Raw genomic sequence first — 60,948 nt, 5'->3', positions numbered from 1 at the left:
GTACGGCGGACGCATTTTTGGAAGTATACAGGGTAGGAACAAGCGATGAAAGGGGTCGCTGGAACAGTGTTACATGTGATAAGGCCCTCTGATTTCCGTTTCTGCTTTATTCTACAGGCTCCCTGTGCCATATGACGATATTTCGAAGAAGCATTTAGTCGCGGACGCGGATTATATTCTAAGCCCGTCTCCGCGCTGCTCGCAGAGAATATAGCAGATGAATGTTTGCGGGCGCTCACCTCACGACAAGACGACGCTGTCGTGTGCTGATCCCCGAGTATAATTATGCATTGTCCATGGCAATTTCGTTGAATATTCCCGGAATTAACACAGACTGGCTTGTAAATGGTGGTGATCAATATCAGAGTTATAATATTGGCAAACGTAACTGGCGTGCTGTCAGGTATGAGTGCCCCGCTGAATATGTAAGCGCACAAAACTGATTTACATCGTAGTGTATACCCTTAGCATGAATATCTGAGGAACCGGTGGATACCGAGACACTGCTAGTAAATTCAGGGCAGTGTAACTACAATCGGCTCCATCATACGCCGGTTCCCCAACGCTGGCCTGTGACACACACACCTAGCGCTTGTACAGGCCGGATATATCACACTAAGATCGCGTCAGAAACATTTACATTCTCGTACACACACCCCATTTGCGAACAGAGGGACTGCTCCACATAAACATGGAATTCAAACGCCCGCAAACGGTAAATATCGGTCGTGAACGTGCCGCAAAAGCAGCGGCGACAGTGGGGAGCGGGACGCGGACTCCCGCGGCTGCTTTCGAAACGGGCCGCTAGGGGGATTTCAGTGGCGCCCCTACAGGCCGCGCTCGAGGCGTATACTACGGCGCGCAGAATCCCAAGTAACTCACCCGGCTCCCCCGAGCAGCTGTGCGCCCAGTTGCGTTGTTTGCGCGTGTGTGGTCGAAAGCTAACGAAAGATTCAGGGTTTGTTTTATTCTAATGCGTCGCATTCTTTCCCGAGCACCCCCAGAGCCGGGACAGTGTAACGCCCTGCATTTCCACAATAATGCAGATTTGGCGGACGTACCAGCGTTAATCGTTGTAATAGCCTAAATAGAGATAATGAGACGAACGGCATTTTGAAAAACCAAAATAGAAAAAATAACATTTTAACAAAAATGAACTGGCCAAATGAAAAATACGCATCTTATACTTCTCTTCCGAGAACCGAAGCATAAACGAAAAACGCCCGCAAGAAGACCGTTGGAAATGGGTATTAAAATGGCGTAAGTGGATCAACTATGCAGTACGCCTTGCTTCTTCAGAAAAAATACATTAGTGAAGTAAAGGCACTTCATCGCTGTAATAGTAAGTACAGCATTGGAAAAAAAGAAACAAATGAAAGCTTAAAAAGAATAAAAAAATCCAATGTCCTTCGCTGCTCATAGCCATATTTGGCTGTAAAGAATTCACACTCTAGACGAGCGACATAAGAATGCTACGCTTCAGTAACCAATTCTCTGAATTAATTTTGTAGCGTAAGCTACACTGGCCGAGGTTGAGCAGTTTCGCGTGTGCGGGGAAGGGCCGTTCTGCTAAGGTGGCTAGAATGGGAATGTGTGAGCACCGCGGCGCCTTTCTTCGGCCGCGCGACCTTTTCTTTCCTCCATGGCTGCGCGTGACTCCCTTGTGCACGGTCTGCCCGCATCCCGACAAGCCACGGTGCCACAGCTGCGGCACTCCCGATCCGACACCGCAACACACCTGCACTCCTCGCTGCAAGCTGTGCGACGGACCCCACCCAACGGCCCACCGCGACTGCCCCAAGCGCTACCGACCCACTCCTCCACCATCGAAGCAGCGCCCGCTTGACTTGACCAAGACCTCCAGCCGACCGAGCACCGATGCCCACGAATTCCCGCCGCTCCCGCCACCGCAGGCATCGCTCAACCAACACCCTACCGGGCCTCCCCTGCCACAGGTGAGCTGGTCAGCTAAATTACTCGCGCCTCCCACTGCTCCTACACCACCACCCCCTAACCCGTCTCACCCCTCTTCCTCCCCCGACCCACTCACCGCCGCCCTCGAAAAATTCCAACAACACTTCCAAAAACAACTTAACGAACTTAAAAAACAAGTTGACACCCTCATGCAACTCCCCCCTCCCCAGCCCATCCCTCCCCCCCTCTCCGAGGACCGCATCATCGAACGTGTAACTGAAATTGTCAGTGCACGCATGGCCGCCCAAATTGAAGATGCCCTAGCAAAAGTTTTAAACTCCCAAGCCCAAACCCATGCTCCTCTTGTCAAGAGCTTCCAACTTCTCACAGAACGCCAAGCCAAATTCGAACTCGCCCTCCAACGCAACCCGGACAGCCTGTCCCTTTCCACTGATAGTCCCCCCAAGAAACCCAAGCACCACCCGTATCATGCCTAACATCCCCACTGACACCGTAACTGTCTATCAATGGAACTGCCGCTCGTTCAACAGCAAACGTCATCAACTCTCCCTCTTCACCCAAAACGACCCCCCCCCCCCCCCCCGATGCCATCGCCCTGCAAGAAACCAACACCTCCACCCCCCGCCTATCACAATACAACGCCTTCACGCAAGATCCCCAATCACGCACGGCCATCCTTGTTCATAACTCCCACCCGGCACAACCGCACCGCCTCAGCCAAACCATCCCCCACACCTTCGTCGAAATCATCTCGACTCGCCCCACACGCCCGAGCGTATACATCCTCAACATCAACAGCCCCCCTAACGACCACCTCAGGACCATAGAAACCCTCTTTCAAGAAGCGGTACAGATAGCTGGATCCCACCCCCTTGTTGTCCTTGGTGACTTCAATGCCCCTCACGTGACTTGGGGCTACCGCTACGCCTCAAAGAAGGGTACCGCGCTGCTCCGGGCCAGCCAAAATCATCACCTCGTCCTCCAAAACGACCTAACCGTCCCGACTAGAACCGGCAATAGCGTTAGCCGTGACACCATACCCGATCTGACCTTCACCAGACACTGCCCCACAGTCCAGTGGCACCGGCTTGACGAAAACCTCGGCAGCGAGAGAGAGAGAGAGAGAGAGAGAGAGAGAGAGAGAGAGAGAGAGAGAGAGAGAGAGAGAGAGAATGCTCTTTAATGTGAACTGGTGAGGACTTTCTCATAACTCTCCGCGTACCCTTCGTTCACAAACCCCTCCGCAGAGGCACCGCACACCTCACGAACTGGCCCAACTTTTGCAAGGATCCCACCTCCTTACCACCCATTGGCGACAACCTGGACGACTGGGCACAGGCCCTAGAACAGAGGGTTTGCGCCCACACCCATTCTATAGCCCTCACAGACGCCACGCCGGCGGCTGATCCACACCTCCTCCACATGTGGGATGCCCGTAGGGGCCTTTCTAAAAGATGGAAGCGCCAGCGCCACAACCACACCCTCAGGAAACGTATAGCCCGCCTGAACCAAGAGATCCAAACGTACTCCAGCCAGCTTCACAACCAAAACTGGCAGGACTTCTGCACCCGCCTGCAAGGTACCCTCCACACCCGCAAGACCTGGCACCTCCTCCGCTCCCTCCTGGACAAACACTCTACTCAACGTCAATCAATGCACCGCATCCATCAACTCATCCGCAACCATTCGCAACCCCCTCGCGAGCTTCTCCGCACCATCAGGCAGCATCTCTTTGGTGATCCGGTCACTCATCCCCCTGCCCCAAACCCTCAATACACCGGACCCCCAACGCTGACATGGACCTCCCCTTCACCATGACCGAACTCCACGCCATTCTTGCCCGCCTCACCCGCAACACCACCCCGGGCAGAGACCACATTAGCTATAGAACTGTCCGCAACCTCCCGGGCGACACCCTTGAAGACCTCCTCACCTATAACAACAGCAACTGGGAAGCTGGCACGTACCCCTCACAGTGGCGCCACTCAGACATCACCCTTATCCCCAAGCCCAACAAACCAGTCTCCGCCACCACCCTCCGACCCATCGCCCTCACCTCCTGCCTCGGCAAGATCTATGAACACCTAGTTCACCAGCACCTCTCCACCTACCACGAAGACCGTAACCTGTACCCCCTTACCATGTTCGGTTTCCGCCAACATCTCTCCACCCAAGACGTCCTAATACAAATTAAAGAACAGCTCCTCGACCACCTCAGCCGCGACACCCCCAAAACACTCCTCACCCTCGATGCCAAAGGGGCCTTCGACAACGTTACGCACCAAGCCATCCTCGATAACCTCAATCACACCGGTTGCGGCCACCGCGCCTACCAATTCGTCTCTGCGTTCCTGCGGGACCGCACTGCCACCCTCCGGCTCGGCCCTATCCAATCCCCTACCTTCAACACCCCTGCCAAAGGCACACCGCAAGGCTCCGTTATTTCCCCTTTACTCTTTAACATAGCCCTCCTCCACCTCCCCAGTCTCATGAATGCCATCCCCGGTATCCACCATGCGCTTTATGCCGATGACCTCACTATATGGACTACCAGTGGCTCCAGCGGCGCGCAACAAGACGCCCTCCAGCAAGCCATCGACACCACTGTCGCCTACCTCCACCCCAGAGGCCTAACGGTCGAACCAAGCAAGTCTGCCCTCCTCGTTCTCCGAGCCCGCACCCGCGGCCGCCCCCCACAGCCCACTCCGGACCCACAAGTGACCATCCACGGCTCACCCATTCCCCAAGTCACCACCCTTCGGGTACTCGGCGTTCCTTTCCACTACGACGGCTCCGGCGCAATTCTTCTCCCACAGCTCCACAAAACAATCACCCAACTTACGCACCTCATTCGGCGCATCCGCGGCTCCACCTACGGCCTCAAAGAATCCGACACCTGCAAACTCGTTCAAGCCCTCCTCATCAGTCGCCTTATACTGCTGCCCTTTCGTCAACCTCAAGACACAGGAAGCTAACAAGCTGGACGCTCTGATCCGCAAGACCTACAAATCAGCCTTAGGCCTCCCTACCTACACTTCCAACACACGCCTTCTCCAGCTTGGCCTCCAAAATACCCTCACAGAAATCTTGGAAGCCCAACGCACTTCCCACCTGCACCGACTCTCCCTCACACCGGCTGGTCGACGGGTACTTCAGGTCATCGGACGCACGGCCCCTGCCACCCCACACGCACCCCAACGTATTCCCCTCTCCACGTCCCTCCCGTCCCCAAGCATATGCACACCATCTACAACCAAGGCCGCCGCAACGCCCGCGTCCGATTCCTCGAAAAACGCTACGGCTCGGATCCCAACACCCGCTATACCGACATAGCGCAGTCCTCAACCCGCCACAGCACCACCATCGCAGTCCTCAACAACGAGGGCCGCCTCCCCACCGCGGCCTCCTACCGCCACATCCCCACGCTCACCGCCGAGTCCCTCGCCATCGCCCACGCTGCCCTTACCCACTGCCACCAACCCTACCTGACCATAATAACCGACTCGCAGCAAGCCTGCCGCCTCTACCAAGCCGGCCTCGCCCCGCCAGCAGCCATTCACCTCCTTCAACGCCTCCCTGAAGACATTGACCTCTCCATTGTCTGGACCCCCGGCCACTCCGGCCTGGCAGGGAATGAAGCGGCCCACGCCGCAGCCCGCGCACTCATTACCCGGGCACTTCCCTCGCCTAGCCTCGACCAAATAACTCCCCCACCCCCCGACCCAGCAGTCCTGACACCTCTCGACCCCACGTACAACTCCATCCTCTCCCACCACACTAACTCCCGACGGCGATACCAGCCCCCCCCCCCACACTTCACTCACCGCCCAACAGGCCTACATCCTCCGCCGACTACAGACCGAAACCTACTTTAACCACATCATTCTATACCACATTTCCCCTTCTCTCTTTCCACCCGACTGCCCACATTGTCACATCCCTCTCAACACCTACCACCTCGTCTTCTCCTGCCCCCAACACCCACATCCCCACCCCTCCCCTTCCCCTGAGCAGTGGGAGTCCGAGCTGACCAGCCCTAAGGTCCCTGAACAGCCCCGCACCGGAGCGCCAGGTCGCCCTGGTGCGGCGCGCACTGGAGGCAGCCCGGACAAGAGGCCTCCTGGACTTAGGAGGCTAACCACGCCCTTATACCCCTTCCCTTTAAGCTCAATAAACGTTTTGCCACCACCACCACCATCGCACGCCTTTGCGCCGTTTGCGCCATCGCCTGCTTCGCGATCAGCGCGACTTGCGCTGTCCCTTTCGAATCACTCTTGTCTCTGTTGGCATACCTCAAGCTTAGCATTGTCAAGCTGCCCGCATAGCTCTTGGCTAATCTGTGTTAGTAAGTAGCTCAATAGTTTGTTAGTTGCAGCAATAAATTTGATGAACACGTTGGTAAACATGTTGAATCCGCGGGGCCACACGTCGAGTTGTTCTTGGTTCAATGCTTGAATTGTGTTTTGGCGAGTTCAGTATTGAAGCTGACTTATCTCCGCCGTTTACTTTTTATATTTTGTAATTCCGGTAGGCATTCTGATGTTGTTCCACCAGGAAAATCTCTACCCCTGTAATTTTTCTGGGCTCTATCATATATGCGACCGATGAGCAGTTCTCGGAGAACCATCGTGTTCAGCGGTTGTGCTGCTCATTCAAATATGCATATTTCTAGAAATAGAGCGCTTGATACTTTATGTGAGTACAGCAGGCACGTGCAAGATACTGTGGTGAGGAAAAATGAAAGGGCCCATCTCCCCGCGAGGGGGACTCGAGTAAATGCGTCGCATAGGGAGTGGGTGTATTGCGTTAACGTTTAGTGTTTGGGGAGTTGGTGGTAGTGAATGCGTTGTATCAGCAGCTTCTTGACGTAGTTTGAATGAGTCAAGGATATCAGGCGCGTTCGTAGCCTTTCATTCTTTCAACTGACCAAACCGCTATTGCTCACTGAAGCTAAGGCTGACGTAGCCATCGCAAGAGTTACGCCCAATCATTTGTTTTTATTAATAACAGTGGCTCAGGAGTCGGTGAATGGAAGCGGTTTGGCCAGTTGGGTAAAATCATGGCAGACAGCTCTTGCTTTGTATTGTGAAATGGGCTTAGAGTAGCAGCTTGGAGTTCCACCCGGATTAAGCCAGAGTTAGTCCAATCATCAGTAATAACAATGATTAATAATTAACAGGGACTCTGGCTAGTCAGTGAGGAGACGCGTTTTGGCAGTTTCAGTGAATATCAAGAAAAACTGCTGTTGCTGCATGTTGTGAAGCGGGCATGGGGTAGCGGTTTGGAATTCCATTTGGACTGAGCTAGAGTTAGTCCAATCAATTTTGAAGTTGAACCTCATTATAATGAACACTGATATAGCAAATTATCGGCTATAACGAACTAAATACAAACTTTGATTGGTCACGCATCATTTCAGCGCCGGAAAGTGGAACTGCAAGAGCTGCACGTGCTATCAGCTGTAATGAAGAAAAACCTCCCACGCCCAAAACTGTAGAAGTAGAAAAGGCCCTTTTGTGCGTGGTCACTGCGGAAACCTTTATCCTGTTGGTGCTATGAAAAGCCACGGTACAAAGATCACGTCCTTCTTCAAATAAATAATAATGCAGGCATGTTCTGTCAAATGATCTTTGACCTGTGGAATTTCACGTTCTCATGTTTGGGTCCATTTAGTTTGAAATGCCCCAAGGAGACAGCTAAGGATTAACTCGTTTACAGTAAGTTCAAAGTCTAGAATAATGCGTTTTTGTGGCTAGGATTTTTCCACTAGCCAGATTACCGATTCGTTAGAGCCAAGTTTTACCTCTACCATTACAACGCCTATCGGGTACAATAAACTAATTCACTGCCACGAAACTACTTTGTTATAATGAGGTTCGACTGTAATTATTAGTATTGAATAATAATTAGCAGTGATTATGGCTTGTCAGTGCGCCGAAAGGGCTTGGCCAGTTGAGTAAAAGCAAGAAAGAATTCTCCCAACATGAGTTGCGTTTCCCCTAGACAGAACTTTACTGACAGCTGGCATTCTGTCTGGACAGAACTGTATGGAAAACACCGAACTGTACAAAATGATCACGTGGCATTAGAACAATCATGACCAGGCCGGTGTCTCAAGTGGCTTAAAGCTCCTGGATCAGCTCGCTAAGGTGGCAAACAATTAGTGGTTGATAATCGAAGAGGTCGAGAGCAGTCCAGTGTGCCAACACAAATTTAAAAAATTTTGCCAATACGTCCGCCGTATCGCTGAGCAATTTTGCGGGTACGTCTGAGTACCTTTAGATACAGCAAAAACTAAAAGGAGTGATAATAGAGGACGCTAATCAGTACAAACAGCATTCAGTGCTGTGCTCATGCGCATATTTGCGGATCAGACCGCAGGTACAGTTTTGAGAGGACAGGGGAAGGGCGCTTGTCTAGGGTCCCATCCTGCAGAGCTAGGGTCCCATCCTGCAATGAGGGAGGGAGGGGATGTTTTCAACGAGACTTGCGAGGTTAGTCTGGCAAAGGCGCCTAGCTTGCTGCACCAGATGTATGAGGGAGAAAAACAAAGATGGGAGCGCTAACAAAACGGGACACGTAAAGGAAACAACGCAGCACTCGTGTTGTTTCCTTTCTGCGTCTCGTTTTATTATCGCTGTTACATCGCTATGAATCTGTACCAACTGGCCCGGTTCTCGACCCTTTTGAAGTATAAAAAGACGGTTGGGTGTCCAGGTCGTATACATTCGTATGCGTGGTCCGCAGTATGCATCCTCCACGTAAGGAAATTCCACCAAGCGGAGACACGACAACGATATTGATCTGTAGCCCGCGTTTTATTTCGGCATTTCAAATGGCAGGCAGAGGAGCTGGTTTTATTACAAGAGAGAGGGAGCAATAAATATTGTATACACAAGCTCAACGTACATGGACAAACACACGTAGGTTCACGATAAAGAAATACGTAAAAACAGTAATCGATTTCTACACTAACAACATTGATTGTGGTCGATAGAACTGTGAACAGGTGAGGTAACATTGACTCGTAAAGGAATAAAAGAGAACGATTGGTGCTACAGAAACGGACATATACAAACAGTCATGGTTATAAAAACGTCACCGAAGCGCACTACACAGATTAAAGGAAGGGTTCACGCTTTCTTCTTTAGTGCTAACGGTGCAATCTATGGCAACGAGATTACGGTTACTTCTGTTTGGAATGACAAGTGTCCAGTGCATGTCACGAGCTGCAGATCTATAGATAACAAAATAACAAAATATTTTCATTTATGTACACAGCTCTATTGTGTCTGTAGAGTCACCTCAACATTGTTTTTTTTTCTGCTGAAAGAAGAATGACTACCAAAGTGTGCGCAAACGTCGTAATACAGTCAAACCCGTTTATAGCGAACTGCAATATGCACCGCGATTAGTTCGATATATTCAATAGTTCGATATAGCCGAACCCGCCTATAACGAGCTTAATGTTACGAGTTCGCAATCCGCGGGAGCCCCCCGCCCCCTCCCCAACTCCGCCATCCGCGTATGCAGAAACGAACACAATACAGTAGTCATTACCAGACCAAAATAATGCATTTATTGCAAATATCAAAGCTACTTTCCGCCTTAACAGCCCACGATGAAAAAAAAAAACGGTGATTTTAGTTTTCAGTTTCGTTTTGGCGGCTTCAACTAGCATAGCATTCTCTACACGAAACATTGTTTGCACCAGTTCGAGTCCGTGTCCTCAAAAATCTAAGATGCATTGGCGGAGCACATCGACTGCCGAAAGCGCTTCATTATAAGCGTCGGACGGATTTCACTGGCGACATCATCGGGAACGTTGGCGAGCTCTTATCACAGTTCACCGATGCTGCTGTCTTGGTCCGCACTCACTGACTGGGCGGGTTCCGTCGCGAGTCCCGCGCATCGGAAACAGTTCCGGAAAGTATTGGGCGTAACGTCGCTCCGTGCGAGGCGCAATGTCTCAGTCACGGCTCTTGCTCCGTGGTCGCGGCCAATCCACATCTCAATCACCGCTCCAAGATCATGCATTTCGGCGGCCATTCTAGGCGCCCAGAGTTCGATATATCGGATGTGAACTTCGTTATAAGGAATATGTTTCCCATTTATTTCCGTAACTGAATTATTTTTGTTCGATATATAGCATAATTCGCTCTATCCGGGTTCGTTATAGCCGGGTTTGACTGTACGCCGCTGGCTGGACGTGCTCTCTACTTGATCAGGGCCAAGACCCGAAATGCCCATCACGGAAGAGTCTGTTTTGGTAGTAATAATGAGCGCAGGGCGGAGCTTGCTACGCCGGTGTTTGCACTGAACCGGCTGCTTGTCTAAATAAATTCCATGTCCCGAGCAGCAGTCTAGGTACTTCAAAGCATTGAGGTGCATATGTACAAGTTAAAACTCGCCGAAAAAAAAAGAAGAAACGACAAACTCACAGTCCTGTGTAAAGGAACTGCAAATAGTACAATAATTAAAAGTCGTGACGAAGTCACACGATGCGTGTTCTTGTAAGCGAACGAGGTGCGACTACTCGCCAGACCATTACATGCTATACAACGGCAGGCCATCCTGATTGCATTCCACGTAACATCTGTGACCCGTATACCTTTAAACAGTTGATTGCAGCGCACAGTGCTCAAGAAATGTCTGCTGTCTTCTCGCTACAGTGTAAGTCAAACCCGTATTAACAGCACGGATACCGGTTGTCCAGTGGAATGTGTTCAAGTCACACTCATTCAGAACATTTGTTCCTTTTTACATTATGCCAGGTGCCCCGTCCGACCGATCATCCAGCATCGGGCATAAATTAGTACTCATGCGTGAGGAACGCGGCAGCTCATAGTACGGTCACGTACGAACCACTACTTCCGGTAAGCAATGGCGGGGGAATTGTACGTGATTTCCGGTGACGGTGACCGCGTCCGCTGGTGAGTGTACGAGGTGAATCAGGGGACCTAGTCACTTCCCGTCTCGCCTGGCATGAATGGTCACGCGAGGGTCCGCCACTTCAAGTTATGCACTGACTCATTCGGTGTGACGACGCAGGCGTACATGTCATTGAGGTGCGGCTGGCACGCGTGGCGTCTACCCTCACTACAACGCTACCAAGGTCACATTCACGGAGCTATACGGCGAAGCAAGGCTGCGCTCGATATAACGGCGTGGTGCGGAGAATCTTCTCGTTACGTGCTATTAACAGGTTTTGTTTTACATGTTTTTCGGATTGAGTAGCCGAGAACAAGAACTACATTCACGGGATATCGCGACCAGCGCGACATTATGATTCCACTCCTAATGTACATCCCCAACAGCAAGTGAAGATTGTTGGCTGGATAGGACTGGCAAATTTCGCGATTCTGACTCATATGTACAACACAAACTGTCTTCTAAGACGACGCTCGAACGCACGACAACTCGACCGCCTCTGCGCTGGACATTCAACTTGCACGGCTGCCCCCGCTGGCAACCTCCAGGAGTCCAGAGGTGAGTTGTGGCTGGAAGTGACGTCACGAGATCGTTCGAAGACGGGTCGTCGGCGGTGGTTTCTTACGAGACGCTGTGGGCTCGGCGGCGCTTGCAGATGAGCGCGACGACTACGACGGCGATGAGCACGAGCGCCACAATAACGGCAATGATGACGATTCCCGGGATGGACAGCACCGTGCTGGGAGCTGCAAGACATGAGAGAACATCGCGTGAGACTCTACCAAGCGTTTGACGTCGGCAGAGGAAAATGCTAAAAAGTTCCTCGTCGTACGCATGTAGCCTAATTTTTATTTTTTTCTCAATGTCCGCCATGGCCAAATTGAACAACATCGGTCCGAGGATAGACCCCTGAGGCACGCCCCTATCCAAGAAGTAGGTACTGTGGGTCCATCCCGGTGCCGATGCTGCGAGTTATACTGGTCGTTGGCTTAGGAAGCTCCGAATCCAATTTTGATCACGCTGGCTGGGGTAAGCCTGGACCAACTCTTCTAGTATTGTCTGATGATTAACGTTATCAAAGGCCTTTGCTACCCCCCATCCCTTCACTCCCCATTACCCCATGCATGGTCTCCGGGCCTCCCCTTTCCTCCAATAAAGGTTTGAATCAATCAATAAATGTCGGCTGCTTAATAAGGAGCCGGTCGTTTCGCAAGAATGATCGTACGTGACTATAGTTTGAATGTGACTATAGGCACAGGACACTGAAGTTTGCACGCGACTGCAGCGCCGACTCTCGCCGCCGCTTAGCAACTCTGGGTCGGTGGATGTCGCGACCGGCCGTTCAGCGCACGTAAAAACACACGCTGCGTGCGGTTCGACGTGGAGTGGCGGAAGTTTTTTTAAGAAACATAGTTATAATTGCAAGTTGCAGAGCCCGAAAGGATCAAAATGCTGCACGAAAGAAGGAGTGGCAGCGCCGCTACTGCTGCGTGAAGGACAGCCACAATCGCGAAAAGCAGCCTGCCATCGTTCTGTACAGCTTTCTCGCTCGGGCAGCCGTGTGAGAATAAGCGTCGCAAGAAATGGTTTTAACAGTAAGAAAAGACAGGTTTGTAAGAAAGTCATGACATTTCTCGTAAGTGGAAGGAGTGAAATTATGAGTACGATTACCGCTTATGCGCAGCGCAGACACGAAGGGCCGTAAATCTAAAACGTTTGCTTTCAGTGTTTCATACACATCGCGCGCTGCGATGAATCGCATGCCGTCGTAGTATTTGCATAACACAAGGTATTACGGCACCTTTTTTTGGCGACATTCACGGCACCGAATGGACGCCAAAAGGCGGCACAAGAATATGTTCACAGCACTTCGCGGCGTGATGCCAAAAGCAATGTCAAATGGTCAATACGCATCCCGCTTACTGCCAAACTTTGTTCCCCTAAGTGTACAGAGTTCGGCCACGCATTTCAAGCGAGGGCGTGGAAAGCTATCAAAGGCAATTAGATTGCATTCCCTCGCGCTGACTTCGTACTCTGCGTTTTGCGTACGTACTTTGAAAGTTGAGGTTATTATTGTTTAAGCAGAGGATGGGCAGGAGGAGGAAATACTTTTTTAGAGAATTCCGAACAGCCTGAACAAACTGTATCCCAATTAGCCGCTAAGACTTCTTTAACATTACTCACAAGAAAGAAGCCGAAACTAAACGGAATCTTGGTAACGACAACCGCCGCTCCGCAGCAGATTTCGAACTGTGTGGAACTGCGTTTACTTTGTCATCAGCTAAGAACGTTTGAAATGCGTTGTTAATTAGTGACAACACCAACCGAGCTGAAGAAAGGCAACCTAAAAAGTAATTGTAGTGTGGTTGCGCGAACAGAGGCAACAATAACACAAACACGCTTCTGTCGTCGAGCGCCGTTTTATTAATAAGCTGGGGTCACTTTATTAGGCTGTGATACAAGAAATATCACAGGCTGCGATTTGGTGGGGGGAAAATCTACTTCTCCTACATAGAATTTGCAGAGCTGCCTTGGAGCCCGTGAGGATACTCCATTGGTGCGGCTCATGGCGCAGGATGTAAACGATTGCCTCCTTCAGAGCGTAGAGCTCAGCAGCTGTCAAAGATGTTTGTCGCTCAAGACGAAATGAAAGCATTTCACCAGTTCGTGGTATGTATAGACCTGAAGAAGAGCTTTGCATGGTTGATGAACCATCGAAACAATTGAACACATTTTATTAGAACGTGCGGCCTACATGGAACCGAGATCCCACTTCCTCGGAAGCACGGAACGTCTAGAACAGGGACCAATTACTCTCAGAAATTTTTTAGGACCATGGATTCATCCGTCAAAGCAGCGCCAAGCTCCAAGAAGTTTATTCTCTTATTTCGATGAAATTGGCCTAATTTCAAAATTGTAAATTATGTGGCCCAAGCTCAGAACAAAAGTCCGCTACCGCGCCAAGTACACGACAGTTTTTTTTTTCCTTTTCTTTCCTGCCCAGCTTTTCCTTGGACCTTTTCTTCCCCCATCCTTAACCCACAGCAGAGAAGCATGTAGGCGTCTGTAAATGCCGGCAAACCTCTCTGCTTTTCCAATAAAGAGCCTTCTTTCTCTCTCTCTCTGATACAAGAAACAATTGCTACTGACCTGAATTGGCGCTGTAAATATGCTTCCCTTACTGAGAATGGTAATTCGCAACGATGTCTATCCCGTCAATTTCTTTCACGGCGTACACGCGTGCGGGAACGTACACTCTCTGTAGCTTCTCGCGCACGCGAGGCGGACAGTAGTAGTTCAGCCCCTTAATTGTCCGTAAATCGCGCAGCAGCATTTGAAACATGGGAAAACTATTTGCCAGAACAGTTTTCAAGCACGAGACACCTTTCAAAAACAGTCGCAGAATCGCAATAACAAACAACCGAGAGGTGCCGAATATATGAACGCGCGCCCGCCGTCCGGCTCTCACCGACCCAAAGTTAGCTCAAGCTTCCGCGGGGCGGCGCTGGGTGTGCTTATTCGTCGCGCCCTCTGAGCAGTGACCGGTGCCTATAGTCTGCCTTGTCTGGAGCTTCGCTTAGCGCTGACATGAAAGGGTTTTCAGGCAAATGACCAGAACTTGGTGCTGTATTGATCTAGTGACTCTTCAGCAGGAACTGGTTCGTAATCGGTTAAAATAAAACTTTGACTACGACATAATGAAAGCTGCAGTGTACCAGGTGATCGAAAGTACACGATCACTATATTACAAAAAAAAAAACGTTATCATCAAGTGTGACATTTTTAATTAGCTGCACCATGAAATGTCCGTTCGAAACATCGTACTATAGGGGCGACTTGTGGTAAATTAGCACTGGTAGTGCACTCACAGCAGTTCTCGGCCGCCTCGTCGGTTCCGTCTCCGCAGTTGTCAATGCCGTCACACCACACCCGAGACTCGAGACAGGTTCCGTTGCTACAGCGACGCCACGACTTCGGGCACTCCGCTTCAGACGCTGCAAGGTGGGAAAAAGGAGGGCAAATATAGTAGACTCCGTTTGCACCCTTCATGGGACATGGTAATTGACGAAGAGGTATAAGGAGCTGTAACTTCATATAGACCTAACAGCACGAAAAGTATACGCTATCTGAAAAGACACACAGACTTTGTTAGGATAACCTTATCAGAAAGGGCCTCGTTGAAAATGTATGTAAATTGCTTTATTCGAAATGTTTCATGGTCCAATATCCTGTGTATAGAATGCAAGTGATCTCCTCTTTTAACGAAGTATCGCCCTTAGCGAACTCAGTTGCTTGCTCCCCGGGCTCTGTTATATAGGGGGGTGTTTGGTATGTTCGCGAGAAAATAACTTCCTTAAGTTTTAACGCGACGGCAGCGCGTAATTAACAACCGGCGATGGGTTCCGGCAGTCGATGTTTTTGTTCACGCATGAGCACCTCGTTGTGCCACCACAAGGGGAAAGGGCGACAAAATAAAGTGGTTTTCCAGGATGTTGCCGGTTACGCGCGAGTAATTCACGTGCGCCGCCGGAAGAGCGGGGGCACTCCGCCGCACTCCAGCAGAGTGGGGCTACATGTCCCGTGATCGCACTTTTGGATTGCTTGGCTGCATTGAAGGGAACTTTTGCGAAAGTACCGTCGTGCTAAATGCATCGCAAGATTGGAAGAAGCCATTGAGCTGTGTCCCGAAACTGCTTTTTGACATGTCAATGTAACGTCGTATTTGCTAGCTTAGGTGCGAAACCTAATGCTGACCACAACGAGTATTTAAACTGCTTCACTTGTTTCGCCTCGGATCGCTCAACTTTAGAAAGTTCACCAGACTAGCTTTGAATTCCCGCGCAGAAAACAGCGAGGGCAGCAATGGCGTCGCTTAGTGGGAAATAAAGCTGTTATTTTAAAGATGGGGCTGCTCTTGGGCGACCTGAGCACGAAAAGTTTAGTTCATAGTCCATATACTCGATTTTACCACCCGGCCAGAACACCAGTGAGAGAGTGCTTGAGCACGAAGTATGTCCAGGCAAGATTGTTCCGAACTATTATAGTAAAACTGTCAACAGCATTCAGCGCAAGGCAAACCTCTGGCATATTCGAGGCAAAATATAAACAAATAATCGAGAGTATTCACCGTTCTTCTAAAGTAATACACCTTGTATTGGTTGTTACGGTAGCTAATGAGAAGGAAAAAAACACCGCGTCAAAAACGTTGTCGAAGGAGGCGAGGCAAAAGCAAGCACCAAAACGAAAGATGTCGTCTGGAGTTGCTCCAAGACCAACTGAAAGAAGAGATGGTGCGTCTCTGTAACTTCTCGCGCACGCGAGGCGGACAGTAGTAGTTCAGGCCCTTAATTTTCCGTAAATCGCGCAGCAGCATTTGAAACATGGGAAAACTATTTGCCAGAACAGTTTTCAAGCACGAGACACATTTCAAAAACAATCGCAGAATCGCAATAACAAACAACCGAGAGGTGCCGAATATATGAACGCGCGCCCGCCGTCTGGCTCTCACCGACCCAAAGTTAGCTCAAGCTTCCGCGGGGCGGCGCTGGGTGTACTTATTCGTCGCGCCCTCTGAGCAGTGACCGGTCCCTATACGACAAATAGTCACCTGAAGTACTTCAAATGATAAAGATAAATAAAAGTGTGAACTGGTTATACATTATATACCTTATATATCCAGCCTTGGCGGAGCTGGCGTGTGGCCGAGTGTTCTAAGGCGCTAGGTTATCGATTTGCAAGTCGCAAGTCCGAATCCGTGAGGGTGCATCGTTTTTTTTTTTTTTGCTAGTTGATTTTTTCGTTTTCGGTCGATTTTTTCTACACTGAGTTCACCATTTTTCGGCCGTAACGGTCACTATTCCACGAGCGAGTTTGCAGAACGCGCGCAGACTGCCACTGACGCTCTAGCGAGTTCTCGTTAGCGTGCTGCTGCTTGCGGGCAGTGGGAACAGGCCTGAATCAGCACACCCTTGGCCTGGTGCGAACACGCTTTTCACGATACAGGCATGAGTGAGGCAAGCTCCGAATATGAGGGAAAATCGCATGGCATTTGAGCGTCAGCGGTGACGCGGAGGGCGTCATCCACTGCGTAGGCCTCGGCTAGTGATTTCTACGATTCCAAGCCGTCCTGGGAGGCTTATCTCAGGCATTTTACAGCCGACAATATGGCAGAAGGGTGGTACGGCGATTACTGAGATATCGAGAAGGTCATTCCAACGGTGCCGTCGGATGTCAAATATGTTGTTTTACACAACCGAAACCGAAACTTGTTTGAATGCTAACCTCGGACATCGTCCAATCACGGTGCCATCTCCTCGCGACGTCACAGCTTTAGTTGGTGCGGCCGCCACAGACCGCACATGGTAGTTTTTCTTCTTTCCCGCTTTATAAAATAATTAACGACTTATCAAGCGGATAAACGATGAAAAGTGTGGTAATTTGAGCCAGTCTACGCAGTACAAGCAAAACCGGGAGCTTGACAAATTCACTTCAGTGTCCCTTTAAGACGTTTCGGCGCACCCAGCGCTCGCCACGCCTCCTCAAAACTGTGGCCTCACCCTTCATAGAATAAGTTGTTACCGCATTAGTAACTGAACCAAATTAAACTGAAACTGAATCATTAAACTGAACCAAATATATGCCAGGCAAATGCATCTTTATGCGCCTCGAAAATTCACAACGGGCGGATTACGAATCGAAGTATCCGAGCATATGTTTCACACCTGACGTGTTTAAAGCGCTCTGTAGCCACTAAATTTTACCGTTACATTTCGCGCTACGAAGTATGTATACTTCAGTTGGAAACAAACCGCAACACCGATGAGTGAAATATCATGTGAGCCCGAACACACCCCTGTAGGCGGTCCAAATTTATCACGAGCATTTATTTACCAGTGCAGTAAGCGTCAAAGGACTGAAATTCTGAATAATTAGAGCGCATGTACATTTACCTTCTGGTGTAAATTCGTTTGTGCAGAAATTACAAAGTATAAGACGTCCAACTACTCATATTCAATTCTCCTGATCCCGTTAAACAAGCAACTTACGAGCGCTGAGGTATAGAACACAACTTGATATACTAGAGCGCAGATACTTCCAACAAAATTAACCGTAGAAAAAAACTCACAATTCGTGTAGGGGGAAACCGTCGCAGAAGCGCACAGTGCGGCGGTCGCCAGCACCGCCGCCAGCCTGAGAAGAGAGCACGCCGAAGTATTCATGCTTTCCAAGTTGGTGTTCACAGCGAGAACCCGAGGGAAATCCTTAGCCGCCGGACACGTTCTCCAAGTCGACGAGTCGAAAACGCACGGAGCTTCTCACAACCTCCGCTAGCGAAGCACGCTGGGATCAGACTGCGATGAAGCGGTGACGTAAAGGTAAAACCGCTGTAATAAAGCTCCCACCGAACGAGGGTGAATCGTCTGCGAGGGCAGACGAAGTGAGTAAACCCAACCGTCTGCGAGCCGCGTCTGCTAGGAAAAAAGGCGGGAAACGAAGGAGAGTCACTGGGAGAGGGGGAGAAACCTAAAATGTCGCCGCCTGCCGCCGCTTCTTCGCGGCGTAGACGGGAGTTGCGCTCCGTGGCTGACAGGGCCCCGTGCAATGTTTTGGTTCTGTTTCGCATCTTTTCCCCTTTCCACGCCCTAAAAAAACTTGTTATGGTGACGTCTATAAGCAAACAGTACGTCTAGGTCACTTAAAAAGTAGCTGCGTCTTCGTAGAGTACGCGATCGCCTGCAAAGCTACTCGGGAACGCGGTTCTGCCGCTTCGTCGCCGCTCTTCCGGGCGTCGGCGACAGTAGCAGCATATCAGCCTTGTCATCTACAAATACGTCAGGCACAAATGAATTTACTGTCGCCTCGTTTAGACCTTTTACTGGCACAGTGAGATGAGAGATTGGCTTCATTTTGCATCGTGGGCAACGAATGCGGCTTCGTTTCGAATATATACGTCGCAGAAAAATATGTTTCGGCGATGTGATTACCAAATTGATCCCCGGCAATAAATTATGCCTTTTATAAGAATATAAACCATGCAAAAATGATAAGTGTATTCCAAGCCTGTGCGTCGTTAAATATGTGCCCACACACGCCTTATAGCAAGAACTAAGGCAAGTTAATGAAACCACGGAAAAATAAATGCTGTACAAGTGCGGAAGAAACATAATAGCTCTAAGGGGAATTAAAAAAAAAATACCAGTGCAGCTTCTGACATGCTAAACACGTTTGTCGAACCTTAAGCCAGGTAGGGCTCACCAGACCAAATAGACGCGAAATGTACTGCTATTTCGCGAGACATATGGGGGGGGGGGGGGGGGGGTAGAGGAGGGGGACGCTGTGTACAAATGCGCAGCGGAATCAAGCAATGAACGGTTTAGTAATCACACACACAAATGTTGCGTTCACTTTCTTTTTGTTTTTCGGCTTTGACGAACAGCTGATCGTTCGGCGGTCGCATTTTTGAAAGTATACAGGGTAGTCAGTTCACAAGCGATGAAAGGTGTCGTTGGAAGAGTGTGGTATGTGATAAGGCCCTCTGATTTAAGTTTCTGCTTTATTATGCAGGCTCCCTATGCCATATGACAATATTTTGACGAAGCGTTCTCGTTTAGTCGCGGACGCCGATTATATTCTCAGCCCGTCTGCGCGCTGCTCGCAGAGGATATATGTAGCAGATGAATGTTTGCGGGCGCTCAGCTCACGACAAGACCACTCTTTGTTGTTTGCTGATCCCCTAGTATAATTCTGAATTATCCATCGTACTTTCGTTGAATATTCCCCAAATTAACACACACTGGCTTGGAAATGGCGGTGATCAATATCTGAGATAATATTGGCAAACGTAACTGGCGTGCGGTCAGGTATGAGTGCTCTGCTGATTATGTAAGCGCACAAAACTGATTTACAACGTAGTGTATAGCCGTAGGAACCGCTAGTTACGGAGACACTGCTAGTAAATTCAGGGCAGCGCAACTACAATCTGCTCCATGCATACGCCGGTTCTGCGACGCTGGCCTGTGACACAGACCTGGCACTTATACAGATCAAATATACCGCACTAAGATCGCATCAGAAACGTTTACACTCTCGTAAACACACCCCGTTTGCGAACAGAGTGACTGCTCCACACAAACTTGCATTTCAAACGTCCGCAAACGGTAAATCTCAGTCGTGAACGTGCCGCAAAAGCAGCGGCGACAGTGCGGAGCGGGACGGAGACTCCCGCGGCTGCTTTTGAAACGGGCCGCTAGGGGGATTTCAGTGGCGCCCCTACAGGCCGCGCTCGAGGCGTTAAGAGAGAGTCGTTTGCGACGAGAATGGGGCGGGTATCGTCTGCTACTAAATGTGAATGAGTGACTAATTCATCTACTGCGCGCGGAATCAACAATTGTCGTTTGCTATGGAGGGGAGGGTGTGTTTGAAGTTGATTCCCTCCTCGCGTGCACGATTTGGAGAGGAGGAGGTACCGTTGCGAGGCGAACTCTCGCAGAAGTTCGCGTAGGTGTTGCCGTTCGGCGATAAGACTTGTGGCGCACCTTGAGTCACGTCTGCCACGGCATGCGCTCGGCGCGGGCAAAACTCGCCCGGCGGCAAGCCAGGATGTGAACTCCTCCTCGTGGCTTCCTCCTCGCGGTGTTGTCCTTCGTGATGGCAGCTGCCTGTTGCCGCCTCTCTTCGAGAAAGCCGGCCGGGCATTGTGCGATTACACATGCGGGAGAGTCAGCCCGGGAGAAGCCGGATGATGAAGCCGCAGGATGTGTCAACACTTCTGATAAAGATACCGACAACAGCTTCGCAGGCGCCGTAACGAGCGGCCGTGTCAGTCAAAGTTGTTTGCTTTTTGGGTAACGCGCGTGAACGATTAGGGGTGTGCGGTCAACCACTTTTGACCTGTTTTTATTCCTGGTACTGTCTTGAGCAACGGCACTCAACAACAACCACAAAAAAATCAACAGGGCACTCGTCGCTAACGTCCGGATGACTAGAGCAAACAAGTCGACGGTGCGCTTAAGGCAGTCGCAGGTCTGCATTTGTTTCCAGATTAACAAGTTAGTGCTCTTTTTTGTATACAAGTTCGCTCCATTCCATTAGGACCCATATACGCTACACGGAATGTTTAGTTTTAATTTCCCGCTTATCTCTGCCTGAAAATAAATAAGCGTACGATTATAATCGTAAAAAAATAGGCATACAATAAAGTTTATTCCCCTCTACTCCGTATTCAAGCTTTACGTGACTGAGCACCACTTTCAGAAGCATGTCAGGACAAAATGCAGTAGACATGGAACCCGCCGCGGTGGCTCAGTGGCTAAGGCGTTGCGCTACCGAGCACGAGGTTGCGGGTTCGATTCCCGGCCGGGGCGGCCGCTTCTCTGATGGAGGCTAAAAGCAAAAACGCCGGGGTGTACGAGATTTCGGCGCACATTAAAGATCCCCAGGCGGTCAAAATTGATCCGGAGCCCTCCACTACAGCGCGCGTGATCGCCTGCGTTGCGTCGGCGCGTTAAACACTACAATCAATCAATCAAGCAGTAGACATAGACTATGCTAGGTGGTGGTGAAAACATTTATTGATCATTTGTTAGCCGAAGAGCAGCCTCTATGAGTGGGGTCCTCAGTCCAGGACTCCAATGGCGGACGCTATCCGGCGGGCCCGCTCGATCAGCCGTTGTTGGTCTTGCGGGGCAGTGCTGGACAGAGCAGCCTCCCAAGAGGAGTGCGTGGGGATGCGTATAGGGGTGAGCCCGTCTGGTGGACGCGGACACTCCCATACAGAGTGGTAGAGGGTGGGAGTGGGGCTCTGGCAAGCCGGGCAGTTGCCAGCGTATTGGGTGGGGTAGAAGAGGTGTTTGTGGTGTAAATTTGGGAACGTGTGTGTCTGGAGCTGCCGCCATGACGTGGCGTCGGCGCGGGATAGGGAGTGGTGGGGTGGAGGTAGTGTTTTTCTTTGTGTGCGGTAGTAGGCGAGTATGAGTGTATAGTTGAGAGGTTCGTGGGATGGGATGATGGAAGCTGATGTCTTGGAGCCACCCCGGATCTGTCTGTCCGCTTCCTCTGACGCCCGGTGGGTCATTTCTCGGGCGAGCGCGTGTGCGTGCTCATTTCCAGGAAGGGAGGCATGGCCAGGGGTCCAGACGATACGAATGAAGGAAAGCTTGGATGGATCGGATTGTCGAAGAATGTTGTTTGCTTGGATGGAGAGGATTCCAGAAGAAAATGCCCGGCAGGCGGCTTGCGAGTCTGTTATAATTGCCCAGGTATCGTCGTCGTCAGCTTCCGCGGGTCGAGCGGTGGTGATGTGGGACACAGCCAATGCTATGGCTGTTTCCTCGGCCACCCTGATGGAATCGGTGCGTACAGAGTAAGTTGTTTGCGCATTGCCAGCAACTGCACAGGCCACTGCCACTTTAGCGTTGGGGTTGGCTGGATAACTGGCTGCGTCGGTGTAAATCACATGTGGGTCCTGACCGTACCGGCGGGCCAGCGCTTCGACTCGGGCGCGGCGTCGGCCCTGGTTGGTTTCCGCGTGCATGTTCTTGGGGAGCGGGGCAACTTGTAAACGTGCACGAAGGACAGGGGCGAGAGCCACAGGGTTTGGTGGGAGAGGTGACGACGGCTCGGGGTACCCCAGGCTAGCGAGCACGTGACGACCGGTGCGGGTGGTGCTAAGGCAGATAAGCTGACCAGCTCGTTGTGCCTCAATAATTTCCTCTATCGTGTTGTGGACACCCAATTGAAGGAGACGCTGTGTAGAAGTGTAGGGGGGAAGTCCCAGGGCTGCTTTGATTCCCGTCCGTAAGGCAGTGTTGAGGCGCTGGAGTTCGGAGCGCAGCAAATTGTGAAAGGGGACGTGGTAGGCAAGGCGGCTGATGAGTAAGGAATGAACTATGCGGAGGGTGTCTGCTTCCTTGAGGCCGGCGCGTCTGTTGGAGATGCGACGGATCATGTGCGTGATTTGCGTGATTTGGGTTTTGAGGAGGTGAACTGTGTGCGTGGCGCGGCCGTTAGACTGTAGATGGAGTCCTAGGACTCGGACTCGGGTGACGCACGGGATCAAATTACTGGTAAGGTAAACGGCAGAACGAATACGAGTTTTTGTTTTTACCAACCTCCCCCCTTTCTTCTCCGCCTTTGTTTTTTCGAGTAGCCTCGTTAAGCGGCGCGTACCAATACCAGTCCCGCTCCTGGTCTGTACGTGCCCCGAATGATCACCTTCTTTCTCCCTTCCCTGCACACTGCGCACCCCCAACCCTTCTAAGATTCGGCCGGTTCTTTTTCGACGGTTCGGTCTCTTTATTTGTGCTTTTGTTTGCTCAGTAATAGCGAGCAAGCTGCAGCGAGATCGAAAATCTGGTTAATGTTGAGACAGCGTGGTTACCTTCGACCTCCTTTCTTCCACAACTAGCTGCTCCCCAACGGCTATGGGGAAAGGCTGGAATCACTCAGGACAGCCAGAGCGCAAGGAGCAGTGACTGGACTGGACTGGACTGGACTGGATTGGATTGTTTCGGAAATCGTTTTAGCAGCAGACTGGATTGGATTAGATTGGATCGGAAATCGTTTTAGCCGCAGTAAGCATGATAATCAGCTAATCCTAGACAACCAGGAAACCTAAGAACAACCAGCTGAACCTTAGCTCACGCTACGTATATCCTGGCATAGCCGAGCTAAGCCACTGCTATTTTTTTTTTTTTTCTATTCAAATTTACCGAGTCGCTTCCGGACGCCAATGACCTATTCGGCGGTGGCTGAATGGTTCAGAATCGGCGTACGGGTCACATTAAGGCATTCCTGAATCAACCATTTCGAACGTGTATTCAGCTTCGAATTCCCAACAGGTTGGAATTTTATTTTGTCAGCACTAGTTTTTTTTTTTTTTTAAATTGTCTGCGACTGCTGCTGCTATACGAGTGTTGCATTCTTTTAAATTTGTGCCAGCATGGCTAGTAACGCCGATCCAGCAAAGCGAATTGAAGAACTTGAAAATGATTTTAACGACAGAGTAACGAAAGTGGTTGACGATATTTTAGTAAACCTGAAATTGAAACTTGAAGCGGACTCTGCCGTGACAAAGAAAACAGCTGATGATGAACTGAATGAAGTCCGACGCAGCCTTACTTTCCTGAATGAAACGATAGAAATGACAACAGAGCGGGAACAGCTCAAAGCAGCAAACAAAACCTTGGTCGCGCGTAACCAGGAACTGGCGAGTAGGGTTGCTGACATGGAGCAGTACTCGAGAAAGAACAACGTTGAGATTAAAGGCGTTCCAACAACTAAAGGGGAAGACTGCGTGGAAATTATGCAAGCCATTGGAAATAAGATCGAATGTCCTGTGTCAGAGTCCGATTTTGATGTTGTACATCGCGTACTATCCAAAGGAAACACAAAGAATTTGATTGCTCGTTTTCTTTCGCGCGCAAAAAAAGAATGAGTTTGTGAAGAAGGCACGAAAGGCTCGCCTAGAAGCAAAAGACATTGGGTTCCATGGAATGGAAACAAAACACGTTTACGTCAAGGACCACTTGACTCTGAGCAACAAAAAACTGTTTGCAAAGGCCTTGGAACTCAAAAATGAAAAAGAATGGACATTTCTGGGGACAGTGGACTGCCAGATTTTGGCCAGGAAAACTGAGGATAGCCGAACAATCCGCATCAAGGACGAGTCTGACCTTTCTATTTTTCGCTAACTGGTCTTAAGCTGTATTAGAAATCGTAATAATAGCGTACATCAAAGCTAAAGACGTACAATCATTCTTCACTAGTTCCTATCATTCTGTGATTCACTTCAACTCCCGCAGCCTTAGAAAACACTATGATGAATTTCAAGCTTTCGTATCGTTAGCAAAACATCCATTTCCGATCATCTGTGTTTCAGAAACCTGGCTAGGCCATGCTGATAAGAATCTATACTGTTTTCCCTCATATAATTCAGAGTACTCCCATCGTATGACGTCAAGTCATGGTGGCGCAGCCATATTTCTTTTATCTTGCATCAACTACCGACAGCGATCTGATCTACGCCTGAACGTACACTCTAATCCTGGTAACCCATAATGTAACTTCTAAAGGGATGTAACCTATAAAATAAAGGTTACAATGGATCCATTTTGATGTTTTCTTCATCCCAGTCCATTCTAAGGGTTACAAGCGGGAAGTTAAAAGCGGTTTATAGGTTACATTAATGATTTATAGGTTACATCAACAAAATCTGTCATGTAACCTTTACGTTGTAACCTATAAAACGCCCTGTAACCTATAAGAGATGCTCGTCGCGCCTTCTCTCCAGGCGGCCGTTGATTTCTCTGTTGCATGACGGGATATAGAGAAATGGCGGCGCCCGCAGGTCCGGTGGCCGCGTTTTCGCGCCACTCGAGCCTTTTAACCGCTGTAATACCCCTACGATGAAGCGAGGATGGCTGTTACAAGACTTGTTTGTCGGCGTGAGTCGCGGAGGCTGCGGCGAGCCCATTTGTGACTGGCAGCGCTACACGGCCCGTTATTCTACGACCAGCGTTAAGTTCGCATGTTGGACCGATGCCCGGCGCCAGTGAAAGCGAACTCGGTGAGTATGCTCCCGTAACGGTTTCCGTGTTTTCATTGGATGTATCTTTTCGCTGGGGGCTTTTCAATTTGAAATTGCAGCATTCGAGAGGGATTTTCGTTACCCGACTGGTTGCTTCGCTGGACGTTTTCTGTTGCCCGCGACGGCAATTGAATGAAATCACGGGCTTGCGTTCGCTGCGTCAGATTAGAGCGGACGATCGTGAAAGCCCGTACATTATAATAGATAACGGCGCTCGTGGCCTGCTTTCTGCTCTGCGCGCCTTCGTCATGTGTTGAGCGTTTTGTTTACGCTGTTGGCTGCATCGGCCGCACTTTTTTCCCAATAAAGTCTTATATTATCGCGCTATTCTCTGGGTATTATCATTTTGTTTGAGCCATCGGGAAATATTCATTTTTCTCGCTGCATATATTCGGAATGGTGTCTAGTTGATTGGTCTTGTAGTAATACATCCGGATAAACACAAGGTGTGTGCTGCAGAAAAGTAGTCCACTAAATGCTGCCCGAAATTTCTAAACTCACTTCTGTCCAGCGCAAGCCTCTTTTTTTGTGAAAGTTTGCCTTACCGCACAATAAAAAGTTTTTATATCTACAACATTCTTCATTTTTGTCATTCTTTTCCTTGAGTGGGTAAATTTGGTGTTAGTCATTTTGAGGTAGCCGGGCATTGTCACCATGTTAAGTGGGTTTATTATTCCCATTCGCACAAATCAGTCGTTTATTTATTCGCGTGGTATTGCAGGGCAAATGGTTGTCTCGCGTTATACTAGTGTAGTGCAGTAAAGCGATTTACAGAATGGTGGTATGTATGAGCCAGCATGCAGGCTGCTTGATTGTTGTTGTTTTTTGATGATACAGAAATTGTGACGAATTACACAGAGACAAGTGCAGGTGTAAAAATGGGTGCTGCACCCTCATCGGTTCCTGGCTGTTGGAAAAGTGTGGTTGCATCTGGCTACCTATGCTATGACTTATGAGCACTATTGTTTTTCTTGCAGGCAGTGTTCCTTGAGCTGACAACCAGAACTCCCCTGCACATGAGACAACTTGAAATGCAGTCTGATTTCCGTGGAAACAACGGTATGAAAATGCAATAACTAAAACTCATTCATTCAAATATTCTTTGTAAAGATGGCACCCAGGCCTGCGCAGACAAAAGTATGATTCACTTGTAAAAATGCGAGGCCTTACTTCAAATGTTATGATGTTATATTTCGTATCTTATTTCGCCTCATGTTTAATGACTCTTTCTATCAGTTCGTTACTACATGAACTTTATGAATTCACATAACGATTTCCCCAGCATGGAGCTTTGTAGTTTTTCAGTTTTTGCAGAGCCAACAAGAACTCTTTTTCGAAAAGAGCTCTTTAAGAAAGCTCCAGTTGTTAGTGAGGGCTTGTGCTGTGTTCTTTTCTTCGTCTTGTCAAGTTTGGGGTCTTCTTTCATTATGAATGTATACCAACTGCCCAGCTCTAAAGCCTATTAAATTTTAACCCAAGTAACCCTTTGATTCATTACAGGTACAGACCTCCCGGGAATGCCACTTGAAGATCGGTGCAAGTTCTAGATGTATCCTATCCCACAACACATTTCAACGAAGAAAAAATGTAAGTTGTCGATTCCTTTTTACGAATAGCCGAGGAAGAAACCACCGGTAGAAGAACACCTTACTGAAGTGAAAAACGTTTCGGCTTCCACGTGGGATCCTCGTTCAAAATGAAACTGCCAGTACAAGGGGGGGCGGGGGCGGAGGCAGATGTTCAAGTACAGCGAAAAATGTGACACAGACGGCGTCAGCATCGTGAAAGCACGTTTCCTGGGTTTAGGGCGACGTTCGCTCTGTTGCGTGTAGTAGTGATTCCACATGAAGGTGCGGAAATATTTTTGCTTTCTCTTTTGCAAACGTATGTCAGTTTATCTCGTAGCCCAAAGTTTCTGCCTGTTCTGGGTGAGCATGCAGAAACATTTCGCGAGATAAACAGGAACACGGCACGATTAAAATTCGGGAAGGTTGGCCGATATGACTATAGTGGCTTCGCGTTGTTGTGAACAATGAGGCCAAATTACTCTGTGTAACGATTACTGAAATGATGTGAAATTATATGAAAGGCCCTAAATCACTCCTTCTCTGGTGTGGCCTTTCATTTCATTCTCTGGTCTCCGTCTTCATTTTCGTGCAATATAGTTTTCGTACTTCACATGCCTGTGATTTGGTTGAGGGGCTTATGGTACACTGGATTTTGTTCTTTTTCTGAAATTTTCTGTAGATGGCTCTTCAAGGTGGGGAAATCCAAGTGACGGCCCCTCACATATATACCTCCATCTGCGGCAGCAGGGAACAAGTCATTCAGATGACCTCGGAGAAATCTTCAGCGTGCCCTGATTTTGTGCCTGCTTGTGTACTACGTAAATTGCGAAGCTTATCTCTGAATGTTTCCAAGCGCCTTTTTTCATGCAGGAAATTATAGACCCCATTTAAAGTTTGTCCAAAAGACAGATTGCAATTGGCCTAGAAAGTTGTTAGTGCTGCATAAAAAACCATAACTTGGCGTGGGAATCACAACTCAGGTGGAACTGTAAAGAGGTACCTAAGAGGGAAGTGTAAAGATGGATTCGTAAAGACAAGTGAATTCCAGTGTAATATTAGACTCTCAGTGAAACAGAGAATGCAGGGAACATAGCCATAAACACTGCTTTGTATAAACAGTGAATTTGTAATAAATGTTCTTTGTACTTTCCTACATTCTGTGCTTTTTCTGTGGGGAACCATGACAATAACGCTGTACCGGGAAAGTGCACCTCTGAGAACCATCTTATATATGTAGCTCAAACTCGAATTCGTCTGAAATTGTTCAATTGCAGTACCAAACAATTTGAAATACTTTGCATACATCAAATATTGAGGTAAAGAATCTGTATATTTGGCCATGTTTGTGAAGCTGTTCACGTAACATTTATTAAATAGGTTAAATAAGGATATATGAATAAACCGAGTTTTACTTGGAAGTCTAAAGCAATATAAGAAACACCAGTTCGCCCAGGAATCCGCACTCGTCTAATATTCATTAAGGAACGATAATTAAATTACGGTGGTTCGCAGCTTTGCTTTTTAATAAATAGCCCACAGGTGTTTCATAATAATAAATGTGAATGTTCAAAACTACTGATGCCAAACTTTTTAAAATGTGCTCCTGTTAAATGCGCAAATATGTGTGCATGTACTGCAATTCTCTTTTGATAATCATGGCCTAAGTTGTCAGACAAGAATTTTGGGCTTAAGGGTATGTTATAACTTTGGCGTCCTTTTGAAGTATGCTATCAAGTGCATGTTTCCACTAAAGCTTGGTTTCACTAAAGCCTAATGTTGTTTAACTAAAGCTAAAATTCATACCCGCAATTTATTAAAGGGGCCCTGAAAGGCATTTTGAGCACACTAAATGAACTAGCGCAATCGTTAGATAGGGTCGTCAACATCATCTGTGCCAAGTATTACTCTTTCACGCGCAGCGGAAAGCTCACACTTTTGTTGCAAAGTTTGTCGCTTTTTTCTCACCCTTCCCTTCGTGTTTTTGGACGCCGCCATCTTCACATGTCTACATCATCGATTCCCATATGTTCGTCATGAGCTAGACATCCTGCTATTGGGCGGCTTTTTCACGCACTTCCGGCAAAGAGATGAGTCGTCTGCTCAGCATCGGCTCGCCCGCTGATCTGCCAGCGGAGTGCCGGAGTGTTGGACATTTTACGACAAACGAAACAAGTGTAAACAAACGCTTAACCGTTTGTATTGAATGCAACACGGCCATAGCACGACATGGATTTTATGTTACATGAGTACGTACCATAAAGAAAGCCCCGTGGCACTTCTTTGGTGCAATCGCAGAGAACGCCCTGAGCCGAATGCCAGGGTTTGACGCGTACATTTTATTCAACTTCAAAACAATCCAGAGATGCGTTTCGAACGAACGCAACATCACAACATGCGTTGCAAGTCTGAACCGCGATTGACAGACGATGGGTTGCCTCCTCCTGCCCGTCGTAAATTCGCACTCACCTCACACCCGGTTTACGTGGACGAACAGCAAGTCACAACTCTGGCGCGCAAGCGAGAAGGCTTTTAGCCAGGCACACTACACATACCCTATGCGAGGTTGAGTCGTACGTCGTTCGAGAAAGATAATCCAGACCATGGGAAGCACTATCCACCCGCAGAAGTACAATGTCGCATTTCATCGCGAAACGAACGCGTCCACAACACACAGGAGACGATGCACACACACACACACAGCTTCGGTGGCTTCGGTCACTGCATTGGCTTAGCTGCAAGATTCGTTCGGAAAATCAGCGATGCTACGACGATACAGAGCTGCGTGAGGACGACGTGCTAACCACATCACGTATTTAAAAACACAGGGGCAAAGAACTAGGTTAATCGGAAGCAAAAAATATGTCCTCCATTATAGTGCCTGAAATATAGTGGCTAGTGTGCAGAGGGCGGGCTCCAGGCGAGCGCCGGGAGCGATGTACGCGGCCGGCTGCAGCTTGGGGCGCTGCCGTGCGGGAGTGTGCGCGTTCGTTCGGCCCGAGCAGATCGCGCGGTTACCTCCGAGCTGCGGCGCAGACGGCAGCGGCAGAACTTTCCATTCCCGCTTGCGACGAAAGCGAGCGAATGCGACGGAAATTCTGTCGCGCGACGAAAATTTGTCTCGACCATTCGACAAAAACGATCGTCGCGCGACAAAGCGACGGAATTCCTGCCGCTTTCACTCGCTTTCGTCGCAAGTGCGAACGGGCCTTTATGCGCAATCACATAAAACAAGCTCTTGCTTATCGCCTGAGCATACGGTTGATATCTGACTACGTTACACTGTGCTTGCCAGTGTATTTAAACGATGTCACTAGGTTTGAAACGTACGCGCTCGGCGTGCAGCTTTGTAAACGCAAGCGGCCTCACATACGCACGCTATTTTGCTGCTAATAGAGTTTTAGTACAGCGTTTGTGGTCTTTGCATACGCTAAACGCTAAATTTTTGCATCCCGCTACGTAAACACTGCGAGGGGAGTTTTAGTAGAGCGGTAGAGCGTCTAATCAGTTTTGCGTAGCGACACACTAATGCATACTGCGCCATCTGTCAAATGTTTTCCGAAATGTCTCGCCGGCTCATCTGCTATCGGAGTGCCGGAGTGTTTGGACATTTTACGACTATCCAAACAAGTGCAAACATACGCTTTCCCGTCAGTGTTGAATGCAACACATGAGTGCAGCTTGTCAGAACACGGGTTCTCGCTGATTGGGTGCGGCGTTGGTTTGCTCTGCGCCTTCCCGTTCATCGCCGCTGATAAAGCGATCCAATCCGGCGCGTTTTGTGCACGGGTTCTGTGTCGGTTTAAAATGTCCTTTTTCACATGCCGCCGGTAGTAGGAATTACAACCGCCGCAAAATAACACCCGGCACCAGCGGGGTCACATCTGAGACCGCGCTTTTTGGATAAACAGTGCGCGGTGCACCTAAGGGAACGAGCGCACGATTCTCCCCGCGCGGCTGCGAATTCGCCGCCGATACCAACGGCAGCTACGTACACCGCGAAAGGGCAAGGCCAGGCCGCACACATGCGGCCAGGTCCTTCGTTCACTTTTCAAGCCTTTAGAGGAGTGTCCATGGGGTCCACAAAGGTGAAAAAGCCGAAAGAGCTGGCCCGTAGCAGACGGCAGTCTGTGGGAGCGCAATAGCGGAAGTTCGTCACCGCTGAGGAGCGGAGCATCATGGGAGGGGAGGCCAACAGCGAAGAAACAGTTGAAAGGAGGAGGAAATACGGCGCGACGATAATGCGCGGTTTTTGATTTACGATTTCTCAGCTAATACTCATCGCTTTAACAAAATTCTTGCAGGAGGAGATTGCTAATACATTGCTTTATTTGGTTACATGTACATCCATGCATCGGCGGAAGGCATTTCAGGACCCCTTTAAAAGACCTATCATGCATGTTTGATTTTGGTTTCTTAAACGGCACAAAGCTGATGCGAACATTAAATTTAGTTATGCCTGTTTATAAGACTTAAGCGTTGCCAATACTCACAAATATTTTTGGGTGACAACCTTGGTAACGATTATCGAACAGGTAATGCAATGCATATATATTAAAGGGGCCCTGAAAGGCATTTTGAGCACACTAAATGAACTAGCGCAATCGCTAGATTGGGTCGCCAACGTCACCTGTGCCAAGTATTACTCTTTTACGCGCAGCGGAAAGCTCACACTTTTGTTGCAAAGTTTGTCGCTTTTTTCTCACCCTTTCCTTCGTGTTTTTGGACGCCGCCATCTTCACATGTCTACATCATCGATTCCCAGATGTTCGTCATGAGCTAGACATCCTGCTATTGGGCGGCTTTTTCACGCACTTCCGGCAAAGAGATGAGTCGTCTGCTCAGCGTCGGCTCGCCGGCTGATCTGCCAGCGGAGTGCCGGAGTGCTTTGACATTTTACGACAAACGAAACAAGTGTAAACAAACGCTTAACCGTTTGTATTGAATGCAACACGGCCATAACACGACGTGGATTTTATCTTACGTGAGTACGTACCATAAAGAAAGTCCCGTGGCACTTCTTTGGTGCAATCGCAGAGAACGCCCTGAGCCGAATGCCCGGGTTTGACGCGTACATTTTATTCAACTTCAAAACAATCCAGAGATGCGTTTCGAACGAACGCAACGTCACAACATGCGTTGCAAGTCTGAACCGCGATTGACAGACGATGAGTTGCCTCCTCCTGCCCGTCGTAAATACGGCACTCACCTCACACCCGGTTTGCGGGGACGAGCAGCAAGTCACAACTCTGGCGCGCAAGCGAGAAGGCTTTTAGCCAGGCACACTGCACATACCCCATGCGAGGTTGAGTGGTACGTCGTTCGAGAAAGATAATCCAGACCATGGGAAGCACTATCCACCCGCAGAAGTACAATGTCGCATTTCATCGCGAAACGAACGCGTCCACAACACACAGGAGGCGATGCACACACACACACACACACAGCTTCGGTCGCTGCATTGGCTTAGCTGCAAGCTTCGTTCGGACAATCAGCGATGCTACGACGATACAGAGCTGCGTGAGGACGACGTGCTAACCACTTCACGTATTTAAAAACACAGGGGCAAAGAACTAGGTTCATCGGAAGCAAAAAATCTTTCCTCCATTATAGTGCCTGAAATATACTGGCTAGTGTGCCGAGGGCGGGCTCCAGGCGGGCGCCGGGAGCGATGTACGCGGCCGTCTGCCGCTTGGGGCGCTGCCGTGTGGGAGTGTGCGCGTTCATCCGGCCCGAGCAGATCGCGCGGTTACCTCCGAGCTGCGTAGCAGACGGCAGCGGCAGAACTTTCCATTCCCGCTTGCGACGAAAGCGATCGAAAGCGACGGGAATTCTGTCGCGCAACCAAAATCTGTCCCGACCATTCGACAAAAACGATCGTCGCGCGACAAAGCGACAGAATTCCTGCCGCTCTCACTCGCTTTCGTCGCAAGTGCGAACGGGCCTTTATGCGCAATCTCAGCCCCACATAAAACAAGCTCTTGCTTGTCGCCTGAGCATACGGTTGATATCTGACTACGTTACACTGTGCTTGCCAGTGTATTTAAACGATGTCACTAGGTTTGAAACGTACGCGCTCGGCGTGCAGCTTTGTAAACGCAAGCGGTTTCACATACGCACGCTATTTTGCTGCTAATAGAGTTTTAGTACAGCGTTTGTGGCCTTTGCATACGCTAAACGCTAAATTTTTGCGTCCCGCTACGTGACACCGAGATGGGAGTTTTAGTAGAGCGTCTCATCAGTTTTGCGTAGCGACACACTAATGCATACGGCGCCATCTGTCAAATGTTTTCCGAAATGTCTCGCCGGCTGATCTGCTAGCGGAGTGCCGGAGTGTTTGGACATTTTACGACTATCCAAACAAGTGCAAACAAACGCTTTCCCGTCAGTGTTGAATGCAACATATGGGTGCAGCTTGTCAGAACACGGGTTCTCGCTGATCGAGTGCAGCGTTGGTTTGCTCTTCGCCTTCACGTTCATCGCCGCTGATAAAGCGATCCGATCCGGCGCGTTTTGTGCACGGGTTCTGTGTCGGTTGAAAATGTCTTTTTTCACATGCCGCCGGTAGTAGGAATTACAACCACCGCAAAATAACACCCGGCACCAGCGGGGCCACATCTGAGACCGCGCTTTTTGGATAAACAGTGCGCGGTGCACCAAAGGGAACGAGCGCACGATTCTCCCCACGCGGCTGCGAGTTCGCCGCCGATACCAACTGCAGCCCTGCAGCTACGTACACCGCGAAAGGGCAAGGCCAGGCCGCACACATGCGGCCAGGTCATTCGTTCGCTTTTCCAGCCTGTGTCCATGGTGTCTACAGAGATGAAAAAGCCGAAAGAGCTGGCCCGTAGCAGACGGCAGTATGTGGGAGCGCAATAGCGGAAGTACGTCACCGCTGAGGAGCGGAGCATCATGGGAGGGGAGGCCAACAGCGAAGAAACAGTTGAAAGGAGGAGGAAATACGGCGCGACGATAATTCGCGGTTTTTGATTTACGATTTCTCAGCTAATACTCATCGCTTTAACAAAATTCTTGCAGGAGGAGATTGCTAATACATTGCTTTATTTGGTTACATGTACATCCATGCATCGGCGGAAGGCATTTCAGGACCCCTTTAAGACAACATTTTCCAGCTTTTTAGTACCGCAATTTTAGGAATTATAAAAGTAACCTCTCTTTTAGCCGCAGCAGTGTGGCCGGCAGTTTGTTCAAGGGACGGACAAAAGACACCCGACGCAAAAGTTTAGACGGCGCAATGGACAGCATGGTCGCACATATCGTCTTCCACTAACGCGATATTTGTTTACCACGCGGGAAAGGCGCCTTTGGGGCGTCGCCGCAGCGGCGCCGGCGAAAGCGCGCCTGGCGCGCAACATGATACCTTCCAGGTGTGTGACCTTGGACGGCGGTAGATGTAACTTATATAAAGGTATACATGCTGAAAGCGGCAAAGTAACCGATAACTGAGTAACCCTTACGTGTATACGTATATAAGGGTTACGAAGATATAGGTTACATTTGTACCTTATAAATTATAGGTTACAAAAATTCGAAAATGTATACCTCTATTAAGGGTTACCCAGCTTAGAGTGTAGTTGACTGTGAATCAGTGTGGATTGAAGTTGCTGACCCCGATTTTGCTATTGACAGTAAAAATGTTATCATTGGTACCATTTATCGCTCCCATAATTCAGCGATTGGTAACTTTTGCCTGGAACTTGAGAATTTATTGCATTCCCTCTCTCACGAAAACAAAACTGTTATTATAGTTGGTGACATCAACATTAACCTTTTAGCTGACGGAACCTCCCAGCATACCGATTACAGCAATTGCTTCCATGGCTATGGTTTTGAATCTTTGCTTCATCTACCTACCCGTTGTCCTACTACTGATTCAGGCACTTTAATTGATCATGTTTTAACGAATGCGCTCATCCCACCGGAAGCCTTTATCATTCAGGTTGACATCACCGACAACTTCCCAATTGCCCTCCGCTTTCCCTGCCCCAATCCCAAACGCTTATCGCATCATACCAAATCTACCTTCAACAAAGCGAAATTTATCAATTTAGCTAGCAATTCAGATTGGTCCAGAGTCACATCTCTACAAGAGGCTCAGTCATCTTACACTAAATTCGCATCAATCATAAATCACTGCATCCTATCTTCAACATCGGTCATGTCTTGTCAAAAAAAGCAATCGTCTCCACAAAAACAATGGCTAACAGTTGGTCTGCTCAAAAGTCTACGGCAAAAGGGTAACCTTTATCGGAAGACTAAAAAGCAGCCATTCAACAGCGCACTAAAGCAACGGTACAAGAAATATTGTACTGTACTTACGTCAATACTAAAGAAAGCGAAAAGAGTTTACTACGAAAACCAAATCTCTGTGTCTGGCAGCAATATCGGAAAGCAATGGCGTTTGTTGAATGAGTTTATGCACAACAACATAGGCCGGAATCTGATAGCGGAAATAAATTATGATGGCAATATCCTCACCCTGCCCGATGATATAACAAATGCTTTCAGCATCTTTTTTTCTGCCTCACCGCGCTCAGCTGACCCGCCTACTTTAGATTATCCGTGACTCGTGCCCCAATCATTTTTCTTATTACCTACTACTCCCAGTGAAGTACGTTCCACAATTCTTAATCTTAAAAATACGAGTGCGGGCCTTGATAATATGCATGCAAGCTACATTACAGCCATTGTCGACATCATTTCTGATACTTTTGCGCATATCGTTAACCTTATATTTGAGACAGGCATTTTCCCAAAGGAACTGAAAAAAAGCAAAATAATCCCTGTGTTTAAAAAGGGTGACAGAACCTTGATTTCAAACTACCGACCGATCTCAATTCTTCCATTTTTTAGTAAAGTTGTTGAAAAATTATTTCGAACGGCGTTTATCTAATTACATCGAACAAAAGAATATAGTAACCAAAAGGCAATTCGGTTTTCGTCATGGCTTATCAACCAACTGTGCTCTAGCCTTAACAGACAAACTTAAAAAAGAAATCGACCAGGGAAAAATTGTAGGGTCTGTGTTCATAGACTTTAACAAAGCCTTTGACACGATTACCCATACCCTAGTTTTCCGTAAGCTTGCTTCATTTGGAATAATTGCACCCCCCCCCCCCCTGAAACTGATTCAAAGCTATCTACTTAACCATGAATAAATTGTTTCTTTATCTGATGCGCTGTCAGATACCAAAATAATTAACATTGGGGTTCCTCAGGGTTCCGTTCTTGGGCCGATTTTATTCTTGTTATAAATTAACGATTTACCGAACTGCCTCAGCCGGGAAATGGAATGCCTATTGTATGCTGATGACACCACAATTTTTACGTCCCATTCAAATACTGAAGCCATAACTGAGAGATTAAACTCTGACCTCCGAAACCTTAACTTGTCGTGTCAAAAAAATAATTTAAAAATTAATCCGGCGAAAACTCAATTTATGATATTCGGCTCCAGGGTCCAGCACACTGGTAGTGTTACTATTATGATTAACTCGCACCCCATAACAAGTACTGCTCAGAGCTTTTTCCTTGGTGTTCAACTAGACAGGCACCTCAAGTTTAATTTACATATTTCTTCCTTAGTAAGAAAAAACAGCCTTTGGAATTCGGGTACTGGTGAAAGCTCGGCGTTATTTCAGCTTGCCCACGTCAATTACTCTTTATAATGCTTTCATCCATAGTCACAAAAATTACTGCATAACATCTATGGGAACACTTACCCGTCTCACCTTGCGTAACTGCAGCATATTCAAAACCAAGCAGCCCGAATATTCCCCTTTAGCCCGAGATACACCCATGTAACCCCTCTTTTGCGATCACTCAACCTTCTCCCAATCAGTGAGCTTGTTTTGTACAACTTAGGAATTACCACTCATAACTAACTCAGCCACTCTCACCTTCTTTATGTAATAGGACGAACAAGTCTTACCAACAACAACAACACGCCTTTTGCAATGCGAAATAATTTCATGCTTCCTCCAGTCCGCACGAACTACGGAAAACAGTCGGTTGAATTCAACATGATAAGATTGTGGAACAACCTGCCGGTAGCCTTGAAAAGTCGAAAGCCATTATCATCCTTTAATAGATCACTTAAATGTTTCTTCCTAAATAGTCCTTCATTTACTCTCAGCCTATAATCCAAGGAAAGCGCATAAAATCCGGGAAACTGCATGTCTCCAGTTCACCGACCTTGATTTCTGTGTTGCAATATTATTTTTTTATCCATCCCAGTGAAAGCATGTTGCCTGATTGATCCCCGTAATGCGTTTATTGTGTAATATTAATTTACAATAATTATGTTTTCATGCTCTGTTTTCTTTATGAAGGCTGAACAAATCAGCCTAGGCTGTTTTGCCGCAATTAAACTGTTTTGTTCTGTATTTCGACACTGTTAATGTCCAGTGACGCGTCTTTTTTTTTTTTACCTCCGCTCTGAAATATTGGCCTAATCAGTAATGAACGATCATCGCAATTGTTCATTATACCGTTATACCGTGTACATTTTGTTTGGTATAAATCTACATTTTATTACTGCTTATCTCTTCTGACTGCTCATGTTTTATCGTTTTAAATGCGAATGCATTTATTAGTCGGGGGTTGTCGTGCTCCGTCGGCGTGCGCCCGCAGGTGTTATCTCTCCGCGCTCCTCCTCACCCCTAGCAAGTGCTGTGGCGCGCCTAGCAACCGGAGCAGGTGGTAGCTCGGGCGGGAGTAGCGGAGGGCAAGGGGAGATGAGGAGCGCGCTCGGGCGTGTGAGGGCGCTCGCATCGCGGAGCTCGGCGGAGAGAGCTCGCGCGCGGGGCGGGCGTGTTGCGCAGGTCTCTCTCTCCTCTCCGCGTACCCTCTCTCCGCTCGCTGCGCTCGGAAAAATATATATAAATGCAGTGGAGCGCGCCCCTCTCTCCGTGACTGCTTGCCGCAGCGCACTCATCGGTGCACCCAATGCATTCGCATTTCCGCACGATCCCCTTCGGGGAGGTGGGGGGAGTTTTTTTTCTATGTACTTTTTAACAAGAGGTCCCTCCACAGTGATAAACTATGGGACCTCTTTCTGTATTCTTTACCAATGTATGTACTGTAATATATGCAATCTTCCTAATAAACTTCAAACTTCAAACCTTTGACACTTGCTTTGGAAGAACAGCCATGCGCTGTGTTCTTTAGTTCACCCAAACACACTAGCTTCGCCGGGGTCTAGACCATGTGGTTTTGGACAGTTGTGTTCTTCTTGAAAAAAAAAAGCTGGCTATGCGTCGCGAGAGGTCGCGCCTTCTCGCAGGGAACACTGATTGTCACGGAGTCCGGAAGGCGCCTCCGGAAGCCGCGTCCCTCCCCACACTTCCCAGAAGACCGGCTTTTTTTTTTTTTTTTTGTCATAGTCCGTCAGCAGTACGTTGCAGCCACAGTGATCTTTCCGTTAGCTCGTCTGCGGATAGCAATTTTAAGTGCAATGCACTTCTTAAGCGACCCTGAACCTGCGTCCACCGGCGATGTCCGCGCACGTGGAGATGGACGCGCGCAGCCTGGCCGCTGACATGGCACATACCCACGTGGGGGATTGGCCAGGAATCTCCTCGTCTTCCTTGGCAACGGGGGGAGATGGGCGCGCGCTGCCTGGCCGCTGACATGGCACATATCCACGTGGGGGATTGGCCAAGAATCGGGCGGGCTAATGCACCTGCTTAAAGGAGTACTGACACGAAATTTCAAAGCTGAGATCCGCTCTAGCAATCAAGTACAACGACAACACAAATAGGTGTCTGTGAATAAATGCATCTTTCTTTCTTTGTAGTTGTGTGTGTGTGTGTGTGTGATCTCTCTTTCGCGAACATTACCGAACCGCGCAAATTCAACTCGTGCATTCGCACTTTCACATTCTTCCCCTCGGGGAAATGCGGGGAATTTTTTTTTTCAGTCTGAGCTTCGCCATCGACGTTCGCAAACCGAATGCTTGACGGCAGCAATGGACCCGCGAAGCTCAGAAGCGTTGAAGGCGGGTACAGTCACGACTCGTTTATATGGACGCCTCCGTTCCCCAGAAAAATCGTCCATAATGTGAGTTGGCCATAATAGCGAATTAAGGTCAAAAACGGAAACATTAATGCACACGTGCTGAGCTGAAGGCGTCTCACTTTTGAAGTGGCATATTTCCTTTTCCAGCTGAGCGGAAAACTCGGTCCGTTTACGCTGAACACCAGCCATTGCCTCCACCGAACTGACCAGAGAAGCGTACAGCCTTGCCTTTTGCGCGCAGGGAATATTGTCACAAACCATTATCGTACTGTTGTCTTGTCCTGAGCCTCAGGACTTGCTCTTTCCGTCGATAGGGAAAGGGTGTCACCCTGTTGTCACTACCCAGAGAGTTGTTCGTTGATTACGAATGTTCGCTATCTAATTCGATGGTACTGGAAGGAAGAGCGTTTCGATATAAATGCATGCTTCTACTTCGTGCGCTTCGGCCAACGGATAATTTCTGGTACGCACTGGGGACTCTGGGGGTCACCAGTCACTTTTTCTATTTTTGGTTTGTGGACCTGCGCCCACAATAACGAGACAAAAATGCTTGTTACAGGGGTGAGACAGCCCAAAGAGATTTAGGAGCAGTTTTCGGAGCAGCAAAATTTCGATTTTGGAGCAGAAGAATCTTGATTTGGAGCAGTTAGGGACATTTATTACATCGTCTTGTGAGCTTAAAAAATCATAATTTCAGCAATATTTGAAGGGTCAAGTACACATTCCAATCAATTTTGAATACACAGAACACTGAAATAGCCTTACGTGAAAGAATTTTGTAAGAGTATCACAAAGTTCTAACTGCCCTACCTTCTTCCTAATTAGTGATATTGTGTTGCGGCTGTTCGCAACCTTGACAACAAAACTGCCGTTAACATTATCAAATTTAAGGGCTCTGCAACTGTGGCATGTTTTTTTACCGTTTCAATGCTAAAATTATTATTTTTGTAATCCCAGGCTGCGTTGTACGAACGAGTGTAGTCACGGCAACAGTTGCAACTTCGAGCTAACGGTCGCATAGCCCAACCAGCCTACCCATTTCAGTCCCCGGCGCGCACGTTCACCCCATGGTCATTTGAGTAGCGTTACTGTTTATCCACCTAGATTTTGGCATTAAATTTCACTTCGCATACATCAAGTGTTAATAGTCGCATGCTGAGGTAACCATGCAGTCATGCAGCTATTGGGCGCTGCCTGAACAGGTCGCGGCGCCGCAGCAAAGCCCGCAACGTTCGGGTCGACCGTTCCATCCCCGAGGGTCGTGATCGCTCTTCGAAGCACAGCAATACCTCAGCATTTTATAACACCACAGCGAGCCAAAAAGTTCACTTCACGAACCCGATTATAGACGCACACACCGCGTTTCGCACTCAAGGACAAGCCACGCCGAAGTCGTGGCCCCACATTTCAATCAACTTTTTTTTTTCGAGGCGCGCAACGTCTCGTAATCTCGCACCAATCTCAAACCATATCCCCGCGAAAACGTCACTGTTCAGAGCCACAACTGATAGCCCAGCTGATAGCATAAAATAAACCATGGAAAATATCGGCGATGCGCACTGAGCACGTGAAGTAGGCAACAGCAGCCGGATCAGGCGGCGGCCATGTTTGTAGCCACAGCGATGCCCAATCAGGAAGGCAGATTCAGCGAATCCGGACGGAAAGCCAACCGTGTTTTAGAAGCTATCGTTTGCTTCATTTCAGTCTTTCTATTTTTGCCATTTCTGTGTTGTGGACCTGCTCTCTACGGCATGCCAAGGAATGAGGCACACCGCGGTTGCGTGAAAGAACTCTTTACTTACATCCTGGTCCGGGCATACACACGCACACACCAAAAAATTCCCCCGCATTTCCCCGAGGGGGAGAATGTGAAAGTGCGAATGCACGGTTGTCGGCCCGCTTGCGGCGCTTGCGCTCGGCCCCTGCAGCCCACCGCCTCGCCGCCTTCTCTTCCATCTCTTCCATCGGGTTTGTAGTATCACGTGTACACCACGCAGTTATCAAGCCGCTATAACGCCGCTGAGTCGCCAACGCACGCCGCTGACGACGTAGTTTGAATGCGTTAAAGATATAAGGCGCGTTCTGACACCGATATCAGCGTCGCGTCCGTGGCTTATTCGGTAGAGCGTCGGGCTGCGGCCCGCAAAGTCCTCGGATCGAAACCTGGCGCCGGATGCTGTTTCTTTCTTAAATATATCTTAAATATAGAGGAGCACTGCGGACGCCGACGCCGCCGGCGGTGGATGGTTTGGGGTCGCTTATAAAGTGCACTCTGCTCGTCCCCCGAGTCTCCGTCCCCGCGCGCGGTTCTTCAGCACCACCGCCCGCTCCTTCACCTCGTTGCCCGCTGCCCGTGGTGTCCGCCAGCGCCATCCCTCGGGCGCCGACGTATCCAAGTCTTGCGGCCCGGTGGCCGCACGGAAGGCGAGGGAAGGGAGCCCATGGCGAGGGGCTCCAGCAACACCCTCTAGGCCAGAAGGTGTCGTGCCAAGGCGCTCCCCTCAGTGTTTGCAATTGACCGGCAATAAAAGTGGTGACCGGGATGCGGGAGGCCTTCGTCCCCGCCGGAAATTACATGAGCATCAAAATCCGTGCCTTTTAGGCTCTTCTGGAGCAGTTTGGCGCAATTTTCGCAATTTTCATGCTTTTGGAGCAGCTTGGCGCAGGAAAATGGAATTGTATCAAAAAGACGCATAATGCCCAGCTGTCTCACCCCTGCCTGTATTTACCAGTTTCGTCCCCAAAATGGCCGTCCATAGACCGGACTGTGGGTTTCTATATTGGCGGGGCAAAATTGCATGGCGAGAGTCCGGTCGCCGAAAATTTCATCCATACTGCGGGGTCTCCATTTAACGGGGTTCACATTAACGAGGCTTGACTGTATTTCAACCGGCCGCTACAATACAGTAGATGAATTCGACGGAAAAAGGGCAATGGGAGGTACGTTTACTGTTGTAGTGGAAATTGCAGCTTTGAAACCTGTGGGACATGTGCAGTGCAAGTCGTGCAAGTCGTTCCTCACGTACCGATCTTCTAAGACCGGCTCATCACACCTGCAGAGCCACCGATGCAAGCATAATTCTGGAAACGCAAGCATACCATCTTTGTTGAAGCCGGCAGGAGTCGAAATTCCTGCAGCTGCGAAAGACAAGGCGACTCTTTTATGGTTCATCTTTGTGATAAGGATATGCGACCTTACGACATTGTTAGTGGCACTAGGACTGCTAAAGTAGCTGAGCAGCTAATTAGTATCGGCGAGCTCTATGGCAACCTCAAAGCATGCATGCATGCATTGCTTGAGACTCATTTCTTTTTATCATGCGTGTAATTCATTTACGGCACATTATCTAAACAAAATTTTGTGTGGTTTTGTTCCTTTTTGGCCAGTTACATCTCTCTTTTTTTTTTCACTTTTACGAACCCCAGTCTGAAGCAACAGTTGAGCCTACCACACTGCAAACATACGCCGAAATACTCGCCCACTGCAGGAACGATCGTCGCAAATACCCATCCCCCCCCCCCCCTCGTGCCGCCAACCAGGCACCCTGTACCACATTGTATGGGAGTGCCAGCAATCCCCTTCTCTCACCCCTAATCCCAACCCTAGTGGCTGGAGCTGCTGACCAGCTTCGGCCTCCCACACCAGAGACGATTGGTGGAGAGGGCACGTATGGCCAGCATAGCCCAAGGCATCCCGGACTAAGGAAGCCTCCCACCGGGCGGGTGCCCTAACATCAACACCTGGTCTCAAATAAAGTTTATTCATAATCATTTTCACTTTTCAGTGCTTTAGTCCTATTCGGTTTCGGCTACTTTTCTTCGATATTTTTCAACATTACCATGAATTTATCCGTGGTTGGGGTGTTCTTGGTCCATATTTTTTTAGGTTCTGTGGTTCTGTAACCCTTGGGTTGGTTTCAACTCTCCGGTGAGTAGCTGAGCGAAAGCCAGCTGCGGTAGGGATATGTTCATGTTTGTGGTTGTATTGCCCGTTTAAGGTTGATTTTGCCTGTTATTATTTCCCTTACGATGGTTGTTACCGGCTTTAGATTGGTTTTTGCTGGCAAGCATGCGCACATCAGGCGCGGGTCCCTAGACACTGAAGTGAATTTGTCAAGCTCCCGTTTTTGCTTGCACTGCGGAGACTGGCTCAAACTAACACACTTTTCATCGTTCACCCGGTTTAGAAGTCAGTAATTATTTTATAAAGCTCGAAAGAAGAAAAACTACCATGCGCGGTCTGCGACGGCCGCACCAGCTAACAGCAGTGACGTCAGTAAAAGGTGCTATGTGATTAGAACATGTCCAAGATTATTCAAACAAGTTTCGGTTTCGGTTCTGTGAAACAACATACTTGGCATCTGGCGTTATCGTTGGATGGGCATTCTCGATATCTCAGTAATCGGTATACCGCACTTCTGCAATATTGTCCGCTGTAAAATGCGTCAGATAAGCCTCCCAGGACGGCATGGAATCGTAGCAATCACTAGCCGAGGCGTACGCAGTGGATGAACGCCCTCCGTGTCACCGCAGACGCTCAAATTCCATGCTCTTTCCCCCCATATTTGGTGCTTGCCTCACTCATGCCTGTATCGTAAAATGCGTGTTCGCGCCAGGCGAAGGGTCTGCTGATTCAGGACTGTGCCCACTGCCCGCAAGCAGTCGGTGCTTTTGGCAACAGCACGCCAACGAGAACTTGCTAGCGCATCAGTGTCAGTCTGCGCGCGTTCTGCGAACTCGCTCACAGAGCAATGAGCGTTACAGCGCAAAAATGTTGAATTCAGTATAGAAAACATCGGTCAAAAACAAAGAAATCAACTTCAAAAAATTAGCCCCATCTTTCCGAAGGGAACGCTGAGTAGATGCGGAGCATCTCGGGGTTCCGTTGTGTTTCTGTTGTGTTGTTTGTGGGGTGTGCTGACGCTTGCTTGCGCCAACCCACTAACTGACGGGACTGTTGATTCCATCACACTTCATCGGAAGAACGGAGTGAAGTGGAGTCAACCGCAGCAAGCGCTGAACTGAACGCGCGCAGCGCGCTACCCAATTTACATTCAAGGTTGAAGGAGAGGAGACGAGAGGAGGAGAGATGCGCAAGCGAGGTGGTGTTGGCAAGCGCCGAACATGCGCCGCGAAAGCAGAAGCGAGAACGCGGGAGAAGCGAAAGCGAAGTGCATGCAGCTGGTACGAGAGAAGAAGTGGCGGGAGTATCGCGCAGCTGTGGGAGAGAGGGAAGGAGGAGAGTTGCGCATGCGCAGTGTGAGTGCGGACGCCGACGCGGGACATGCCCAGACTATAAGATGCTCCGCATCTAAAAAAATAAAAGAAAATAAAGCATGCACTCTCGGGGAATTCGAACTTGATACTTCCAAAACAACATACTTAGCGCTCCAGACCACCCGGCCACGAGCCAGGCCTGCCAGTGGTGGAATATAAAGTATATAATGTATAGTCAGTTCACATTTTTATTTAGTGTTATCATTTCCAGCTGCTTAAATGACTACTGTATAGCGCTCGTGCAATAAGCGTCCCCCAAATTCCCACGATATCTCATGTCTAGCAGCTGCACTTTTTAGACGAATGAATGAATGAATGAATGAATGAATGAATGAATGAAAGCTTTATTCTATATATCTTTTGCGGTCCCCTCTGTTCAGGGAACCTCTAGGTTGACTGTCGTGGCTTCCTAGGCGGCATCGCAGTCCTGACTCCTGGGTGGACTGTATAAGTTGAGTCCTTGTCGGGGGCTTGTTGATGTCCCTTGCGGTGGCGTTCCAAGTGGTGCTTGATGAAAGCGGTGAGGGCAGTTTGGTCTTCACGTGACGAGTCCCACAATGGTTTCTTGCCCTGTTCCCTTGTTGCATTTGCCGAATAGGTGACGCTGGTCCAGCACTCCCAGGCATTTCGAGCACTGTGGGAGTGGTCTTCCTTGGTAAAGGGCCATGCGTGCTGGGGTTAGGAGGGTACCCGTTTGCGCCTGCCTCGCTAAGACCTGTTCTTCTTTGGTTAGGTGTGTGTGTGGTTTAGGGTAAGCTTCCGGGTTGTGTCGTAGATTTTTCAGTGTGATGGGTTTTGGTGGGATGCGGTTGCAAGGAGCCCGGAGTGCGGTTTCGCAGGCGAGTTGGTTTGCTCTTTCGTTACCCTGCATCCCGACATGACCAGGTACCCAGAAGAATCCAATCGTTCCTTTTATATTTTAATAAAGCGCGCGAGCTGGGGGGGGGGGGGGGTATTCGATTGTATAGGATGCGTGAACATTGCTTTTTGGGAATCAGTGTAGATGTTTAGAGGTTCGGTGGGGTGAAAAAGCCTTCGCAGATGTGTGGTTGTGCTGCTGAACGCTGTGAGTGTTCACCCAGCGGAAAAAAGTGCTTCCTGCTCCCTAGTTTTATGCTGTACGGTAAAAGTTTCGATTGATTTTATTTCCTTAGTACCTAAACTTCGCTGACTACTCCCGCCTTCAATTGGCCTTAGATTTTCCTGCTAGCGTACCAGTCAGCTTAGCGTCGCATGTGCGCTCGTGCAGCGCTTGTGTGGAGGGACCTAAGCTTATAAATGGAGCTTGATACAGTGTACAAACTAACAAACTAAGTGCACATTCTTTCATTCGCAAACGTGTCGGGCTTAGTTTCAACTGAGTGAACGAATAGCGACGACCCGTCGGCGGCCGGCGGGCTAAACGCTGGGCCGACTGAAGCTAAGCCACCTTTTTGTGACGTCATACAAAACGCCACAGAAAAGAGGCGAGGATTCAGAGAGGAGGACGGCATTTTCTAATTGATTTTTCTGGTGAATGAAGTCGCGTAAATGCAGCGAGAGTGGTCGAAACGTGTCCTGCAGACTCCAGACTACAATTTGCGCTCGTAATCCCGCAATGTTTACAAATCACTTCAGTGTCCCTTTAAGGTTGTAAATACATAACCGGGCCGGACCGGGCCCGGGCCATAGATCTAAGGTCTCGGGCAGGCCTGAGCCGGCCCGTTGGCCTTCTTTACCGGCCGGGCCTACTGCAATAAGCACCGGGCCCGGGCTGGTCTCAGGCTGAAATTTTTGGCCCGTGCTCAGCTCTAGCGAATATTTTCTTGTCTGTCTCGTCCTGTGTGCAGGCCACTTAACAAAAAAGGAGGCGCGCGTACGCGGTGCATCCGTAATTTTACGGGCGTATCCTACGATAGAAAAAAAAAAAAAAATACGGACGCTCTATTGATCCCTTCAGTACGGAGATCTTATTCCTTCTCCTGCAATTTGAAATTAGCTGCAGCACTACTTGTTCTGACTTAATGCCCGTCGTATTTGTGCTTCTAACACTGGTTGGTTGCTTATAACGGCTTAAAATCAGTCAGTCAGGCAGACAGACAAAATTAGACAGTCAATCAAATAATATTGGGGCTTCGCTATAGTGCGCGCTAGCTACTTGATGCATAACTGCAGTTGTCTGACATTATGGTTAATACAACTAACTTTTTTTTTTACTGGCAAGCATCTTTTCGTTTGTGCATTATAAGCGGCAGTACCTGCTTTAAATGTACACGATCAGTGACGTGATCGGACCTTAGGCGGCGTCAAGCATAAGACCGTACTTCTGGCTGGCGCATTGATTCGCGGACTCCGTTGCAGGCTTCAGCAAACGAAATACGTAGCTCGCATGAATGAACTGTCAAACACAATTTCGCTTTACAATCAGACATCCCCCTAAAAAAACGAAAATAATCAATCGAAAAAAGGGAATTCTAAAAAAATCTATAGGTGAGAGAAGCGCCAAAGTGAGGATTTTTTGCGCGCTAAGTAAACGTATCTGCGAATGATCTAAATGTATACCAATACGTTATTTACGAACTATATACTATTCATGATCGATGCATGATGGTCTTGTCCAGAACCGTTACTTTTTCGCGAATTTAAACTGACCGTTTTGACTAAATAGGAGCCCAGTTTCACTCATGTAGAGTAAGTCATTGTCCTGCGATTGGTTTCGGGATACTTTTGATAACAAGAGTTAGAGCCATTTTCTGTAATCAAACTCCGTCCGTAGGTGGCCATGCTTCACTCCGGAAGAGGCGATGTGGGGAAGCCAGCTTACAAAAACCAAGCTCACACTGATACATTGAAAGTCGGCTTCACCTGTAAACGCAAAGGCATTGCTAGGAAGACATCTTTCAGGAGCAATTTAAGTGTCGTACGTATCAAGATATGAAGGCGCTGACCTTTTCTTTTATTTTCTTATGATGACTTTTCGATCGGCCAACCAGTGTATGAGGAAATGCGTTTTCTTTTCTTTTTTTTTTTATACAGGACGCCATCGGTCTCAATAAGAAAGTTTTCGCTTTAAAATAAATTCAGTGCCCTTCCGCTCTGCGAAGAATTGATTGATTGGTTGTAGGGTTTAACGCGCCGACGCAACGCTGGCGATGAGGCGCGCCGTAGTGGAGGGCTCCGGATTAATTTTGACCACCTGGGGATCTTTAACGTGCGCCGAAATCTCGAACACACGAGCGTTTTTGCTTTTCGCCTCCATCAGAAAAGCGACCGCCGCGGCCGGGAATCGAACCCGCGACCTCGTGCTCAGCAGCGCAACGCCTTAGCCACTGAGCCACCGGGGCGGGTGCTCTGCGAAGAAGGATGACCAGCGAAGCTGTGGTGGCGAGCCTCAACGTGAGCGACAATGTCCTTTTACCGGGGTGCAGTCCAAGGAGTGCACAAAAGAAAACACGCTTTTTTGCAATTTGCGATTGAGCACATTACTTCCTAGATAATTACCCGAATGACACTTGGACGGACTAGAGGTTTATTCCAGCGGAAAAACATGGGCTGTCCATTTCCCTCCCGTAGAAACCCATGTATTGACAGCAGACGGGAATTCGGCTGCACTGTGAAGTATGTAATTTTGAAACGTAAATAAAATTTTGCGCAATGATAGAGCCGTCTTGGCGGCTAATAGTCATATAATCGATTTTTGGGATAGTTTCAATGAAGCGGGAGTTATAGCCGTTTCCTATAATCATACTCACTCCGTAAACGGACGTGCTTCACTGTACAACACACAGTGTGGAAAAGCCAGATTACAATTAAAGGCCGATTAAAGTCCTCTTCAGCTCTAAGCACGAATTCATTGCTGAGAAGACATTTTTTCATGGGCAATATAGTCCTTGTTATAATAAAATATAAAGGCTGAAATGAAGGATGCCTTTATTATTTTTATTATTTTTTTTACGCGGAAGGTGTGGCGCAGTTTTACGATTCCAGGGATTCGAGTGGGCGCCACAAAATGGCGCTACGCTCGCGTGGTATTCTTGTCTACATCTCTCTGTTGGCGGAGGGCTGGATTCTAGCCATAGACAGCTTCGCTGTAAAAATGAGTTTGACGGACGCGGAAAGAGGAGGGGGGAGGGGGAGGGGGGAGGGGGGTGCCTTGGAAACAGTTCGCCCAGAAGGCCGGCCCTGAAGCCTGTTGTGGACTTGCTCAGGTCTTAGAAACGCCCGAATGAAACACCCCCGAGGCACACGGCTCCATCGTGGGAGACCCCAGATCTTAAACGCCGTATATGGGGACCCTAGCACCGGTTCTTCTTGGATTTTCGCGTGAAAAAGGTGCAATGATGTACCCTTAAAATTTCCTGTTATGCCGTAGGGCAATCTCTCACAGTTAAAAAAAAAAGGTGCTCCATGTACTCCCTTTTTACTTTCAGCTGATTAAGTAGGGTGGTTGAATGCTCCTGCACAGTCTTTCCTGTAAAAAAAAAAAAAAAAACTTGGGGGCATGAATGACTTTATTTGGAAGGGGAGGTGAAACGTCTCATGTGAGGGAAGAGGGGGGTAAGTGAATCCGGTTGGCGAATGGAAGCGGTGCTCCGCGCGCGGATTACTGGGTTCAGGTCATTTTCCCTAAACCGATCATCATCATCGTCGTCGTCATCATCATCAGCAGCAGCAGCAGGAGCAGCAGCCTGTTTTGGTCCACTGCCCCATAGTTAATATACTACCGTGTGTCGCTAAATTCCAGCCCACGTTAAATATTACGTATAGGTGGTCAAAATAAATCCGGAGCCCTCGGCCACGGCACGCCTAATAGCCCAGGTCTAGCTTCGGTGGTGTAAATCCCAGAGATTGAAATTTAAATTAAGGTTTGTTTTACATTCATTCATTCATTCATTCATTCATTCATTCATTCATTCATTCATTCATTCATTCATTATTCATCGATCTCTCGCTTACTGCGCGAGAAACTTGTTGTTTGTGGGAAAGAAAAAGGAAAGGAAGTGCACTGGGAATATTTCTGAGCTGGGCAGTGAGCTCACCTGCATACAACCCAGTGCGCGGGAAGGGAAGTAACTTCCCACCACAGCGATCAGTAACTGGGACTCAGGTGTACATTCTCAAAAATCCCTCAGCGCTCGAGCGCGCACAGGCGTAGAACCCGATACAGCCGCATGCTCCTATAGCTGAAGCCTTGCGAGCGCTGGCGCGTGAGAAGGTCACCTTGAGCGCACGCGGGTCCACTACACCCCTGCACCGAAGCAGGGGTGTAGCGGAAGAACAGCGAGGATTTCCCACGAAGCTGTTCTTGGTCGCGGTTTTCATGGGACGAGGCGTGGTAACGCGGACGCAGCGAGAAGAGCAGGGGCCAAGCACACATGCAGCAAGTTGAAAGCACTACAGATTGATACGTTTCCATAGGCAAAGCATTTGTAAACTACTAAATGGGGTAACATAGTTGAGCAAAAAGAAAACATCAGGCATATTTGAGGCAAGACATCAATACATGAGTGATATTTACATTGTTCATTAATCAAAAATACATGATTGCTTGATTTTCGCGATAGCAAAAAAGAAACGCATAGAAAAAATGTTTTGACCCCAAAATACAAAAAGAGCTCGCATCGCCACTCGTGGCAGTGTTCCAAGTTTAAAAGTAACAAAAGATTCCAGTAGATGGCGCGATCACTGGAACGCGGAAAATTTGAATTGGCGCGAACGGGAATCGATCTGCTGCCTTCGGCAAGTTCTGTGGTGATTAGCCTTGCGATTAGGAAACGCCAGCTGCAGCTTCGCCGTTAACACCAGCGCTCGGGACGTTAAGTCAGTGAAGTTGGGCTTTCTCTGAGAGATTTGCGATTTCACACCTCACAAATCACAAACAACAACGTTAAGAAAACGGGGTCCAAGAGGAGCGAGGCAAAAGCAAACACGGAAAGAAACTACGTAGGCTCAAGCTCTTCCAAGCTCCGCGAAATCAAAACACACAAAAAAGTGGGCGCGCCATCCGAACAGATGGCGCGCGAGCACTGCAGAAGCGGTAAATTTGAAATAATTGAATGAACTTGATTGCGAAAAGAATGGCACAGGTCACTGACCAAGTGAAGAATACAAATGACGTTTCGGGAGCGCTACGGCTGCCTTGTTCGCTGTGAACAACCTGGTCATTTATTTTATTAATTTGATTACTTCTGTATCACCAACCACTACCAAATGGCCCGCATCGCTGCCGTTGGCCTCAGGAGGAGGAGGAGGAGGAGGAGGAGGAGGAGGAGGAGGAGGAGGAAAAACTTTATTTTGAGCCTGGTGACGTGGGAGTGGTCTCTCATTCCAGGAGACCATGGTGCGTGGTTACGGGGCTTTTACCACCATAAAGTGGGGTGAGAAGGTGTGTACATATGGAGGAAGAGAAAAATTCAAAAGAAAAATTATGGCCATGAATGATGATAGTGAAAGGAGACGCTCCGGAGGTGGCATTCCATTTCCCTGCGGGTATACAAGTCAAACACTTCCTGTAGGCACCCAGCGGCACCTACTTATTCGCTTGGAACACTCATTCTACCCTTTTAAAGAACTGCTAAAGGAACGCCGCTGTTATTGGGCAACAAAACAACGAAAAAATAGAGAAAAAAAATGGCTGCACTCCACGCTGTGAAGGCAATTAGAAAACAAAGCTGCAAACGACACCCGCAACAATTGCCCATGCGACGCGTCACTTGAATTCACACACGGGGCTCTACAAAGCTTTGTAGAGCCACGTGTGTGAATTCAAGAGTAAACATTTTGTAAGCCGGGATCGACCTACAAATGGGGTTCGGTCGGCACCAGAATCCCGGGACGTTCGCCGCCGAGTCTGTGCACAAAGCAGCCGCGTCGGCGGATTGCCTCGAAAGCGCGTCATCCCTATTTCATATTTGCCGCGCTTTCGAGGCGCTTTTTCAAAGAAAGTGCTACGAGTTGTGCCGCGCCTCCGCCAGATGGCGCCACGGGTCCCGCGACCGAGAGAAGACGCAGTGAAACATCCCCCTCGCGAGGGGCACGATCAAATGCAGAGCATTTCCGGGGACGCACGACGTTAAGTAGTTTGCGTTACGTTAATGTTGTTGCACTCGTGGCAACTGCTGACGAGAGAGCGCTCGTCAGCGGTAATTTGAATGAGTCAACGATATAAGGCGCGTACGTAGCGTCCCATTCTGTGTCGGCTTTGTGGCGCAGTGGGTAGAGCACCATGTACATTGCGTTCCGCCCGCAGGGTTGAGGGATCGAAACCGGGCGCCGGATAGTATTTTTTTTTATATAGTAGGGAGGGGTGCGGTGCGGACTACGGACGTTAACGCGGGTGACATCGTGAGTTACTGAAATGCTCTGCATTTAAAACCAGCGATTTTGCTAGCCGTTACCTGGGATTCGCGGGGGCGGCGTCCCAAACGCAGCAGCAGCGTCAGCCACAGCCGGGCTAGAGCGGCGGACGCCACCGCTCTATCTCGGCCGTGCGTCGACAGAAAGGAAACGGAAAGGAGCGTCTTTCGAAAGGTGAGACATCGTAACCTAGCCATCTTGATGTGCTAGCTCGGGGCTGCAACACCGCGCGACACAAGCGCAGACACCGAAACAATTCGAAATGTGAGCTTAGTGATTCCCCTTTATACCGATTCAAACTAGTTAGTTTAGTAAGTTGGGTAATTGCGAGAAAGCTAAAAACTTTAATAGTCGCTATTTATCAGAACCAGTTGCTCCTTTCGCCTTTTGTATTACCTCTTAAAACACAACCGAATTGGTATTCACCAATTTAGAAAACGGAGTCTCATTCGTGACAAGCAGTGCGCAAAAGGTAGCGTTTCTCTAGCGGCCAGATGTCTGTATGTAGTCTCCACATTTTGTTTTCTCGCCCTGCAAACCAATCCTTAACGTATCTTTGCCGTACGACCACTTAATTCCGTCGGGTCCGGGTTTTACTCAGCAGGTGCTGTCGAACAAGTTAATTAAACCGTGCGAAGGGAGCGCACAATGGACGCGAAGCTGCGCCAAAACAGGCCCAGAACAACCGTTGTAAAGCAGACGAGAAGGCCGACAGAAGGGTCCCGCTGGTCCCGCCGACGCGGCCGCCGGGGTGAGCACGGGGAACGCTGCGTAATAGAGCTAATACCCTTAAATTAGCCGCGCCATCTACACTGTGCTCCGTGAGTGAAAAGCGCCCCCCCCCCCCACCCCCTCCTCCCCAGCCGCGTTGGGAGTTTCTTGTCGCGTACGCCACGACGGAACCGTAGGCTGGTAGAGGTAGAGAGGGGGAGAAAAATAACTTTTATTTGCACCAGTCTAAAATGACGAGGAAGAGGGCGTTAGCCTAGACACTCGTTCATCCGCCTAACCGTCGGCCGGAATCCCTTGTGAATCGGCGGCGGCCAAGGCGAGACCGATGACTTTGCGTTGCTCTTCTGCTTTGTGGTTGAGTAATAAAGTCTCCCTAGATTCCACATTTCTGTTCGGGTCGTTATAGGAAGGGCATGTCCAGACCATGCGGACTAGGTCTGCAATGCTATTGCAGTGAGTGCATCTAGGATTACATACTTCCGGATGCCATTTCCTGTACAGTTGAGGATTCGGAAACACCCCGGTTTGCAATTTCCTCCACTTAACTTCCTCTTTTTTGCTGAGCTGTTTATCCGCCGCTGGATAGGTATTGCGACCGAGCTTGTAATGAGAAATGATTTCCTGAAATGTCCTGAGCTCGTCGGAAGGGGTTCCTCGCGTGGAGGCGGTGAGTCAGCTGCGATCGACCGGAAAGTGAGAGCTCGGGCGGTCGCATGCGCCTCCTCGTTCCCCCACAGACCCTGGTGGGCCGGGCACCATATCAGTGAGATTTGCTCTGCTGGTACTTGACCTTCTCTGTGAATTTTGGCGGCTGCAGCAGAGACCCTGCCCATATCATAATTCTTAATGGCTGCCTTAGAGTCTAACAACCACCTTGTGCCGGTTTGTGCTATTGCTAGAGCAATAGCAACTTCCATTTTAGTTGCACTTGTGTTTTTGACGGTGCAGCACGAGACCGGGTCTCCACTCTCACGACCCACTACCGCTGTGTGTGCGGTCTTGTTAGTATCGTATTCGGCGGCGTCCGTGTAAAGTACTGCAGACTTCCCTCCAAATTTGGCCTGCAAGGCCACAGCCCTATTTTTTCGCCTGCCTTCGTGAAATGCCGGGTGCATGCTTTTAGACGGTATAATCATGAGCCTATTTCTAGTTGGTTTAGGTGTGGTATCAGTCTGCTTGGAGCACTGACAAGATTTGAACCCCAGGCTCTCCATGATTTTCCTTCCAGTTTTACTTCTTAAAAGTCCTTGGTGCTGCGACACCGTGGTGGCTTCTATGAGCTCATCCAGAGTGTTGGAGACACCTAGTTTTAGAACCCTTACCGTCGGGGTGTTCGGAGGAAGACCTAGTGAGGTATTGATCTCTTTCCTGAGTATGATTTCAATCTCTGATTTACTAAGTTTGAGGTAGGGGTCAACGAATAGCACACGACTTGTGACGAAAGCCTGAACCAACCTCAAAAGATTGGTCTCCTTCCTCCGCACATGCTTGTTATTAATGCGCTTAAGTAACCGGCACGTGTGGCTGGCACTCGCTTCAAGTCTCCTGATAGTTTCAAGCTTTCAGTGTTCTTTTCCCTTTTGTTTGTATGCGCAGCCCTGCGACTCTAATACTGTCTACCGTCGGAATGGCATTGCCATTCATCCGTAAAGCAATGTCGTAGCTATTGCAAGGGGGACTGTTCCATTTCCTCTTTTGAGATGGTGGAAAAAGAGCCTTTGATTTTTCTGCCGAGCATTTCAACCCAATTGGCTCAAGATATTTCTCTATTGTAATTATGGCCCTCTGAAGTGCGCTTTCAATTTGTCCGTCACTACCCCTGTTCACCAACGGCATCAAATCGTCCGCATATATGGTGTAATGCAGGTTTGTTATTTCATCCAGCAGCCCAGGAAGCTTGATCATCCCTACATTAAACATGGTCGGAGAGAGGCCGGCCCCTTGCGGTGTCCCTCTATTCCCTAATTTAATATTTTCGAGCGGCTGTCCTCCAAAGCTGATGGTCACAGGCCGATTCGAGAGAAAATTCCTTACGTAGTTATACGTCTTCACGCCTCTACGTTTAGCGCGTTATATAAGGCTTTCGAGTATTGCTGCGTGTTTCACATTATCAAAAGCCTTGGAGACGTCCAGTCACACAATTATCCTAGTATCATCACTCTTTTTGTCGATAACCTGCTCTTTCAGCTGCAGCATGACATCGCATACCGACAGGTGTGGCCTGAAGCCTATGCATAGTATCAGGATTCAGGTTTTGATCTTCTGTGAATCTACTCAGTGTAGTTTGGATTACGTGCTCCATCAATTTTCAAAAAAAAAAAAAAAAAACAGCCAGGGAAGAAGCTAATCTGTTCTTCCCTGGCTTCGGAATAAAAACCAGGTTCGCAGCTTTCCCCTCTTGCGGTATCTATCCCTTGTCCCAGCATTCTTGCATATGGGTTGTTCGATTACTAACGGAACCGTCGCCAAGATTCCTGAGCATCCTGTTGCTGATTTTATTCAGCCCGGCAGCCGTTTTGGTTCTGAGGAGCCCTCACTTCCGCGACCCTCATGGGACTGTCCAAATCCGGGTTTTCCGAGCCCGCGTAGTCAGGGAGACTCTCAACTCCAGCACAACTAAGGTATCGATCCCTAACCTTGGTTAACAGTTTCTTCGTCGGACCTTCATATTTATACACGAGCTTTTGAAGCTGCTGTCGAAGTAGAAAGCTTTGCTTTAAAATAACTCAATAGCCTAGGGTGTACGTTCCCTATTACAACTTGGATGAAAGACCGGGGTCTGTTTATAGCTTGGTCGACAGACTGCCGGCTCTGTTCTCGACCAGAGACAATTGATCACTGTTTCGTAAAATTGTCTTTGCCTAGGAGATTTTTCAGCGAACGCTCAGAAAGGACATGGATATCCCGCCTTTCTCAATCTGATTTCTGCCATTCGGCTATCCCGGTGAGCCACCCTATGACATGTTTGTGTTGGTTGGTTTGTGCAGTCTTTGGCGATGTCGCTTATGTGATAGGTATGCTGAGCCACCAAGATCAACAGTCATATTTCCGAGAAACTGTGGCATTTATTCATAGTACGTTTAATTCGCGCGAACAACCACCTGACTGGTTTCCTCTTAAACGCTCGTGTGTGTTTGCCTGAATTTTGATGTATCTGTGATTTTCTTAAAGGAGCATTGACACGAAAATTTTATGTTACACCTTTATTGCTTTTATCGATGCTTAATGGCCTGGCGAACCTGAAGCAGCACTTCAAATACTTCAACGCGCGATAGTTCATTACATTGAACGGCCTGAAAATCGTTTGTTTCAAATTCCCGCGCTTTCATCCCGAACGGCGCATATGACATAATCCCTGCCTGACCTCACCGCTTTGTGCGGGCGTCACCGGTAAGGTGGCCCCATTCTAGCCACCTTATCACCGGTGCCCGCTTGAGAGGGTGTTGCCAACACGTGTTGCGCCCGCTCGCCGCTCGTGGGGCCGCGCGCGTGAAGTGACGTCACGAATTTTTGATGAGCGCTGTCGCGTCACTTTTTTTGGCTTCACGGGGTGATGTCACGCTGATGTCCATTTGCTGAGTGCAGCTCCGCGCGCTGCTCCGTTGGCGCGATAAATGAGATCCAATTGAACTATATATGTTCTTCGCGTCGCAGGCCGCTCATATTTAAGCCAGGGTATTCTGTTGAGTGAAGGAAGCGAACTGTGCAATAATATTAACGCCGAAAAGTGGTGTCAGTGCTCCTTTAACTTCAGTGTATTCTTTTGTTTGCTCGACTGTGTAGTTCTCGTACTGTCATGTTTGAGCGTATTCTCCCATGTAATAAAGAAAAAACTCAATAGCCTCGGGGACAACCCCAATAAGACAAGCTCAAACACACACCTTGGACACTCCAGCTAGACTACACAAGAAAGGGGGGGATCTTGACACACCACCCCCTACTTTCTCTACATGTAACGTCATACTAGGCCAAGATCCCATCCTCTGGAAATGCACAACCATACACAAGAGATAGAATGCATTTAGCGGTAAAAGCGAGGTTAACCGAGCCATATCGCTTAGCATGCTACGCCATATGAAGGAACGAAACCATGAGTGCCTGAAAACTGAAATAAAGAAACAAACAAACAAACAAACAAACAAACAAACAAACAAACAAACAAACAAACAGACAAACAAACAAACAAACAAACAAACAAACAAACAAACAAACAAATAAATAAATAAATAATAAAACGAGGTGATGCGCACAAGTGTTCAAGCGCACTACAAACACACCTCACAAAGAATGGCTGCCCGCAACAAGCACCACCGAAGAACAAAGGCAGCTGGCGGCGTACATCAGGCAGCGGCTTGAAGACGTCACCAGAGGTCCTCTGGAATCTGGAATGTGAAGACTAAGCCGGTCTGCGTGCATATATTTAATAAAAGCTTCTCTCTCTCTCTCTCTCTCTCTCTCTCTCTCTCTCTCTCTCTCTCTCTCTCTCTCTCTCTCTCTCTCGCTCGCTCGCTCGGTTTTTGGGCGAACAGCTCGGGTTCAAGCCCCAGCAGTGCTGATATTTTTTTTTCGAAAGATCTGTGACTTTTTTTTACTGCAAAATGTCCTCTTAGCTCAATTTAGCGCTATGTTTTCGCAAACGTAAAAGGCAGTTTAGGAGTGGGGCGCAGCATATATCAACACGTTCAATTAGCGTTCTGCATCGCACCGGGAGTGCCTGGGTTGTATCTAACCTGAAAAGGAATACCGCGTTCCGGAGTAGAACAATAAAACTGTCGCATTTACGAAATCATTAAAAGTGCTTAAGCGGCCTCGAGGAGGACGACGGGGAGGAGGAATGACTGTTTCACCAGAGCGGAACGGCATCATTCGAGGTGCTTATGTCCAGATGACACCTCAGGGGGCACTTGAGCGGTTTTCGGTAGCAGGAGTGACCTGTTTGTCTTTGCAGCCGTGCTGTAGAGAAACACTGGGTGTACCAACAGAGCCTGACATAGCTACATTTGTTGGGAACACATGCCCAATTTTTACGGCGTGGAACCTCTCTTTCCCCGGCCTCTTCAGTGCCACAGCCGTTGGCACTTTGCTCATACATCCAAGGGATATGCAAATCGCCTCCCTGGTATCGTGCATGCGCTGAGTCATTCTGCCGACCTGTGCTCTGCTCAAAATGCCAAATATGTGGATCGGGGCAAATTGCCTTGCCAGGGTTCGAGAGAACGTCGCCGCTCGCGTGGGGAGGCTGCCGCTACGTTGGAGTTGCGGCTAAACATTCTTCAACACCCTCCGATCCAGCCGCGGCAGCGCGCCTTCGACGAAGGCGCGGATCACGCGTTGAGCCCAATTGATGCGGCGGCGGAAAAAGCAATTACCAAGCTTGAACAGCCTTCCCTTACTGACCCAGCTTTTGCTTCCGTTGTTTCAGCGGCTGTTGAGCCAGGGGTGTCTTCCGGTTGTCTCGAACGGTTGTGATTCAGCTGGCGCAGTATTTTCAGCCCGCCTCGCTCCTGTGTACGCTTCCACCAAAGTTATTCCAAGTTTAGTCCTACCCTAGTGCAGCCTGCCACTGGGTGTAGCCTGCCTACCACCCAGTCCCAGTCTGAGATGAGCCACAAACACTCCGCAAGTATAGGGACCGGGCGACCGTTGTATGGCACCACCGTCGTTTCACCGAACAGCGCCGCCCGTGGCGAACCGCTCGTCAGTGGAATGCTGGTGGTGGTCAGCGCAGCGTTGTTGTGCCTGGCTTTCTGTCATTCTGTTGTGGTGCGGCTTGCAAAGCGTAGATAACCACAAGGTCCTTTTTCAGATCGGTAAATCTTGAGCGTGGAGGTGGCCTTTACGAGGCATGCCGTGTGTGCGATTTACGCCCTGTTGCGGATATGGTAGTAGGGACCATAATGGTAGCATGACCGGTGATGGCGTCCGTTGGTCCGGAGTTGGGGCAAACATTGGGGCCGAGTTGGGCGAAGAAAGAAACTTTTGCACACATATTTACATAGCGTTTGACGGAGTGAACAGGGTTGTGCGCTCCTGCGAACACGAGATTAAATAACCAGGTTGGGTCCGCCCCCTTTCACCCTTCCTGCCGCTGCTTTTAGGAACGCACCAATCACGAGAATCCGTGGCACTGAAATTGACGTCCACACACTCACAAAGAGAAGGCACTTTGCCCCTCACGCAGGTCAGCGTCTGGTTGACTTCGGTGGTGCAATCTTCCTAAGGTCGAGGCCCTTAGGACCATCCCAGGTTGAAGCGACAGGAGGACGCCTGGGCCCGGTCGGCAATCCGGCATCGGGCGCACGTTGAATAGCAGCGTCTCGGACCCACAACAAAGAGGCTCCACGATGCGCGGATCGCAACTGAAGATTGCCGCCAAAAGAGCAATGCTGCACTACGTCTTTGTCAATCCCTCCGTGCAACATTCTCGCTCATTGTGACTTGCCTCGCCGGCGGGCGCTTAAAGGAGCCATGAAGACAAAATACAAGTTGGGTTTATTAGAAAGACTGCTTAGTCCCGATAACAATGATACCAATATCATCGCAATCTTCGAACAAATAACGGAGATATTAAAGAAAACGTGTGAAGCAGTCGCGACCCCCTAGCCACTTTTCCGCAACTTTTCTGTGACGTCACAGAACCTTGTTTGTGCGATTGGCGGCCGCCTAACTGACCTGGTGCGACGACACATGACTGAACGTCTGTAATGGGGCCTCTAGTTCCATTTGACGGCATCACTTGAATGCTAACGTGCAGTTAACGCACTGAAAATTATGTTTTATTGTTGGCCCGTGTGACGTCATTCTTGCTCATAACACGTCACTCTGGCGCAAAATTTGAAAGTTTTTAAACACTTCTTGCTTTTTTTCGTTAAAAAAACATCTTTTGTGGCTGTAATGGAGCTGAGTGAGATACTGAATCGTAGTTCTTTCAAATTAAACGAAGTTGTATTTTCTCTTCATGGCTCCTTTAAGTTCCCGTAAAGCCGCGGAAAGCGAGCCACGGCGTACAAGTTCATTGTCATTAGTGCGGTCGTTCTGAGATTCCCGATGGGTCCCCGCTTTTTTTGCGTAATAATGAAAACTTATTGCCGCTTCCATGCTATACATTCAACGCTGAGGAACCGAAGTACAGCGTACCACACTTGCCTGCGCCTTTCGTGCCCACATATGGCGCGAGAAAGGCACGAGGCGCGCCCACATTATGCATTCTCCCGGGCCACTCAGCGGAGCATCCACTATTGGCGGTGAGCGCGACCACGGGCGGCGCTGCGAAGCGCGTCTCTGTGACGTCGGCTTAGGGATTCTCGCATTTGTCGTCTGCTTCACTCGGGGTCACTCTCCCTGCTGTTTCTTTGCACTCGGTTGACGTCTGATGCTTATCTGAACCAGATTTCGCGTGAGCGTAACTTTTTATCATAATAACAGACTTAAAGTCGCATACACTAGCTCAACGCTTGAGTTAAAGTATAGTTTTGGATGCCGCTGCAGAAGAAACACTGCCGGTGTCGCCCCATATCCTTGCGAATCCGGTCCTGTGCGGAACGCGAGGAGTCGGAGCTAGGCGTCAGCTTCTGTATTAAGCAATCTTTCGAACAGCGGGAACAGCCAGCTGCTAGTAACCGGGAACAGCGAAAATACAAAACGAAAACAATTCCAGGCCTTCGGAGCTGTCGGCTATGGCAGAAGGCATTACGATTTCCCGGTAATCGTATGTAAGGTAAAACAGTTTTCGCAACTTTGCCGAACGCTCGAAAGCATTGTATCACATCACTTTACATTGTCATGCCACGAAAGTATGCCGACATGCACTACGGGCTGCAAGCACCATGGACTGAGTTCCAAATTACCCACTGTGTGTAGGCGCGTGTCGGTTTTTGTATGGAGGCATATTGAGCAGTATGGAGGTTTATTGTATGGAGGTATGGAGGTTTATTGAGCAAAACAAGTCACGTAGATGGTAAAGATACAGTAACACTATGTTTGTTCAGACCTGGACTGATATTTCCGTACATTTCGCACAGCCATATCTTCCAAATATTCAGATATGCGTTATATAAAAACCGCACTCCAGAGGAGGAGGAGTAAGAGGAGGAGGAGAAAACTTTATTTAACAGTAAAATCGAGCTGATTAGTGGGCTGTGCCCTCAGTCCAGGACAAGAGAGTAAGAATAATTTTTTCAATTCATATAACGCCATCCCGAGTAGGCCAGGATTTGTTCTTTACGCCTGGAGGGGTTGGAAAACAATAAAGAGCTGCTTGGAAATATTCATCGTTTTCGATTCTTGTAATATAAGTACGTATACTCTTTATTGCGTTCGTTAGCGAGTCATGTCATAATTGTTCGGATTGCGAGTTCCTTTGTTATGATAACGGTGGTTACGATAGAAATTCGGAGTACAAAAAGCCCCCTTCGTGTATTCTGGACAATCTGGACAACGCTGCCTGGGGTGCCATCGCGGTGGCGTAGCACAAGCCTTTTAATTGTATTTGAATGTGAATAAACAACGCACGCTCCGGATATGCCCCTTATTGCACGCAGCCATAAC

At 48.8% G+C, this 60,948-nt stretch overlaps 1 protein-coding gene, 1 long non-coding RNA gene and 1 pseudogene across 2 annotated transcripts; 1 reads left to right on the top strand and 2 right to left on the bottom strand.

Moving 5' to 3' along the window:
• Positions 1-8,734: 8,734 nt before the first annotated feature.
• Positions 8,735-18,325, bottom strand: LOC144145242 (uncharacterized). Its single transcript, XM_077676781.1, has 3 exons — positions 17,993-18,325; positions 14,736-14,861; positions 8,735-11,612 (listed from the first exon to the last, which is right to left on the bottom strand). The coding sequence occupies exons 1-3, from the start codon at positions 18,084-18,086 to the stop codon at positions 11,488-11,490; spliced, it is 345 nt and encodes a 114-aa protein (XP_077532907.1). The 5' UTR covers positions 18,087-18,325; the 3' UTR covers positions 8,735-11,487.
• Positions 18,326-25,210: 6,885 nt separating this feature from the next.
• Positions 25,211-28,151, top strand: LOC144147402 (uncharacterized). The gene is made up of 4 exons (XR_013317917.1): positions 25,211-25,432; positions 26,431-26,512; positions 26,954-27,040; positions 27,701-28,151. It is a non-coding gene; the product is annotated as an uncharacterized LOC144147402 (long non-coding RNA).
• Positions 28,152-52,674: 24,523 nt separating this feature from the next.
• On the bottom strand, positions 52,675-54,306 carry LOC144146258 (uncharacterized; annotated as a pseudogene).
• Between the last annotated feature and the right edge of the window lie 6,642 nt (positions 54,307-60,948).

Source organism: Haemaphysalis longicornis, unplaced genomic scaffold (assembly GCF_048455015.1).
Source record: "Haemaphysalis longicornis isolate Haplotype H1 unplaced genomic scaffold, Haemaphysalis longicornis Haplotype H1 scaffold_7, whole genome shotgun sequence".
In the NCBI taxonomy this organism is placed as follows: domain Eukaryota; kingdom Metazoa; phylum Arthropoda; class Arachnida; order Ixodida; family Ixodidae; genus Haemaphysalis; species Haemaphysalis longicornis.
This window is presented reverse-complemented; position numbering and strand designations above follow the sequence as displayed.

What these genes read in the sequence shown, in the direction of transcription:
- LOC144145242 (XM_077676781.1), bottom strand. Translation starts at nt 18,086, where the DNA reads ATGAATACTTCGGCGTGCTCTCTTCTCAGGCTGGCGGCGGTGCTGGCG. An exon ending in GGTTTCCCCCTACACGAATT is followed by an intron (nt 14,862 to 17,992) that starts GTGAGTTTTTTT and finishes CCCACCTTGCAG; the next exon opens with CGTCTGAAGCGGAGTGCCCG. An exon ending in CGAGGCGGCCGAGAACTGCT is followed by an intron (nt 11,613 to 14,735) that starts GTGAGTGCACTA and finishes CATGTCTTGCAG; the next exon opens with CTCCCAGCACGGTGCTGTCC.